General features: G+C 43.7%; 1 protein-coding gene, 1 long non-coding RNA gene and 1 other non-coding gene across 3 annotated transcripts; 2 read left to right on the top strand and 1 right to left on the bottom strand.

The window, feature by feature from the left end:
- The first annotated feature begins 29,443 nt into the window (after positions 1-29,443).
- On the top strand, positions 29,444-33,456 carry LOC124679155 (2-hydroxy-6-oxo-6-phenylhexa-2,4-dienoate hydrolase-like). Its single transcript, XM_047214965.1, has 6 exons — positions 29,444-29,863; positions 29,953-30,270; positions 32,371-32,463; positions 32,600-32,667; positions 32,768-32,906; positions 33,054-33,456. Exons 1-6 carry the CDS (start codon positions 29,516-29,518, stop codon positions 33,057-33,059), a joined length of 972 nt encoding a protein of 323 aa, XP_047070921.1. The 5' UTR covers positions 29,444-29,515; the 3' UTR covers positions 33,060-33,456.
- Positions 33,457-33,910: 454 nt separating this feature from the next.
- Positions 33,911-33,998, bottom strand: TRNAM-CAU. Its single transcript is given in 2 exon segments — positions 33,911-33,946; positions 33,961-33,998. It is a non-coding gene; the product is annotated as a tRNA-Met (tRNA).
- Positions 33,999-34,393: 395 nt separating this feature from the next.
- On the top strand, positions 34,394-52,138 carry LOC124676194. The gene is made up of 5 exons (XR_006993547.1): positions 34,394-34,471; positions 40,218-41,496; positions 43,006-43,093; positions 50,827-50,927; positions 51,795-52,138. It is a non-coding gene; the product is annotated as an uncharacterized LOC124676194 (long non-coding RNA).
- Positions 52,139-72,089: the final 19,951 nt, after the last annotated feature.

The following is a 72,089-nucleotide window of genomic DNA, read 5'->3' as shown; positions in this document are numbered from 1 at the left end:
AGGCGCGGGCGAGCTCATCGACTCTATCAAGCCAGCCAATAGATCGAGCGATGATGACGCGCTAGGAGTCATTGATCCGGAGGTGGGCGACTCTAGCAGCTGGAGGATTCCCTCCGCGTTGACGTTGTAGTGGACGCTGCCGATGGTCATCTCCATGTTTCCTTGCAGATCTGAGAAGTTCGAGCGAGAAGAATCGCTATGCGGGTGAACTCGTAGGAGCCGAATCGGATCGGACCTCCCAGAGTTGGTGATGGCGGTGCCGATGAAGATGTCGATGACTGATACGTCTCCAACGTATCGATAATTTCTTATGTTCCATGCTACTTTATTGATGATACCTACATGTTTTATGCACACTTTATGTCATATTCGTGCATTTTCTGGAACTAACCTATTAACAAGATGCCGAAGTGCCGGTTCTCGTTTTCTCGCTGTTTTTGGTTTCAGAAATCCTAGTAACGAAATATTCTCGGAATCGGACGAAATCAACGCCCGAGTTCTTATTTTTCCCGGAACCATCCAGAACACCCGAGAGCCGCCGGAGGGAAGCCCCGGGGGCCCCACACCACACCCCGGCGCGGCCGGAGGGGGCCGCGCCGCCCTATGGTGTGGTGGCCCCGTGCCCCCTCCGAGGCTGCCCTTCCGCCTATTTAAAGCCTCCGTCGCGAAAACCCTATTACGGAGGACGAAACCCACGTAAACCTTCCGGAGCCGCCGCCATCGCGAAGCCAAGATCCGGGGGACAGAGTCTCCGTTCCGGCACCCGCCGGAGCGGGGAAGTGCCCCGAAGGCTTCTCCATCGACATCGCTGCCATCTCCACCGCCATCTTCATCACCGCTGCTGCTCCCATGAGGAGGGAGTAGTTCTCCATCGAGGCTCGGGGCTGTACCGGTAGCTATGTGGTTCATCTCTCTCCTATGTACTTGAATACAATAATCTCATGAGCTGCCTTACATGATTGAGATTCATATGATGATGCTTGTAATCTAGATGTCATTATGCTAGTCAAGTGAGTTTTACTTATGTGATCTCCGGAGACTCCTTGTCCCACGTGTGTAAAGGTGACGAGTGTGTGCACCGTGTGGGTCTCTTAGGCTATATTTCACGTAATACTTATTCACCGTTATGAATGGCATAGTGAAGTGCTTATTTATATCTCTTTATGATTGCAATGTGTTTTGTATCACAATTTATCTATGTGCTACTCTAGCAATGTTATTAAAGTAGTTTTATTCCTCCTACACGGTGTAATGGTGACGAGTGTGTGCACTCGTGTTAGTACTTGGTTTATGCTATGATCATGATCTCTTGTAGATTGCGAAGTTAACTATTGCTATGATAGTATTGATGTGTATTATTCCTCCTACATAAGCATGAAGGTGACAGTGTGCATGCTATGTTAGTACTTGGTTTAGTCGTTTCGATCTTTCATGCACTCTAAGGTTATTTAAATATGAACATTGAATTGTGGAGCTTGTTAACTCCGGCATTGAGGGTTCGTGTAATCCTACGCAATGTGTTCATCATCCAACAAGAGAGTGTAGAGTATGCATTTATCTATTCTGTTATGTGATCAATGTTGAGAGTGTCCACTAGTGAAAGTCTAATCCCTAGGCCTTGTTCCTAAATATCGCTATCGCTGCTTGTTTACTCGTTTCTATCGCGTTACTACTGCTGCATTACTACCGCATGTTTACTTCCTGCAATATTACTACCATCAACCGCACGCCGACGAGCTATTTTCTAGCGCCATACTACTGCTCATATTCATTCATACCACTTGTATTTCACTATCTCTTCGCCGAACTAGTACACCTATTAGGTGTGTTGGGGACACAAGAGACTTCTTGCTTTGTGGTTGCAGGGTTGCATGAGAGGGATATCTTTGACCTCTTCCTCCCCGAGTTCGATAAACCTTGGGTAATCCACTTAAGGGAAACTTGCTGCTGTTCTACAAACCTCTGCTCTTGGAGGCCCAACATTGTCTACAAGAATAGAAGCACCCGTAGACATCAAGCACTTTTCTGGCGCTGTTGCCGGGGAGGAAAGGTAAAAGGCACTCATACTCCGGTTTCGAGTAACGAGTACTTTTCGGCGCCATTGTGTGTGTGCTCGAAGCTATTTCCTTTAGACTTGCAATTACGACATTTGGTTTCTTGTTTACACTAGTTAGGCATAATGGACAACAATGACCTTTTTATTCTATTTCCTGATTTAAGACATGGATGGTTTGATGCAAAAATTAAAAAACCCATGGAACATATTAATATGAATGCTTTGAACACTATTGTTGCTAATGATATGGAAAATTCTAAGCTTGGGGAAGCTGGCTTTGATGAGCATGATATTTTTAGTCCCCCAAGCATTGAGGAGAAAATTTACTTTGATGATACTTTGCCTCCTACATTTGATGATGAGAATAATAATGATAACTACTTTGTTGAATTTGCTCCCACTACAACTAATAAAATTGATTATGCCTATGTGGAGAGTAATAATTTTATGCATGAGACTCATGATAAGAATGCTTTATGTGATAGTTATATTGTTGAGTTTGCTCATGTTGCTACTGAAAGTTATTATGAGAGAGGGAAACATGGTTATATTCATCTTAATAATATTAAGTTTCCCCTCTTTATGTTGAGAATCTTGAAATTGTGCTTGTGTTGTTTTTCTATGCTTGCCACTTTGTTCTTCATGAATCTATTTGTGTGCAAGATTCCTTTTCATAGGAAGAGGGTTAGGCTTAAATTTGCTTCATACTTGCTTTTTGATACTCTCTTTGCTGCGACTCTCATCCTTATGAAAGCATCATCATTTAAACTGCTGAGCCCGTCTTAATGGCTATAAAGAAAGAACTTCTTGGGAGATAACCCATGTGTTTATTTTGCTACAGTACTTTTATTTTGTATTTGTGTCTTGGAAGTTGTTTACTACTGTAGCAACCTCTCCTTATCATGTTTTTGTGCCAAGTAAAGTTTCTATGTTAAAGTTGATGTTATATTTGGGATCGCTGCGCAGAAACAGCATTGCTGTCTGTCACGAATTCTGGCACAAGTCTCTGTAGAAAATTCAAAAAAATCTGCCAATTTACGAGCGTGATCCCCAGATATGTACGCAACTTTCATTAGTTTTGAGTTTTTCCGTTTGAGCAAGTCTGGTGCCATTTTAAAATTCGTCTTTACGGCTGTTCTGTTTTTGACAGATTCTGCCTTTTATTTCGCATTGCCGCTTTTGCTATGTTGAATGAGTTTCTTTGTTCCATTAACTTTTAGAAGCTTTGTGCAATGTCCAGAAGTGTTAAGAATGATTGTGTCACCTCTGAACATGTGAATTTTGTGGTTAAGCACTAACCCTCTCATGAGTTTGCTTGAAGTTTGTGTGAAGGAAGTTTTCAAGGGTCAAGAGAGGAGGATGATATACTACGATCAAGAAGAATGAAAAGTCTAAGCTTGGGGATGCCCCGGTGGTTCATCGCTGCATATTTTAAGAAGACTCAAGCATCTAAGCTTGGGGATGCCCAAGGCATCCCCTTCTTCATCGACAACTTATCAGGTTTCTTCTAGTGAAACTATATTTTTATTCAGTCACATCCTATGTATTTTACTTGGAGCGTCTGTGTGCTTTTATTTTTATTTTTATTTTTGTTTTGTTATCTTAGTTCTCTGAATAAGTTCATCTTTGAGTGGGAGAGAGACACGCTCCGCTGGTTCGTATGAACACATGTGTTCTTAGCTCATAATATTCATGGCGAAGTTTCCTCTTCGTTAAATTGTTATATGGTTGGAATTGAAAAATGCTACATGTAGTAATTGGTAAAATGTCTTGGATAATGTGATACTTGGCAATTGTTGTGCTCATGTTTAAGCTCTTGCATCATATACTTTGCACCTATTAGTGAATAAATACATAGAGCATGCTAAAATTTGGTTTGCATAATTGGTCTCTCTAAGGTCTAGATAATTTCTAGTATTGAGTTTGAACAACAAGGAAGACGGTGTAGAGTCTTATAATGTTTACAATATGTCTTTTATGTGAGTTTTGCTGCACCGGTTCATCCTTGTGTTTGTTTCAAATAAACCTTGCTAGCCTAAACCTTGTATCGAGAGGGAATACTTCTCATGCATCCAAAATCCTTGAGCCAACCACTATGCCATTTGTGTCCACCATACCTACCTGCTACATGGTATTTCTCCGCCATTCCAAAGTAAATTGCTTGAGTGCTACCTTTAAACAATTCAAAAGTTATTACCTCTTATTTGTGTCAATGTTTTATAGCTCATGAGGAAGTATGTGGTGTTTTATCTTTCGATCTTGTCATTTACTTTTGACAGACTTTCACAATGGACTAGTGGCTTCATCCGCTTATCCAATAATTTTGCAAAAAGAGCCGGCAATGAGGTTCCCAGCCTCATTAATTAACTTGCATTAATAATTCTCTTCACATGTTTTGCTCGATTTATCGGTAAGCAACTTAATTTTGCAAATAGACACTCCTCCATGGTATGTGAATGATGGAAGGCACCCGAGGATTCGGTTAGCCATGGCTTGTGTAAGCAAAAGGTTGGGAGGAGTGTCATCCATAAATAAAGAAAAACTAAACTAAAGTACATGTGTAAACAAAAGAGAAGAGGGATGATCTACCTTGCTCGGTAGAGATAACGTCCTTCATGGGAGCCGCTCTTGAAAGTCCGGTTGATGAGGTAGTTAGAGTGCCCACTACCATTCGTTGACAACAACAAACACCTCTCAAAACTTTACTTTTATGCTCTCTTTATGTTTTCAAAATAAAAGCTCTAGCACAAATATAGCAATCGATGCTTTCCTCTTTGAAGGACCATTCTTTTACTTTTATGTTGAGTCAGTTCACCTATCTCTCTCCACCTCAAGAAGCAAACACTTGTGTGAACTGTGCATCGATTCCTACATACCTGCATATTGCACTTATTATATTACTTTGCATTGACAACTATCCATAAGATATACATGTTACAAGTTGAAAGCAACCGCTGAAACTTAATCTTCCATTGTGTTGCTTCAATACCTCTACTTTGAATTATTGCTTTACGAGCTAACTCTTATGCAAGACTTATTGATGCTTGTCTTGAAGTACTATTCATGAAAAGTCTTTGCTTTATGATTCACTTGTTTACTCATGTCATTACCATTGTTTTGGTCGCTGCATTCATTACATATGTTTACAAATAGTATGATCAAGATTATGATGGCATGTCACTTCGGAAATTATCTTTGTTATCGTTTTACTCGCTCGGGACGAGCAGAACTAAGCTTGGGGATGCTGATACGTCTCCAACGTATCGATAATTTCTTATGTTCCATGCTACTTTATTGATGATACCTACATGTTTTATGCACACTTTATGTCATATTCGTGCATTTTCTGGAACTAACCTATTAACAAGATTCCGAAGTGCCGCTTCTGTTTTCTGCTGTTTTTGGTTTCGAAATCCTAGTAACGAAATATTCTCGGAATCGGACGAAATCAACGCCCGGGTTCTTATTTTTCCCGGAACCATCCGGAACACCCGAGAGCCGCCGGAGGGAAGCCCCGGGGGCCCCACACCACACCCCGGCGCGGCCGGAGGGGGGCCGCGCCGCCCTATGGTGTGGTGGCCCCGGGCCCCCTCCGAGGCTGCCCTTCCGCCTATTTAAAGCCTCCGTCGCGAAAACCCTATTACGGAGGACGAAACCCACGTAAACCTTCCGGAGCCGCCGCCATCGCGAAGCCAAGATCCGGGGACAGGAGTCTCTGTTCCGGCACCCTGCCGGAGCGGGGAAGTGCCCCCGGAAGGCTTCTCCATCGACACCGCTGCCATCTCCACCGCCATCTTCATCACCGCTGCTGCTCCCATGAGGAGGGAGTAGTTCTCCATCGAGGCTCGGGGCTGTACCGGTAGCTATGTGGTTCATCTCTCTCCTATGTACTTGAATACAATAATCTCATGAGCTGCCTTACATGATTGAGATTCATATGATGATGCTTGTAATCTAGATGTCATTATGCTAGTCAAGTGAGTTTTACTTATGTGATCTCCAGGAGACTCCTTGTCCCACGTGTGTAAAGGTGACGAGTGTGTGCACCGTGTGGGTCTCTTAGGCTATATTTCACAGAATACTTATTCATCGTTATGAATGGCATAGTGAAGTGCTTATTTATATCTCTTTATGATTGCAATGTGTTTTGTATCACAATTTATCTATGTGCTACTCTAGCAATGTTATTAAAGTAGTTTTATTCCTCCTACACGGTGTAATGGTGACGAGTGTGTGCACTCGTGTTAGTACTTGGTTTATGCTATGATCATGATCTCTTGTAGATTGCGAAGTTAACTATTGCTATGATAGTATTGATGTGTATTATTCCTCCTACATAAGCATGAAGGTGACGAGTGTGCATGCTATGTTAGTACTTGGTTTAGTCGTTTCGATCTTTCATGCACTCTAAGGTTATTTAAATATGAACATTGAATTGTGGAGCTTGTTAACTTCGGCATTGAGGGTTCGTGTAATCCTACGCAATGTGTTCATCATCCAACAAGAGAGTGTAGAGTATGCATTTATCTATTCTGTTATGTGATCAATGTTGAGAGTGTCCACTAGTGAAAGTCTAATCCCTAGGCCTTGTTCCTAAATACTGCTATCGCTGCTTGTTTACTGTTTTACTGCGTTACTACTGCTGCATTACTACTGCATGTTTACTTCCTGCAATATTACTACCATCAAATGCACGCCAGCGAGCTATTTTCTAGCGCCATACTACTGCTCATATTCATTCATACCACTTGTATTTCACTATCTCTTCGCCGAACTAGTACACCTATTAGGTGTGTTGGGGACACAAGAGACTTCTTGCTTTGTGGTTGCGGTGTTGCATGAGAGGGATATCTTTGACCTCTTCCTCCCCGAGTTTGATAAACCTTGGGTAATCCACTTAAGGGAAACTTGCTGCTGTTCTACAAACCTCTGCTCTTGGAGGCCCAACACTGTCTACAAGAATAGAAGCACCCGTAGACATCAATGACATGATCAGATCTGCCGATGACTGATCTGGTGCCTGCAGGGTTCCCACAGACGGCGCCAATTGTCGGGGGTGTTCCTCGACAATGTCCTCTGATTGGGACTTAGGGTTGATAGAATCCTGCAAGCTGATACGAGGCATCGGTATACAGACAAACGGGGGGAGCAATTTACCCAGGTTCGGGGCCCTCGATGAGGTAAAACCCTTACGTCCTGCTTGTCTGTTCTTGATTATGATGGAAACAGTGTTACAATGGGGTGCCGAATAGTTCGGCTGTGATCTCGTCGAGATAGCTAATCGCTAGGGTAACCTAGTTCTAAGCTTCTATTGGCTAAGATTGCTAAGATTGATTGTGTTCCTCGATAGCCCCTCTCCTGGCCTTTATATAGGTGGCCAGGTCCCAAGAGGTCTAATCGAGTACGAGTAGGCTTACAGTAGATCTATCTCTAATCTTTTCTTGTTCGGCTTCTTCCGTGTCTTGTACTTCAAGTAATCTGCCGCTGCACCGTCCTAGTGGCCCATCTTCCCTTCGGGTACCTTCATGGGCCTCCATCTGGACCGTATAGGGTAGAGCAATATTGGTTAACCGAAGGGTAATGCCCACGTCATTCGACATCACCAAGAAATAAAGAGAGAGGAGTTCAAAGCATTGAAATCAGTACAGGGAAAAGAAACAACTTACTTCTTCCATCAAAGGAGTCATGGAAGAACCAATCAACATGGTAGGCTCCTTGGCTGGATCCACCCTAGCCCTCTTTGGTGAAGAGGCTCGGGGGCTTGCAATTGGAGTTGGATGCTCTATGTCTTGTTGAGGAGGCGAAGTTTCGTCCCCATCAGGTTGAGCTTCAGAGACAACTAAAGTACGAGACGTACTCGTTCGAGCAGTCGCGTCAATAGGTGGATTTTCATCCTCGTCGCCACTACAATAAACAAGGCGACAAGATAAGAAACAATATAGACAAAATATCGAGAACGAACAAAAAAGAGCAGCAAGAACTTACGAGCTGACAAGAGCATCTTCATAAGGATCAAAAGTTTTCTTCCCCGCATCGGGAATAACTTCTTCGGCATGGGATGCGCCGGTTTTGGAGGTGCCGGAATCAGCAATCTCGCCCCTCTTTCTCTTATTCCTTGGAAAAACAGCCGAGGGAGGAGAGTGTGTCGATGCGGTTGCCTCAGTTTCAACGTCCTTTTCAGAGGATGCCGCAGATTTTCGAGAACCCGCGGTTTCACTCTCAGGGCGAGACGTACCCTAGTTGTCGTCGGTGACAACAGCCCGTTCTTCGACTTCCCCACCTTCGGGAAGGGGAGGAAGAGGCGACGTAGTTTCATGCTTCTATACAAGATAGAAAAAACACCGGCATGGATTTCTATCAGTAATAGTAGTCGAAGAAATAGCAGTACAAAAAAGAGGAAAGAAAAAGAATGCATGAACAAAACTAATGCTAACAACATATTACCTGCGGGAGTGCGTTGGTGGCGCTGTATGGCGTTACACGGCAAGAGGACGGGACGGTGTCTTTCTTGCTCAGCGACGAGATCTTTCGGACAAGTTTTTCTAAGTCCTTGACCAATAAATCTGTCGACAGGCGGTCCACATCTTCATCGCCAGCATACATCCAAAGGGGTTTTCTGCAAGCTTGTATTGGCTACACCCTAATCCTAAGGAAATACGCCGTGATTTGGATACCCGACAATTCTTGTCCACGGGTATTTTGAAGCTCGCGGATGCGCGCCATCAGCACCTCTGTCGCCGCTTTTTCTTCGTCGCTAGCCTCTGCATCCCAGGATCGGCGGCGACCGATTTTTTCGGCGCCATCAAAAGGAGGAATGTTATCTTCTACTGAGTTATGGTTTTCCTCATGGATGTATAACCATTTTTTGCGCCACCCTTGAACTGAGTCAGGGAATTTGACGTCGAAATACTCGACGTCAGGGCGGACGCAGATAACAACGCCGCCTATGTTATAGGCGACGTTGGTAGAGCCATTACGGCGACAGAGGAAAATGCGTTTCCATAGAGACCAGTTGGGCTGGACTCCAAGGAAAGATTCGCATAGGGTGATGAAGATTGAGATGTGGAGGATGGAATTGGGAGTAAGGTGGTGAAGTTGCAATCCATAGACAAACAGCAACCCACGCAGAAAATCATGAATGGGGGAAGAAAGACCGCGGATGAGATGGTCGACGAAACTGACCCGATACTCCATTGGAGGGCATGGATAGCTTTCTTCGCTGGGGAAGCGCAGCGCGTCTTGCTTCTTGCTGATCCCAAGTTTCTTCAGCAAGTTGATGTCTTGGGGGGAGATTTTGGATCTCTCCCACTCATTGCTCCCAAGATCCGTGGTCGCCATGTTCGACTCGGGAGTGTTGTACCTGATGAGCTTCCGCGGCGGCATCAACGACAGTGGATAAGAAAAGCGCAAGCGTGGTGGAGCTCAAGAACTGTAGGGTGCAATGGGGGATTTTAGCAGAGGAGAGCAGAGGAGCGGCGCGAGCGAAAGTGTGGAAGGAGGAAGACGATGACCTTAAGTAGAGGTGCGGTGAATCGACACACCGTTGGATGGAGAAATTGTGATATAGATGGTGCACACGTGGACAAGGGGTAAAAACGCAATTTTACTGAGAAAGGAAGGAACATGCGCTACAGTGCGTGCGCCAGTAAAAGCGGACGACGTGTGTCCCCCACTTGCACGACATGTCAAACAAATAAGGGTTCTGGGCCCACAAGACAGAGAGGGAGCGTTGCTCGCACCTTCCCAATACAAGAGGACGTGGCCAACGTCAGCAATGATGTCACTTTACCAATGGAAAAACATCGGCAGAGATAATATGAAAAATGGCGACAGAAAAGAATGGATGATAATTCGAGTATGGCAAAATAGAAATGGCGAGAGCCTATGACCAAATGCAAGCATTTGTTCATAGCCTCGGGGGCTACTCCCATCGGGAGCGCTGGTCACGCACTCGATAGATGTGAAAAGCTCGAGAAGGAATAACAATATAGCGGCAAAAGGTATTAATTTGGGGAGCCTACAACCAAGTACAAGTCCTTGGATGTAGCCTCGGGGGCTACTCCCATCGGGAACGCTGTTCGCGTGCCCGATGAAATTATACAAAAATAGAAAGAAAATAGAAAAGAAGAAGTGAGTATATTTCGAGTTATATAAATAACTCTACATATACTCCCATCGGGAGGTCAAGATAAGTCATCCGTTGACTCAATAGAATGTGCTATTCCAACAGCCGGAAAAAGCACTCGACAATATATTCTCAGAGCGCTAAAAGTCGCGAATAATCTCTGAATGCCGCAAAAATTTGCGAAGGTAAGACCCCAGATCCATTCTGAGCGGCGTGGCACCGTCTCTGACGTCGGTTTGCTACTTTTTTCCGTATCAACAGATACGAAGAAAAATCCTAACGGACGCGTTAGGTACCCGATAAAATGTGACTGGGACTCGACAGAATGGTAAGACCTTAAGCGGCACATGTCGAAGTTTACACCAGTATCCCGAGATCATGTCCATGGACGTGATCTTGAAGTAGGTTTTTGCGGATTGCCACTAGAGCGATTAACTAGTACCCGATCCGTCAGATGAACTAGCCCCAACTACCATTATCCCTGTACAATATATAATTGTGTGTCTAAAGATATGCAATAAAATCGACAAAGTTATTGGATGATTGTAAAGTTGGAGATTTTCCTTGATTCTTCGATTCAAGCAAAATCTCGGGGGCTACTGACATAGGCACCCCCAATGGGCTTGTCGAAGATGGTACCTGTGGTTTACTGGAAGCCCACAAGTCGAAGGATATGAAGTTCGGAAGCCCAGTTAGCATTAAGGAAAGTTGAAGTTGTATTAGGAAATATAGAGACTTGTAATTATACGTGTTGGAGATATGCCCAAGAGGCAATAATAAATTAGTTATTGTTATATCTTATTGTTCATGATAAATGTTTACATCTCATGCTATAATTGTATTAACCGGAACATTGATACATGTGTGTTATGTAAACAACAAGGAGTCCCTAGTAAGCCTCTTGTATAACTAGCTTGTTGATTAATGGATGATCATGGTTTCGTGATCATGAACATAGGATGTTATTAATAACAAGGTTATGTCATTAGGTGAATGATATAATGGACACACACCCAAATGAGCGTAGCATAAGATCAAGTCATTAAGTTCAATTTGCTATAAGCTTTCGATACATAGTTGCCTAAGTCCTTCGACCATGAGATCATGTAAATCACTTACACCGGAAGGGTACTTTGATTACATCAAACGCCATTGCGTAAATGGGTGGTTATAAAGATGGGATTAAGTATTTGGAAAGTGTGAGTTGAAGCATATGGATCAATAGTGGGATTTGTCCATCCAGATGACAGATAGATATACTCTGGGCCCTCTCGGTGGAATGTCATCTCGATTAGCTTGCAAGCATATGAATGGTTCATAAGAGATCACATACCACGGTACGAGTAAAGAGTACTTGTCGGTAACGAGGTTGAACAAGGTATGGAGATACCGATGATCAAACCTCGGACAAGTAAAATATCGCGAGACAAAGGGAATTGGCATCGTATGTAAATGGTTCAATCGATCACTAAGTCATCGTTGAATATGTGGGAGCCATTATGGATCTCCGGATCCCGCTATTGGTTATTGCTCGGAGAGGAGTCTCGACCATGTACGCATAGTTCGCGAACCGTAGGGTGACGCGCTTAAGGTTCGATGTCGCATAAGTAGATTCGGAATATGAGTTGGAGTCCGAAGTTTTTGTTCGGAGTCTCGGATGGGATCCGGGACATCACGAGGAGGTCCGGAATGGTCCGGAGAATAAGATTCATATATGGGAAGTCATTTTCCGGGGTTCGGGAAAAAGTCCGGTGTTTTGACCGGAGCTTCTAGAAGGTTCTAGAGGGCCACCAGTGGGCCCACCACCCCGGGAGAGGCCACATAGGCGCCACATGGCATAGTGGGTCCTACCCACCATGACATGTGGGCCTAGGCCGGCCCCCCTTAGAGATAAGATCTATCTCTAGTTTAAATGGTTTAAATCTAGAGATAAGATCTATCTCCTAAAATAAATGGTTTAAATTAGGAGATAAGGGGAATACTTGGGGGAGGAGTTTTCCCTCCCCATGTGGCCGGCCAAAGGGGTAGGTGGGCCCTAGGGGAAACCCTAGGCCGACCCCCACCTATATAAAGAGGGGAGGGGTGGCCGGCCAAGGCACCCCATCCGAAACCCCGGCCGCCCCTCTCTTCTTCCTCCATATGCTGCGCAGGCTTAGGCGAAGCCCTGCAGCAATTCTTCTCCACCACCACCACCACACCGTCGTGCTGCTGGGATTCCGTGGAGATCTACCACACCTCCGCTGCCCGCTGGAACGGGGAGAGGAAGGGCTTCGTCGAGACCGTACGCGCGACCGAGTACGGAAGTGCTGCCGGATTGCAGCACGGGGATGATCGTCTACACCAACAACGAGATCTGATCTCGTAGGCTTTGGAAATCTTCAAGGGTTAGTATCTTATCAATCTCGTTGCTTCGATCTTGTAGATTAGATCTTGGGTGTTCCATAGATTAGATCTTGGATTTATTCGTCTTTGCGGTAGGAAATTTTTGTTTTCTATGCAACGAACCCCATCAGTGGTATCAGAGCCATGTCTATGCATAGATCTGTTGCACGAGTAGAACACAATGGTTTTGTGGGCGTTGATGCTTTTGTTGCTTTAGTTTGTGTACTTTGCATCTTGCGGGATGGTGGGATGAAGCGGCCCGGGCTAACTTTACATGACCGCGTCTCATGAGACTTGCTCCACGCTTGACATGCAACTTGTATTGCATAAGTGGCTTTGCGGGTGTCTGTCTCTCCCACCATAGTGAAGATTCCAATTTACACTTTCTATTGTCAACACTAGTATCACCGTTGTGGTTCATGTTCGTAGGTAGATTGGATCTTACTCGAAAACCCTAAACCACGTAAAATATGCAAACCAAATTAGAGGCGTCTAACTTATTTTTGCAGGGTTTGGTGATGTGATATGGCCATGATGTGATGATGATTATATTTGATGTATGAGATGTTCATTGTTGTATTATGGCAACCGGCAGGAGCCTAATGGTTGTCTTTAATTTTTGTTAAAGACTTGCGTGTCTATTCATCATGTAATAGCTTTATTTCAAGTAGTTGTCATAGTAGCTATAAGTGATGGACAGCCATGAAGCGGCGCCACGGACCTTGGTGCAATGCTGGTGATGATGGAGATCATGATCATGTGCTTTGGAGATGGAGATCAAAAGCACAAGAAGAAAGGCCATATCATATCACATATTATGAATTGCATGTGATGTTAATCCTTTATGCATCTTATCTTGCTTAGATCGCGACGGTAGCATTATAAGATGATCCCTCACATTAATATCAAGATAATAAAGTGTTCTCCCCTCGTATGCACCGTTGCTACAGTTCGTCGTTTTGAAGCATCTCGTGATGATCGGATGTGATAGACTCTACGTTCACATACAACGGGTGTAAGCCATGTTTGCACACGCGGAATACTTGGGTTTGCTTGACGAGCCTAGCATGTACAGACATGGCCTCGAGACAATGGAAACCGAAAGGTTGAACACGAGTCATATGGATGATATGATCAACATGTTGATGTTCACCATTGAAGCTACATCATCTCACGTGATGATCGGTTTTGGTGTAGTGGATGTGGATCGTGTGCCACTTAACAACTATGAGGGATGTTGTATTAAGTGGGAGTTCATTAGTAATTAGATTAAAACATGAACTAATTATCATGAACATAGTCTGAATAGTATTTTGAATTAAATTTGTAGAATTGGCATCCGTTATCTACCATGCGCTAGTCTTGTAATTGAGATAGAAATACTGTTAAGTCTGACAAGTAACTCTACGGGCTGGTACCGTATTGTTAAAGAATCAAGAAATGATTAAGTCCTATTGCAAACTTTTAGTAAACTTCTCATTAATGATTCAAAGAAAAATGGTTTCAATGAGTACCTTAAATCATCTTGTCTCCGTGAAACTTGAAGTTCAAATCCGTTTGAAAAGTAAGGAGCTGAAAATTTTGTTTTCAGAAATAAGCAAGGTATGAGAGATATGTGATATCTAAGACCTTATTGCAAGGTGATAGAATATAATTTGGTGAGAGTACATAAACTCATAAGTTTTATGGGAATGTACGAAGGTTGAAAACGCCAGGCGTCTCAATCCTCCAACTAGTTGGGCACTAACGATATTCGCATATCCATGAAGTGATCGTCCTTCGTATGCACCGTTGCTAAGACTCGTCGCTTCGAAGCATCTCATGATGATCGGGTGTTATAGATTCTACGTGTGCATACAACGGGTGCAAGCCAGATTTGCACATGCGAATACTAAGGTTAAACTTTACGAGCCTAGCATGTACAGACATGGTCTCGGAAAGTCGTCATGATTTGATGGATAAAATTATGAGTGAAATTGTTCATTACATTAAAAGGTTACTAATAGTGAAATCTAGAACACTTGTCATGTGATGATCAACTTCAAGGTAAGAACCTCAAGGTTATTGGTATTTGACCAATGGACCTAGAAGTTATTGAAGGTGAAGTGTTTTCTAAGAATGAGGAAAGCTAAAAGAGAAACTACAAAAGATTTGTGGCAGAAAGAAAAGAGAAGACTAGAAAGTCTAGCTCAGGTGTATATAGATGATATACATGTTATGAATGTATTCCTTGTTTGGTCACACAATGAAATTCTTGGGTAATTGTACCATATTGGTTGGTATGAGGTGTCATACAAGACAACGCAATACAAGAATACAATGGCCTAAGTGACTGACAAGGAATATGGTAGAAATGCACGTCTGGAACAAAATAAAGTGTTATTGTGTTCGTCGTTGGCATTTTACCTAGCCCTTTAGATTTATAATAAAGAACTTTATAATTGTTATTTTGTTCTGGTTAAATGAAAACAATGAGTTGTTCAAATTGTAACAGCATTCCATGTACGATGGATAAGTTATTATAAATCTTTATGGTGAAGCACACATACATAACACTGACGCTAAAATGCCATAAGGCAAATGATGTGAATTCCACTCATTAGTGGAACCGCCATTTAGGTCATGTTAGAAAGGAACGCATGAAGGAACTCCATGCAAATGGACTTTTGGAGTCATTTGATTTCTGAATCGTTTGGCGCTTGCAAATCTCTTCTAAAGAAAATGACTAAAATGCCGTTTATAGGCCAAGAGTTGAACGGGCAACTAACTTAGTGGAAACATACATGATGATGTATGTGGTTCACTGGGCATAGTTGCGTGCGGGAGATTCTTCTACTTCATGAAAACTTCCAACAATGAATTGAGTGTATATATATGTGGATATATTTATTCGATAAGGAAGACGTTTGAAACATTTGAATGGATTCAAATAAGTTTCAGCATGAAGTGGAAATCATCGTAATAGAAAAGTCAAATATCTATGATTGGATCATGGTGGAAATATTTGAATTACGAGTTTTAGCGAACATCTAAGAGATTTATGAAATTGTTCTATAACTCACGTTTCTTGGAGTATCATGATGATGATGGAGTATCCAAGAGACGTATCCAAACCTGTTGGATTGATGATGAGATAAAATAAAATGATGCCATTATACTTTTGTGGATTATGCTTTAGAGACTATCGCTTTTACAATAAATAGAGCATCATCATGATCCATTGAAATGACACCATACGAGTTATGGCATGGGTATAAACCCTAAATAGTCCTTTCATAAATTTTGGTATGCATAGCATAAGTAAATGAGTTTACAACCAAAATCGGATAAATGTCTTTGTTGATTATCCCATGAAATTGATTGGGAATTCTTTCCACTATGAAGTCAAAGACAAAAGTGTTTGTCGATGTTTCTTACTTATTTCAAAGAAATTGTTTCTAGCGAACTATTTGAGTGGGAGGACAATGGAACTTGATAAGGTTTATGAACCTGAGCATGATGATCAGAGTAGCACAACATCGGAAATGGTTCCGGAAGCAGCTACGAAGATCATGGCTCCCATGTCTACAATGTGTTATAGTCATGGAGATCAAAGTACTTATTGAACCTTGTAGATGTGGTTTATTTTGTGGTCAAATAAATGATTTGTGGACAAAGGATTGTTTTTGAACAATGATAAAACCAACTACATACAAAGAAGTTATGATGGGCCCTGACTCCGTTAAAATGGCTATGCGCCATGAAATCCAAGATAGGTGAATACTTCTTGAAAGTAAATGGATCTATAAAGTAGATGGACTTGGATGGAATATCCTTAAAGAAGCTTGACTTATCGAAAAGCAGTTTACGAAAAAGTTCAAAGAGTTGACTACGATAAGATTAGATCTTCCGTGGCAATGCTTATAGTCTATGTGGATTATTCTAGTAATCGCTACATATTTCTTTTATGAGATATGATAGTAGGATGGCAGAAATACATTCCTTACCAGAAGTATGTATGAAGGATGTATACTAGATACAACCAAGAGTTTTTGCTGGTCCGTGGAATACTAGATAGGTATACAAACTTCAATTGGATGAAGTGAGTATCGCGGAGTTGGAATCTTCACCGGATGAAATAATCAAAGAGTTTTGATTTCATCAGAAACGATGAAGATGCTTGCATTTGCAAGAAATTAAGTGGGAGCGCTGAGACATATTTATAATACTTTATGTAGATGACATATCGTTTATTATAAATAGTGTAATTATATAATTGATTTAAAAGGTTTCATTGAGAATTAACATCAATGAAAGGATATGAATTGAAACATATTTAGTGTCAAGATCTATGAAGATAGATAGAAACACATAATAAGTTTAAGTTTAAGTACATAGAATAGATATTGAAGTAGTTCAATATAGAAGTATTAAGAAGGTGTTCTTTTCATGTGAAGGTTTAACAAGACTTGAGTGTATTTGACACTCGATGAGTAAATACACATGAGTGATTTTAGATCACGAATAATATGTACAAAGTCAGATGTCCTGTGCTATAAAGTGTTACGAGCATATACCAGAATGATTCATGTAATGATCATTGGACAACAGTAAGAATATCCCTGAGTGCTTTAGAAGAACCAAGGATATATATATATAGTTTTTATATGGGATAGTGACAAACAAATCGCTGTAAGGTGTTGCACCGATATTAGTTTGGTCACATATAAAAATAAAATTTCAATCTCAATTAGGCTAAGTGTTGTTTATAAGGTAGCACAATGAGCTAGAAGAAGTCTATGCTAGATTTAGATCAGTTCTAAATATTGTGACGGATTCTACAAACGAACGCAGAGTATGTCATTGTTTTGACAATGACTGAGGATGTTAAGTCAAGGAGTTCTTTGAGAACTTGGTGTAGTTCCGACAGTGTCAGAACTTTGAAGCTATATTGTGTGTGACAATATTAGTGACTTATTTCAGACTGCGGAATTAAGGTTCCACCAGAGGACTAAGCATATACAGTTAATGCCGACTCATTTCGAAAATGGGTGATGCGTTGAGACGCAAATGAATTGCAAAATACATACGTTTCTTAGTGTGTCAGATCCGTTGACTAAAACCTCTCCCGTGAGCAAAACATGATAAGCACCAGAAGGCCAAGGTGTTATATCTTTACAAATGTTAACTAGATTATTGACTCTAGTGCAAGTGGGAGACTGTTGGAGATATGCCCAAGAGGCAATAATAAATTAGTTATTGTTATATCTTATTGTTCATGATAAATGTTTACATCTCATGCTATAATTGTATTAACCGGAACATTGATACATGTGTGTTATGTAAACAACAAGGAGTCCCTAGTAAGCCTCTTGTATAACTAGCTTGTTGATTAATGGATGATCATGGTTTCGTGATCATGAACATAGGATGTTATTAATAACAAGGTTATGTCATTAGGTGAATGATATAATGGACACACACCCAAATGAGCGTAGCATAAGATCAAGTCATTAAGTTCAATTTGCTATAAGCTTTCGATACATAGTTGCCTAAGTCCTTCGACCATGAGATCATGTAAATCACTTACACCGGAAGGGTACTTTGATTACATCAAACGCCATTGCGTAAATGGGTGGTTATAAAGATGGGATTAAGTATTTGGAAAGTGTGAGTTGAAGCATATGGATCAATAGTGGGATTTGTCCATCCCGATGACGGATAGATATACTCTGGGCCCTCTCGGTGGAATGTCATCTGATTAGCTTGCAAGCATATGAATGGTTCATAAGAGATCACATACCACGGTACGAGTAAAGAGTACTTGTCGGTAACGAGGTTGAACAAGGTATGGAGATACCGATGATCAAACCTCGGACAAGTAAAATATCGCGAGACAAAGGGAATTGGCATCGTATGTAAATGGTTCAATCGATCACTAAGTCATCGTTGAATATGTGGGAGCCATTATGGATCTCCGGATCCCGCTATTGGTTATTGCTCGGAGAGGAGTCTCGACCATGTCTGCATAGTTCGCGAACCGTAGGGTGACGCGCTTAAGGTTCGATGTCGCATAAGTAGATTCGGAATATGAGTTGGAGTCCGAAGTTTTTGTTCGGAGTCTCGGATGGGATCCGGGACATCACGAGGAGGTCCGGAATGGTCCGGAGAATAAGATTCATATATGGGAAGTCATTTTCCGGGTTCGGGAAAAAGTCCGGTGTTTTGACCGGAGCTTCTAGAAGGTTCTAGAGGGCCACCAAGTGGGCCCACCACCCCGGAGAGGCCACATAGGCGCCACATGGCATAGTGGGTCCTACCCACCATGACATGTGGGCCTAGGCCGGCCCCCTTAGAGATAAGATCTATCTCTAGTTTAAATGGTTTAAATCTAGAGATAAGATCTATCTCCTAAAATAAATGGTTTAAATTAGGAGATAAGGGGAATACTTGGGGGAGGAGTTTTCCCTCCCCATGTGGCCGGCCAAAGGGGGTAGGTGGGCCCTAGGGGAAACCCTAGGCCGACCCCCCACCTATATAAAGAGGGGAGGGGGTGGCCGGCCAAGGCACCCCATCCAGAAACCCTGGCCGCCCCCTCTTCTTCCTCCATATGCCGCGCGAGGCTTAGGCGAAGCCCCTGCAGCAATTCTTCTCCACCACCACCACCACACCGTCGTGCTGCTCGGGATTCCGTGGAGATCTACCACACCTCCGCTGCCCGCTGGAACGGGGAGAGGAAGGGCTTCGTCGAGACCGTACGCGCGCCCGAGTACGGAAGTGCTGCCGGATTGCAGCACTGGGGATGATCGTCTACACCAACAACGAGATCTGATCTCGTAGGCTTTGGAAATCTTCAAGGGTTAGTATCTTATCAATCTCGTTGCTTCGATCTTGTAGATTAGATCTTGGGTGTTCCATAGATTAGATCTTGGATTTATTCGTCTTTGCGGTAGGAAATTTTTGTTTTCTATGCAACGAACCCCATCAATACGGGATGGGTTACAAACCCTCTCGGACTCTGTAAACTTGTGTATTACGAATTCCTCGGCTCCGCCTCCTATATAAGGGGGAGTCGAGGGACGAAGAAAGGGATCGAATCTATTGTCAACATAACCCTAGTTTTACAATCGTCAAGTACTTTTCGGCTGAAACCTTCGAGATCTACTTGTCCTCTACTTCTAACAAAACCCTAGTCTACAATACGTAGGCATTGACAAGTTAATATCTTGTCACTATCAGAGTCCACTGCCTCATGTACGAGTTAGTTAATATTGCATGTGAAGTTCTAAAATTGCTGGTGCCCCCTCTATTTGTGTACAAGAGACGTATGGCTGCCGTTGAAGCTTGACAATAATAGAAGTTAAAAAGAATCTTTAGATAGTCTTCGTTTTTAGAGTATGATCTCAAATCTTCTTGTGATGAGACCTTGGACTCTCCTCTCTCCCCCGCTACCATGTCGGAGAGGCGTTTCTTTGAAACCACCTAGTCAAACCACTTCGTCGGCGGCGATTCGCTGGTTCCTCCACCCTCTGCCAGTCGCTCCGACGACGGGAGGGTGGGGGAACCACGGATCTCGTCGTGTATATAAGGTAGGCGTGAGTAGGCTCCCGGCCGGCGGCGCGAAGGAGACGGCAACACGGTTGGTGCGGCGTTTTGGGGCAGAGGTCGTCCTCTTCGGTGGTGGTGCTCTATGGAGTTCCACCGCAGATCTGCTGCCATGTGCATGTCTGCAGCTCCCTAGAGTGCTCGACGTGCCTTCCCCTCGCCGGATGCCGTGGAGCAGCGGATCCGGGGATCTTGAAGGTGAGGGTGAGGCTCTGCATGGCCATGGTGTTAGAGTTACAAGGTGGAGGTTTCTCGGAACCGAGGATCGTCGACTTCCCGTCCGTAGAGGGGCTACCTCCGATCCAAGGCGTATGTGGAGGAGTGGTGGTGGCGCGCTGGCGGCACGTTCTGTTCTTCGTGAACGTCGTCGGGGTCTAGCTAGTCTAATGTGTTTTTCCCTTTTGTTGGATCTTTCTGTAAGGGCATCTCCAATGTGGCGACGCATTTCAGCGTCCGAAAATGTCCGCGCGCGTCCGTTTTGGTCGGCCGAAATGGTCGAAATCGACCACGCGTCCGTTTGCGTCGGGGGTGGCTCCAGCGGCACGACGCATTGTTTTCTTGAATTTCCATTTTTTTATAACATGAATTTTTTACATAGTTGAACACATGGAAAAAAAAACCTAAACTCCTGCGCCTACTGCTTCTCCTTGTCGCTGTCGAGCACGACGAGCTCCGATACCACCCACGACCAGTTGGGAACCGGCGGAACGTACGCCGGGCGTGCCAGCGGTGTTGGAGGTGGATGAGCCCAGTCCTGTGGCTGTGGGGGAGGTGGATGCGCCCAGGGCTGTGGTGGAGGTGGACGCGCCTAGGGCTGTGGCGGAGGTTGAGGATCCCAGGGCTGAGGTGGTGGCCCCCACGGGTTGTACGGCGGAGGTGGAGGCGGCGGTTGTGGCGTGGCCGAGTCCTGTAGTGCCAGTCGTAGGGCTTCATCCTCCGACAGACCCGGCAGCATGATGCCAGTGGTGTACTGATACGTCCCAAACGTATCTATAATTTCTTATGCTCCATACTACTTTTATGACAATACTTGCATGTTTTATACATACTTTACATCATTATTATACATTTTCCGGCACTAACCTATTAACAAGATGCCGAAGTGCCAGTTGCTGTTTTCTGCTGTTTTTGGTTTCATAAATCCTACAAAGGAAATATTCTCGGAATTGGACGAAATCAATGCCCAGGGTCTTATTTTTCCGCGGAGCTTCCAGAATACCGGAGGGGTTACGAAGAGGGGCCACGAGGGCCCGGCACCATAGGCCGGCACGGCCAGAGGGGGGCCCGCGCCGCCCTATGGTGTGGGCCCCTCGCGCCGCCTCCTGACCTACCCTTCCGCCTACTTAAAGCCTTCGTCGCGAAAACCCCTGTACCGAGAGCCACGATACGGAAAACCTTCAAGAGACGCCGCCGCCGCCAATCCCATCTCGGGGGATTCAGGATATCGCCTCCGGCACCCTACCGGAGAGGGGAATCATCACCGGAGGGCTCTACATCATCATGCCCGCCTCCGGATTGATGCGTGAGTAGTTCATCCTTGGACTATGGGTCCATAGCAGTAGCTAGATGGTTGTCTTCTCCGCTTGTGCTATCATTGTTTAGATCTTGTGAGCTGCCTAACATGATCAAGATCATCTATTTGTAATGCTACATGTTGTGTTTGGTGGGATCCGATGAATCTAGAATATTATGTCAAGTTGATTATCAATCTATCATATATGTGTTGTTTATGTTCTTGCATGCTCTCCGTTGCTAGTAGAGGCTCTGGCCAAGTTGATACTTGTAACTCCAAGAGGGGTATTTATGCTCGATAGTGGGTTCATGCCTCCATTGAATCTGGGACAGTGACAGAAAGTTCTAAGGTTGTGGATGTGCTGTTGGTACTAGGGATAAAACATCGATGCTTTGTCTAAGGATATTTGTGTTGATTACATTACGCACCATACTTAATACAATTGTCTGTTGTTTACAACTTAATACTGGAGGGGGTGCGGATGCTAACCCGAAGGTGGATCATATAGGCATAGATGCATGCTGGATAGCGGTCTATGTACTTTGTCGTAATGCCCTGATTAAATCTCATAGTAATCATCATTGATATGTATTGAATCTTTATTTGTCAATTGCCCACCTGTAATTTGTTCACCCAGCATGTTAGTTATCTTACTAGTACAAATGCCCGTGCGTTGCCACGGGTGCGATGCATAAATGTATCATCTGGGATTTTATTTCACAAATGTAATAAGTTTTCACCTCACACCTCTTTATCCCAACCTTGCAAGGACATGTCATATTCCTTCTCTATCCAAAATCAGGTTACAAGAATGCTTTATTGCATGTCGGGGACAATCTCAAAAGAGAATACGGCAGAATGTTTGTACTTGCTTGTTTCCTAATTATTTGTGGTCATACATGCTTCACTTTAAGCTGGCATGAATTGAATGGAAAGAATCAACGCATAAAGGAAAGCAACCTTTTAAGTTCTATTGTCATTCCAAAAGAATTATCGGGAGCATTTTAATTTCTATTGTAAATCTATCAATTTATTGTCATTATTAAGACTACATGAACTGTGATACTTAAAGAAAAATAGGATCACCTAACCCAATAACAAGTCGGTAACATAAGTTCATACACAAGATAACGACTCCCACCAGAAGCATTTTATTCTCACATAGATGTGAATAAATATATTGTTACGCTGATTGGAGAATGTGCAGACAAGGTCGGTAGGTTCTATATACAGTGACCAACCAAATGTTGAACGCACTACATACAGTGAGCTGCAGGTATTTTGTGCCAACTGAACCAGTTCACTATAGAGCTTGGATGAAGGAGAATCCTGGTTGAAAGCCAGAGAAAATAGCCTGATTCATAAGCAATTATTCATCTCAAAACAAAATAAGCAATTATTCGCATAGATACATGATGGTACCGGTCTTGTCCTGAACAGAAAAAAAACCCTAAATTCTAATAATAGTTAAACGAAGAAAATAAAATTTGTGCTACTGCCAGAGGATTATGACATCGCGGTGGCAAGCATGGTTGATACATGCACATGCAAGTTCAGACACAATCTGCCAGTGATTTTAGAACATGGCACAAGAGTGATGGATATTTTTATTTGCAAATTGTAGAATTTTACCACGCCTACTATTTCTGGTATTAGCAAACAGAACCCAAAATCTAAAATCAGGAAAGTATGTGTTTTTCCCGTAAAATGTCTGAAGGACTCACTTTACCATAGCTGCAAGAGTTTATTTTAATTTAATGGCCATGTTGAGCACCACAACCATGCTAATCACACAGTAGACCCCGTGGGTTAGTGCAGATGGCTATAGAGAAAAATTTTGCGCGAAGTTGGTGTGCCGTTTCCCTCCTGAAAAAATATCAAAAATCATATGAAGAATGCACATGTACGTATCAAATTTAGAGTAAATCATAGGCAGACATCAAATGCAGAGTCAAACTCAGTCAAACAGAAAAGCGAGAAAAATAGCCGCACACAAGCAGCCAACAATTGAATGAGTTTGAACTAAGCTTTTACTTTTCTTGAATTTTCAACTTCTAGATCTATCAAAGCTCATACGCCTCAATCTCAACCCCTCCATATGCATATAGCAGTTTATAAATTAAGATTTGGATCAGGACACACATGCTCAACAACAGTAGTTGCCTGCAACCTAACCAAATTGGCAATGAAGTAACAACTCCACAAACGGATACAACACCTAACTTCTATGTATATCAGTTTTACAAAAAATATAAATTGTATCTATTTTCTGCAATATAATTATTATATGTATGTAATATGAAAACATGGTCTGAGACATACAGTTCCATACCTTGCTTGGTGCCATCTCCGATGTCATAGAAGCTTCCAGCTATCAGCGCCACTCTCCCATGCCGCCATCACTAACTCAGCCTCCTTCATTTTCTTGCCAAATTAGACCGCGAAAACCACTAATCCTGATAACAGACGGGAAGACATGGCAATAATTAATTTATTCTAAATAAGACAGGCATCTGAAAGTATTCAAACATAATCGTCAATGGGTAAAAGTGGAATTACAAATTACGCAAGGGTAAACTATTGGAGCTTGCTCAACGGAGTATGAATGAATCATCTACTAAAATTAAAAATAATTAAGTGAGCAACAAGCAAAAGAGAAAAAACAAATTATTCCAACTTTAAGTTATTTTCTTTCAACACACTCAAATTCTAAGGGTGGTTTATCCGAAAATCTAAAACTATGACTCAGATGCTAAGGGTGGTGTCCAAGGCTCAACCAGCGGCACTTCGAGCTATATAAGGAAAACAAATTAAAAAAAATCTGCAGCTGACAAACTCTAGTCCCTTTCTTCCTCAGCTTTTTTGACAAGGTAGCCAGAGAGTTAAACACAAACAAAAAAAGAAGCTATTACCTTTCTCTGGAATTGTGGCATCGTCCTAATAATATTCAAACCAGAGTTTCGAAGTGAAGTTCTTGGGATTGCTTTAACTTCGAATGATTAATGTGTGTTAGGCCACATCACACAGTAACCATACCATGTATGCTTGGATAGGAAACTATTTAATGCCTAGATAAGCAATTCTAGAGAAAAAAAATCAAAGGACAATCAAGGGGAAAACAAATCAAATTCTTTGTTGCTAGAAATTGGACCTTTTTATGGAGCTGCATTTTTTGAATATTACTTTTCAGATTAGCCAACATAGTGCAATGCAACACTCACAATTCTTTGTTTGAATACTGCACCCAAATTTCAGTAACAAAAAGCAATATTTGTCAACATGTGAGCATCGATCATTAGGCAAGAAACCCAGTTACCAAATATCTATTTCAACTCTTATTTATCTCAATCAATCATGTTTATTTCAGAACCAAGATAACAAATATCTATTTCGTTAGGCAAGCAACCCGGTTAATTCATTGTGCACTGCTATACCTATAAGGTCGTAGTTGGATGGTTTTCCAATCTCTAGTAACATTTAGAAATGAAATAGGACCAAACAATGTACTGTGTTACTCACTACCACTGCTCAACTCTCAAACCTCACATCCATGAAGAAAGCAAACCAAGATATCAACCAAAACTGCAAAACTGCCAAAGCAAGAAAATTCAATAGCTATATTGCCTGATCTGTAACAAAGGAAGTAAGTTTGCTAGGAAATTCAGAAACATACTAATGCCAAAGAAAAATCACAGTATGACGGTGTATTGTTCGACTTAAATACACACACAACAACAGCATATGACCGGTGAAAACAACAAGGAGGCATCATAACCTGTCCTTTGAATCTCTGCTATATTTGTGAACTGTGATACAGTGGACAGCATATTAACTTATCCAAAGATTTATTCAAACATTTATTCATATAACTCTTGGCAGAAGTGCATCTCCTTTTGGAGGGAAAAAGACTTCCCAAAAGTAGCTACTGCGTTCCGAATGATTGGAGTATAACTATGGTAGGAATCCAAGGTAGGCAGATACACCACCATGAGAATTCCAAACAAGCATTACAAAAAAATACATTCAGTATACAACAAAGATAGTCTGATTATTACTCCCTTGTTTTATGAAATGTAGCGTGTAGTTGTATCTTGTATGGAAGCATTCTCACCTCAAATGGAGCAAGGGAAGATTGCACATCCAAGTTCATGACGGAGGTAGAGCTGCCCAAGAATATAGTTGTAATACAGGTGTAACCTGTACCACCGCACCATGTAGTTTATCTTTGTCCTCCCTGTCCAACATAAGAAAACACTGAGATTCACAACACCAAACATGCATCAGACTTCGACGGCTATTCACTGAGATTCACACAACCCGTAGTTCACTGGCAGCACCGTTCCAGTCGTCTGAATCCAATCTGGGGGCACTTCCACGGTCGAGCACAAGGAACAATGGAAGCCAGGACTGACCTGGTACGTGCACGGAGGCGGACGCCTCGTGCTCGATCGTGGCATCATCAGCTCCTCTGACCAATTCGCCCTCCACATGTCCTGGGACAAATGCCCGTGCAGAGCTGGACGTTGCCCGAGAGCAGCGCGAGCTCGTCGGCGTCGGTCCAGAGCTGGACGTTGCCGCCCCCATCGGCGCCGGCGGCGCGGGACGGGGAGGCGCGCGGGAGGAGGGCGCGCGAGAGCAGGGCGGCGTCCGGGAAAGAGTGCGGCTTGCGCTTGCGCTCGCTCTTGCGGGACGGCTCCGTGCCATAGTAGTCCGGGCGCGGCCTAGGGTTAGGGTTGGGCGAGCGGCGGCGGCGGCTGCTGGACTTGGCGCGGGAGGAGCGCTTGTTGGGGCGAGGCGGGGTGGCGCGCAGGCCGGAGGCCGCCGGGCTGTCGGCGCCGTCGTCCTCCGTCGCGGCGCGCGGCGAGGGGCGGTTGGAGGGCGGCATCGGCGGCGCGGGGGGGGGGCGGGGTGGGGTGGGGAGGCGAGCGGAGCGTCGATTGCGGGAGGGTTCTCCTCCTTCGATAACGGACCTACTTGTCAGCCCGAGGATTTGTTCGGGAGGTGCGACGAAGTCGGGCGCGGAACAGACGACGACGACGAAACGACCAAACGTATTGGCAGAATAAGGAACCAATTGAGTCTTTTTAAGTAGTAGAGATTGGAGAGACACCACTAGTGAACTGTGGACCCCGGTCCATTCTTTTACATCTGAATACAATCTACTGCAATCATTGTTCTCTACTGTTCTTTGCAAACAAACATCATCTTCCACTCGATACGTTTAATCCTTTGTTTTCAGCAAGCCGATGAGATTGACAACCTCACTGTTACGTTGGGGCAAAGTATCTTGATTGTGTTGTGCAGGGTCCACGTTGGCGCCGGTTTCACTGGTGTTGCGCCGCACTACACTCCTCCACCAACAACCTTCACGTGCTTCTTGGCTCCTACTGGTTCGATAACCTTGGTTTCATACTGAGGGAAACTTGCTTCTATACGCATCATACCTTCCACTTGGGGTTCCCAACGGACGTGTGCTTCGCGCTTATCATGTACCGAGGCAGCGACGGCTACACAGGTCGGTCGTTCTCGCAGACGAAGACGCCGAGCCACGCAATCTCGTCATCCGTCATGTTGTCCGGGTACTCAAACTTGCGACCCTCCGCCATGGCCATCTGCCATTCCTGGAAGACGACCGCGACGTAGTCGTCGCTGTTGTCCTTGACCTCCTCGTTGTGGTACGCCAGCGCCTCGATGTAGTCGTCGTCGTCATACTGCGCAAGCGTCGGCGCCTGCTGCGCACGCGTCGGCGCCTGCTGTCTTCGACGACGAGGCATCGGTGGACGGTCGAAGGGAAAGTCCCTGTCGCCCATGAAGCCCGCCCTCCTCCTCTGATCCCTCTCGGACACGATATACGTGCGCTAGCTGTCGGACTCGATAGCGTAGGCGGGATCCCCGGAGGTCCGGCGGCATGTACCGCCTCATTCGCCGGATCTCGGCGCTCCTATCTGGCTCGCGCGCAGGCACGGGAGGGACGGGCACCCGACGATAGCTGAGCCACCTGCCGCTAGGCATGTGCACGTCCCCCCAGGCGTTGCACGGCGTCCAGTTCTGGTGCATCAGACTCCCCACGCTGATGGGCAGCGGCACCCTGTTCGCCCGCTCCTCCTTCTTGGTCCCGCTGCCGGATGCCTCGAAGTCGTTCTTCTTCTTCCCCATGGTAGTGGTGGGAGTGGAGGTGTGGGCGATGGAGGAACGATGCCGGTGGACTATTAAGGCCGGCCGCGCGCGGGAAACGATGCCATTGAAGGCGGCGCAGAAGCCCAGCCTCCCCCGCCAGTGCGCGCGTAGAAGAGGCAACCGCGACATTGATGACGAAGGTTGCGGCGCAGACGAGGAAGCGCTGACCGCGGAAGCGATGGCCGTGGAAGCGATGCCATCGATACAGGCTCACTGTCAGGCGGGCCCGATGAAGATGCGAGCGGTCACTTGGTGCGTCCGCGCAGCGTCCGCCGCGACGCAATCCAGGCGCAAATATGCGCTGGGTTTGCGTCGCTGCGGACGGCCCGGTCACCGTGCGTCGCTCCGCTGAAGGTGGTACCAGAGGCAGAGATGCCCTAAGGACTGTGCTGTAAGAGCATCTCCACCGGCGGCCCCGATAGCAATTTGGGGGCCGAGGGCAAAAATGGGCTCGCACCGGCGCGCCCCAAACGCCGCCGGCCAATTTTGGAGCCCGATAGAATCGCCGGCAACCCCATGCCGGCCCCTTCGTCAAGGGCGAGAATCGGGCGCGCCAGCGCCTCGCGGAACGACGTTTTTCGCGGGTGGGGGCGCCTTGTCAGCGAGGGGACGCGGCGGTTCGCATCGGAAACGACGCGGGGAGGTTGGTCGTCGGCGTTAATGGCCTCCCGCACGGAAACCAAAACAGCGAGGGCGGCGACTGTCCACGCGGCGTCCACCTACCTTACCCACGCGCCTTCAATGCGCGTCCGACGGCGACGAGGAGAAGTTCCCCGCCCTCAACTTCATCATCGGCCGCTCCGTCGACGAGGACTACCGCCACATCGCGATCGACCCGCGACAGGCGGCGGTGTGGTCCGCCAAGGACCACGACGCCAACTACGTCGACCTCGCCGGACCATCCGAGCTGCCGGCGCCAAATGAGGAGAAGGCCGACGACGTCGACAGCTGGTCCTTCTCATCCAGCGGCGACGAACTCGACTTCAGCGCCTTCGACACCCCGCGCCACTAGATGTTTATTTTTAGTTTTTTAGTTTGAAATTGCGTTAAATTTGTATAAATTTCGTTCGAACTACGTATAAATATCGTGTCGCAAATTTGTATTTAAATTTAGAAATCTATCGGAGCCGCCCGTTTGGGGGCGCCGGTGCGGGAGCAGCGTCTCCAAATGGAGGATGCAGTACCGTCGCCCCCCCAAAACAGAGATGACGGCGCCTATTTAAAGCTACCGGTGGAGATGCTCTAATCTCATCAGATCATTTTCGCAAAAAGAAAAAAAAAACTTCTTGTGATGCTACTTTCTGCAGCATCCTAAAGCTTCCCTCTGTGCCCATTCATAGCATTTCTCGATCATGATACATTGATACCTGGACACCGCGCGAAACACACTCGACGAATTTTCTAGGCGACAACTCGCCTGCCTCCCACTCAGTCTCCCTCTCTCGCTCTTGTTGCCATTTTCTTCCTCTTTTCGATAGCTCCAGACCACACCAATCAAACCAAAAACCCCAAACTTAGCAAAACCCCCAAATTTAACCACAGCTCCCGTCTCTCTCGCTTGACCGGAGACCCCCGCAGGCCCGCCGCCAGTCTCTCGCCACCGCCCGAATCCCCCACCGCTGCCGGCGATCGCCGGAGGACGACCCCGCGCCGCCCGGCGATCGCCAGCCCGGCAGCAATGCCTCCCCCGCCGCCGTCCATCGCCGGGAAGGCCGCCTGCTTCCTCAGCTTCGCGGCGGCGCGCGACCGCTGCTTCAGCCACCGCTTCCTCGCCGCCGGCCTCCGCCCGCTCGCCGTGCACCTCCCCGACGCCGCCGACCCCGTCACCACCGTCCACATGTGGGTCCCCGCCAGCCCGCCGCGCAACCCGCTCGTCCTCCTCCACGGCTTCGGCGCCTCCGCCACCTGGCAGTGGTACCCCTACCTCCGCCCCCTCATCGCCGCCGGGTTCGACCCCATCGTCCCCGACCTCGTCTTCTTCGGCAACTCCTGCACCCGCCTCCCCGACCGCTCCGACATGTTCCAGGTCGCTCCCCCACACCCCTCGCCCGCCCGATCCGCCGTTCGCCGCTCCCTGACACTCCTCCTATGCTTCTGTGTCTGTCCGCCTGCCAGGCCTGGTCGCTCAAGGCGGCGCTGGATGCGATCGGGGTGAAGAAGTTCGGGCTGGTCGGGGTCAGCTACGGCGGGTTCGTGGGCTACAAGATGGCGGCCATGTACCCGGACGCGGTGGACAAGGTGGCCATGGTGTGCGCGGGCGTCTGCCTCGAGGAGAAGGACCTCGCCGAGGGTCTGTTCCCTGTCGCCGGCGTCGACGAGGCGGCAGCGCTGCTGGTGCCGCGGCGGCCGGACGAGGTGCGGCGCCTCGTCAGGCTCACATTCGTGCGCCCGCCACTCATCATGCCATCCTGCTTCCTCTGGGACTACATTAAGGTCAGCTGCCGTTTCAGATTGAATGTTCATTTTTTTGTTACTAGTAGCAAATTATTGTTGAAATTGATTCTGTCCATTGAACTGCGAGACCATAGGACGTCAGATAAGATTATAAAATCGAATAAGGGGGGATATTGAGGCGCCTCTACACAGGAGAATCATGTTTTTTTATGTGATAATATGGAGCAACAACCGAGTCGAATTTCGTCTCAGTATTTCAGATAGAAAACTGTGCTGTGCACGTGATGGTGCTGGGGCTGGGAACCGAGTTGGCCATTCAAATACCTGAAATTGAAACGGTTGGTTCATCTTAATTGCTTGAATCATGTGCCAAATTGGTCTACAATAAAACAGAGGATTTTAATTGACTGATTTCTCACCGACTGAACATCCATCTTCGAGTCAATTCCATTTGCAAAACAAGCACTATACAACAGATTGAATTTTCAGGGCCTAGGTTGAGTGATAACATTTCTGTAGTTGTCTGCCATCCAGATTTTGCACACAGTTTTTGAGGATGCTTCAAGGAAAAGGTATGCTGAGGCGGAGTGGAGGATATTTTCTTTGCACTGCTGTCTGTTTGTTGTGGTTGAAAACATCACCGAATATCTTATTACCGTCAGTGGACATCAACCAACTGAAACCACTATGCGTGGCTGTTGTAATGCGTGGGTAGATATGATGTAGCCGACAAAGCCTCAAAATATTGACACGCGTCAATAGGTTAGGAGCAGATCATCAGTCTTGTTTCTTTCCCGTGAATATGTTTGCATGTGATTTCTACCTGTGGAGGCAGCACCGGCCGCACAAACACTTGCAAGTGGAGGGCCCAGAGTAATCTAGTGGCAACATGCTTGATTTAATACATAGTAGGTCCACCATTTGTTTGCTAACTTATGTTCTCCTCTGCTAAAGTTCACATTTCTGGTGTAAAGTTAGCACAATGAATTACTTAGCATAGTATGCAACTTTAGTGTTTTACCTCCTACAAATAAATTGACAATTTCAGCACATAAATGCAATTGATTACGCACTTCTCCAACTGCTTAAAATTTCTTGGAGCTGCAGTTCAGTTAACTATGCGATCAAGTTGATTCCAGTGAACATTTGATGTTCTCCTTTGAAAGAAGAACATAACTCAAAAGAACCCAATTTGTTTTTTTCTTTCCGAAAGTTAGTATTAAATCGACAACTGACAATATTGATATAATAATATACCCTTTTCCCTGAGGTTCATTTACTTGGTTTGTTGGTGAAATTCATTTGCTAATACAAAGTTTGAAAAGAACAAAGATAACAATTATCTTTCGATGGTGGTGGGGAGTAAATACCAGGTTGGTTACGTTGTTTTGCCCCAGGAAACTGCAGGATAGTTCTTGGCTACATTGCTTGAGTAAGAAATATCTCAAGTCTTAGAAAAGGCTCTAACCTTAGCAGAAACTTATTAAAACGTTGCTTAAGGTGCATGTACACACTTTAAAGTACCATCCTACCAGATCAAAAGGGAAATGAGAAAGTGACTTTGTAGAAAAATATGAACCAAATTATGGAGATAAGCTTCTAGCCTTTGAAACAGTGATCCCACTTACTCAGAAAACAATGCAGCCTTTCTATTAGTATACTTCTGGAATACAATAGTACTGACATTTGAGATCAGAACTAGTAGTAGCCTAGTAGGTGAGGTGCCTTGCATCTTGGAAAATATTAGCAAGCCAACTGTTAAAATAATGTCACCTTGATTTGTAACAGGACTTGTCTACTTTGACAGAGCTTTTGAAAACCAAAATCTGGTGCTTGCAATGCTTTATATATTATGGGGTTACAGTATGTGACAGAAGCTGAGCAATTTTTAAATAGTCCGTCAATGTTGTTTGAAATCAAGCATTGCTTCAGCTCTTGTTCAGTTTCATTCATGAAATGGTCTGCTTTCAGTGTTTTGTTCCTCTTATATTAGCTCAGAAATCATGGTATTTGAATAATGTTCTGGGTTTATTTCCAGAAGTCGTTTTGTTTTTCCGTTTATTTAGTGCAGCACATGGCAGAATCTGAATCTCCCATATACTCCTAAGTTGTGTACCCTTCCTTTGTATAATATCCCAGGTGATGGGCTCGGATCATATCCAGGAGAAGACAGAGCTACTGCATGCCTTGATTAGTGGACGTCAACTTTCAACTCTTCCAAAACTAAAACAGGTAGTTTCTTCCTAAAATTTTGCACTTGTTGTGGTTGTCATGACTTATGAGTTGATATATAAGCGTCTGAAAAAAAATCTGCAGGCTCACTCAATGTAATAATATTGTACTGTATCCTGACTCGAACTTAATGCAGAAAACACTGATAGTCTGGGGGGAGCAAGATAAGGTGTTCCCAATGGAGTTGGCCCATCGATTGAAGAGGTTAATTTGGATACGCTACCTTCGATAAGCTTTTAACCTTACATCAGGAGCATCCATTGTTGAGACTAACTATGTTACCAACATCTGAACAAACTGGCAGGCATCTAGATGGGAACTCCCGATTAGTTGTCATACACAACGCTGGGCACGCAGTCAATCTCGAGAAGCCCACCGAAGTGTGCAAGAGCATCATCGATTTTTTCCAAGAGCCGGTCGCCGAAGATTCAAACGACGAAATGGTACACCAACCTCGTGCTTCTTCAGCTTCAGAGACATTCTTAATCCATGTCGATGTGGTCGATCCAGAGACGACGTAGCATTGCCGAAACAACACACTTGCCCTGTGCCTCTGTGTCATCTCATCTCCCTTTGCTTCGTCTCTGCAGGTGTAGAGCTCTCATCGAGGTGGCGGATGGGTCTTCTTTGGCTGGACATCGGCAGTGTGGCGTTTCCTCGTGGTTGCACAGAGCAGTGGAGAGGGGCTTGTATCGTTTCTCTCCGTTCTCCATGAATATACCCCATTCTGATGTGATGATGTGCCGGGTTCAGTGTAATCTCCATTGTGTGAACTGGCATGTGAGACGCCAGCGAGATTACGTTGTGCTATCGTTGAGGTGGAATGTGGAGCCTTCGCGTCCCTCATTGTTTGTCATGTGTCTTTCGTGGCTTTCACTGTCAGCTGGGCACACGACGTTGCCCACAATCAGCAAGCGAGTACAGTACAAACCGACTAGTGATTAGTGAATGATGATGAATTGATGATGCAAAATGACAGGTCGGCCGTTCCAGTTCCAATGAGCTTGACAGTTATGACGTCTTTTCAATGGGCCGTAGCCGGGCCAGGGACTTGGCAAGTTGGGATGGCGGGCCTGTTTGGTTCTCAGCCACACTTTGCCAAGCCAAAGTTTGGCAATTTGGCATGTGTTTGGTTTTCGCCACATTTTGGAGCTGCCACACTTCACTATCCATATGGCCTACTTGCCATAGAGTAAATTTTTTGCCAACTTTTGCCACACTTTGTAGCTTCCAAAATCCTAGCCACACACTTTGGAGCTGCCACACTTCACTATCCATATGACCCACTTACCATAGAGTAAATTTTTTGCCAACTTTTACCACACTTTGTAGCTTCCAAAATCGTAGCCACACTTACCAAACAGGCCCGGCGTCTCGTACAAAAAGGGCCTCGGCCTCCGGTTAAAAACTTGGACATAAAAATTCTGACGATCGAACGAAAAAAGAATGGGGCGAGAGAGGCTCGAACTCTCGACCTCAGGATCACTCACGTTTAGCTATGAGACCTACGCGCTAGCCAACTGCGCCACCGCCCCTTGATGCAAAACAAAGGATATTTCTTTATATAATCCTCGTAACGAATTAGGTGGCGGAGGGCTAGTGTGGCAGATTTTGCAATTCGACCCTTCGTATTTTGGAAACGTAACCATCGCATCCCCAATCGTATCTCAGCTTCGCGGGCGCCGGCGGTGTTCGGCCCCCCTCACAGCCTGGCGCCGGCAGGCCTCCCGGTGGAGCTCGCATCCTCGCGCCGGCGGGAGGCCTCCCGCCCTCCGCGCCGGCGACCTCTCGCACCTCGCGCCGGCGGGAGGCCTCCCGCCCTCCGCGCCGGCGACCTCTCGCACCTCGCGCCGCAGGGCCAGCGGCCTCCCGCGCTCCGCCGCCGCTGCTGGAATCCGCTGTTGGAGCTCCCCTCTCGCCGCCGCTGGAGCTCGAGGAGAACGACCCCGAAGCTGCTGGAGCTCAAGTTGGCGATCTTGCTGTCGAAGAGCAGCACCTTCTCGTGCAGGTACCCATTCCTTCCTGGCACATATCATCCAAGGAGAGGCCGATTTAATAACCTGTGGATTGTACTCAGTACTTTGTCAGTTTTTAATCAACTTACTGAAACAATTAAACAATCAACTGGAACCCATTCATTCAGTAGGCAATCTGAAACTGAAACCCAGCAATGTACTGGAGTACTTTTCTCGGAGTACTTTTGTATTGAGCAATCAACTGAAACCCAGCAATGTACTTGAGTATGATCAGTCTGAAACCCATTCAATGTACACAACTGAATCCCTTGCTGAAACTGGAGTACAATGTACTGGAGATGTGGATTGTACTCAGTAGTTTGTGTTTCTTGCTGAAACTGAATCCCTTGCTGAAACTGAAACCCAATGTACTGGAGTACAATGTACTGGAGTAGCAATCAACTGAGACATTCAGCATTTGGTAGAAATGTACTGGAATTCAAAGTGATGCATACGAAATTTTAGGGCAGTGTACCTTGATCTGCTTCACACAAGGAACGACAATGATGAATTCTAGAATCCTACAGAGGTTTGTGACTTATAGAATCCAAACTTGAACTCTACAGAGGTTTGTGACTTCTAGAATCCTGCTGGTGGGTTGTGGGCAGAGCTGGTGCTGCTTTTAGGAGATCAGCCATGCTGCTGCTGGTGGGTTGTGGGCAGAGCTGGTGCTGCTTTTAGGAGATCAGCCATGCTGCTGCTGGTGGGTGTATGAATACAATATACAGTACCATATGCAGATGCAAATTTAGGGCATGTATGAATCTCAAGAAGCACATGTTTTTTCTTGATATTTTGACTGAGGCAACAATAAAAGAACAAATCCTATACATCGACAAACTAGAAGATGGTAGAAGGAAATCAAATCCTATACTGAATGCACTACTCCTTTTATGCATAGACAAGCAATCAGTAATCTCAACATCAGATACTCCAAAGGGAGTGGTATCTAGGAGCAGAGTAGGAAAGGCTCTTTGGTTTTTTCCTGACTACTTTGAGACATTAATCCACAAATCAAAGCACTTGAATCATAACTTCTTTCTAGCACAGTAGTATAGTGTTTGGGCTAGTTTTGCTACCTGTAGGAACTAGGAGTAGATGACAGTCAAATGCAAAAGGAGACATACATGACAGTCAAGTGCAAAATGTAAATACTGATATTCTCAACTTTGGAGTAGTTCACTTAGGTAAATTAGTGCAAAGAGTAAAACTATAGCAGAAACAGTAGATACATATTCACCGTTAACAATATCGGATAACCCGAGCAAACAACTTCAGGGAAGGGTAACATTGTTGACATAAATATTTTCATGTTTTCTGACTCAAGCAGACCATAGATTGTTCCAACACTGAAATCAATAGAGGAACGTCGTAGGTGTATCACCATCACTGAGTTTATCTGTATGGGTTATTTGATAGAAAGATGGGGCTATGGTTGCCATTATCACCAGTACGTGAGAAGTGAAACGTACATGCACAAGAGCTTGAAATAAACATTACAGACGATGAATATCATATAAATCGCCTGCTTTAAATCCATAGGCAGAATTAGGACCAGTGGAGTACTTATTATAAGTACCAAAGAGCTAATTCGTTGACAGAGGGAGTACTTATTATAAGTACTACATTCTGAAGGCTTGCAATTCTCAGGACGTCAACCTCCATGCCATTTGAACGAAAACATGATCTGACTTAGATATTTCGCTCTCTGCTGGGTGACCGTGCCCTTTGATTAGTTATTATCTCTTGACTTCTTGTTACGAAACAATTGCGTATTTCATTCAGGTGATCCAATTTCGTTCCAAAGCTAAATTTGTCCATAAGTTTGTTGCACAACATAATTTGAAACCGATCTTTTGCATCATCATCCACACGGTTCTAATTATTGGCCTGGAAAGTCCAGCCACTCGATTATCAAATACATATGTAGGATGCCTCTAGTTACATCGAGGCATCATCTATCTTAAAACTCGGAGTGGAGTTCCGATACCTTTATTCCATCATCGTGGCCGTGTGGTCAATACCTTCTCTTCATAAATTTATAAAATCATAATAAATTAATTTAGTTTGTCCAAATCTCTTGAGGACTGATTAATCATTTCAATGGCCCAAGACGCCACATTGAAGTTTCTTTCAGGGTGCAAGTAGTAAACACTTAGTTGTGTGAGAATATAATCTAAAAAAGATGCAATAGTTACTCTATGTAGAGTGATAGAGAGAAATGCACCGTGTTGTCTTTGGTACGCGAGAGATTTTTTATCCTCAGTAATGCCACGATACATAAAGTCTAATATCTGGATAAACTGTGTGTTGGTATTGATTGACACCAACAACCAGTGCGCTCGAGCTTTCATATGGACATGTACGAAGATCTGTATAAAAATGTTTCAGTAGCTCATCATGTTATAGTATAACAATAAGATTATGTACAACATAATTTTATGGAATACTTATGTGCTGATTGGTTATGAAATCTAAACCCTTTCGAGACTCACCCATCCGCGGACGCACTAGAGCGTTCTTGTGTCCATCGTTTTCTAGGGAGATAGCGTTAATCACCTTCTGAATGAAGATGATGCCGTATCTTATGTCCCGAGGGTTAGTGCGTTTGTTGTGCTCTATCCAAGCATCAATTAACTGAACATTGTAATGCAAAAAGTATTAGTATTACCGTTTACTCCAAAATAAATAAGTAAAATTATTGTGAAAATTTACCTCATCTCCTAGGTAATTGTCATTATCTTCTAAATAGGGGTTAGTTAGACATGCTAGATGCTTCTGGCTGATTATGAGATCATCGATCTGAACCATATTAAGAGTAGTTGTATCCATAGTCGAGGATTTCATCTTCCGCTTCTCTTTCTGCAGTTTTGATTGTTATTGTGCGGACTCTTCCTTCCAACTACTTTCGATGGTCCCGCTGGAACATAGTCTCGTAATTGTGATACCAGTGCGATAAAGATTTGTTTCGACCAACTGGGTATTGCGTACTTCCTGGATAGTAATAATCATCCTTCTTCCGTCTAGGTATTGCCTTCCGTCCTGAAGGCCCACTCAGTCGCTGGCCAATTGTGTTGAGCACCTCCTTTGTTTATTTTGTGGCTAGGCTCAGATTTTTTAGCCTTCATTGTTTCTGCATTAAGGTCATTTTCTTTATTTTCATGCTATAGATTTATCCGCCTACACGGAATGAGTTATTGGATGTTAGAAAAAATTGACAAAAAATAGTATTTGCAATGTTTAGTATAAATACGGTGCAGTTATTTACCTCGTAGCATGGCTCAAGGTTCATACTTAACTACTCACCAAACGTATCCAAATTGTTTGTGTTACCTAACTCGGTTTATTTAACTCCAAGGTGTAACCTAATATAGCGCTATATTAGGTTACACCTTGGAGTTAAATAAACCGAGTTAGGTAACACAAACAATTTGGATAAGTTCGGTGAGCAGTTAAGTATGAACCTTGAGAAATGCTAGGAGCTAAATAACTGCACCATCTTGCTACTAAACATTGAAAATACTATTTTCTGTCAATTGTTTGTAACATCTAATAACTCATTCCATGCAGGCTGACAAATCTCAATATAGCATCAAAAGAAAGAATGACCTTGATGCAGAAACAATGAAGGCTGACAAATCTCAGCCTAGATCGAAAAGAGACAAAGGATGTGCTCAGCACTCTGACACGATTGGCCAGCGACTGGGGGGGCCTTCAGGACGGAAGCCAACACCCAGCCGGAAGAAGGATGAGTACTACTATCCAGGAAGCACAAGCAATGCCCAGTTTGATGCATATGCACAGTCTGAGTCTGAGCCCAACAAATCTTCATTGCATTGGTGTCACAGTTACGAGACTACGTCCCAACGGGATCATCGAAAGGATTTGGAAGAAAGGGTTCGCAAAGTAACAATCAAAACAGCAGAAAGAGAAGAGAAGGATGAAATCCTCGAGTAGGTGAATACAACTACTCCTAATGTTAATATGGTTCAGATCGACGAAACTCACAATCAGCCAGAGGCATCTAGCATGTCTAACTAACCCCTATTTGGAAGATAAGGACAAGTACCTAAGAGATGAGGTAAATTTTCACAACAATTTTACTTGTTTATTTTGGAATAAACATTACCAAGTAATATTAATACTTTTTTGCATTACAATTTTCAGGTAATTGATGCTTAGATAGAGCACAACAAACAAACTAACCCTCGGTACATAAGATAGGATGGCATCATCTTCATTCAGAGGGTGATTAACACTATCCCCTAGAAAACGATGGACACAAGAACGCTCTAGTGCGTCTGCGGATGGATGAGTCTCGAAAGGGTTTAGATTTCATAACCAATTAGCACGGAAGTATTCCATAAAATTATGATGTACATAATTTTCTTATTATACTACGACATGATGAGCTACTGAAACATTTTTTTATACAAATCTTCCTACATATCGATATGAAAAATAGAGAGCACTGGTTATTGGTGTCGATCCATACCAACCAACACACGGTTTATCCAGGTATTAGGGCGACTTCTTTTGGGCTCCTGCTTATGCATAAGCTAGCTTATAGAAAATGGTGCGGGGAAACTGTGGTGGGAAGAAGCTGATAGAAGCTAGTTCATCCTATTCTTTTGGGCTTCTGAAAATTTTGCTTATTTGATGGGTTGAGTTCTGAAATGTCTGTAGTGCCCCTAAATTAGATATGTGTTGTAAATAAGTGGTAATACCATATATGATACTTTTTAGTGAAAAATGAGCTACAAATAAATCAAATAAAATTATGGGAGGTCAAATAATAATTAAGACATCATGTCATGGTATAATTCAGTACATTTCAGGAACGAATCGAGCAATGCATATGGTGTCATGCCTAGAACCAAGTCATCTCTTCCGGAAAAAAAACGAGTAAACGAATGGCGGAGCTATCAACTGGTGGTGACACGCGAGGGCAGCATCGCCGGTCCGTGTTGGCGTCCAGTCGCGAGGCGGGAGTGGCAAGTGCCGGGAGCGCCGAGGGCGAGGGCGGTTGCGACGGGAGAGGGCGGCCGCCACGGGCGGCGGCGGCAGCGGATCGAAGAATTTCCTTTGCAGCGGCGCCGGTCCATGATGTGCTCGGAGAGCCGGCCGCGAGTAACTTTGGGGAGGGATCGATAGCGGCGAGAGGAGGGATCGATAGCGGCGAGGGGCGGGGCCGGCTGCGAACGGCGGTTGCGACGGCGGAGAAGACAGTGGTGGAGCGGCGGCGGCGATTCGTTTCGGGAGAGAGAGAGAGAGGAAGTTGTCCGATGCGGGAGAAGAGGTGCGGTCAGTTTTCCTTTTTTCTTTTTTTTCTTTTTGACTTTCGGTGACCGGCAACTGCTACGGAGTGGCATTTGGCGTAAAATGGACTGAACTTGAGGGGCAGGTTGATGTACCGATTCGGTTTGCCCAGCCAGAAGCTCGGGAAACTGGTCTCGGCCAGATTCTCGAATTGCACTGGACGCGGGCTTCTCGGTCAGAATAAGCTAGGCATAAGCTAGAGAGTTCTTTTGGGCTTCAGTGGTTTGGCACCTAGAAGCAGTGCTATAAGCCCAAAAGAAGTCGCCCTTAGACTCAATGTATCGCGACATTATAGCGGATAAAGACTATCTCTTGTACCTGCGCAACACGGTGCGTTTCTCTCTATCACTTTACGTAGAGTAACTATTGCATCTTTTTTTAGATTATATTTCCATGTAACTATGTGATTACTACTTGCAGCTTACGGGTATGGAGAGCCACATTGAGTATGCATTAAAACAACATGGACGTGATATATGCACATGGGTGGCGCACCCAGAAATAAACTTCCATGTGGGGTCTTGGGCCATTAAAATGATTAAATCAGTAACTCAACAGAGAGGTTGGTACTGGACAAAGTAAATTAATTTATTATGGTCTTATAAGTTTATGAAAAGATGGTACATATTTTACCATTGTATTTGTTTATAAAACAGCTCATGCAGACTGTACTTAATAGCAAGGAAAAAATAGTGGGCTGTTTGATTTAGCGGATGCCTCGTCGAGAAGCTGTAGCGGTAGAAGCGAAACAATTTAGCGGTTTTCTCTATGAAAAGCAATCTATTTCATAGAAACAAAGAATTTCAGCATGCATATCATGGAATAATAATATTTTTCTTTGACTCCATTACTATTGCATGGCTTATAATCTGCTACTAACCTAAATTGGATGCACCAATTCTATCTACAATCCTTATTTCAAAAGATGGCATGGGGATGGAATGAAATTGAATAGGAAGGCTGCATCATTTCCAGAAGTACAGAACAAAGAGGAAAGGACAAACAAGCAAGAAAGTTTTGACATAGTAGTTCTAGTGTTTGAACAGACAATCAAGTTTCTTTATACAAATTAATTTTGGCGATTCTAGTGTCTAGCATCTGAAACAATTTACCGAGGAAGGGAGAGTCAATGATAAAGGAGTAACAATCCAGACTTAGTTTCAGGCTGAAACATCAAGGTGTCGTCGGTCGTCTCGATTTAGCCCCTGTCTCCTAGCCAGGGCCGCCGCGGCCTGGGTGCAGCAGCCATGGAGTACAAGTGTACAACCCGCTCGGTGCTCGTGACAGTTTTGTATTGGGCTTCAGATTCTAGTGTGATGGGATAATTTTGTTGGCGGTGCTATAGATCCTCTAGCGGCTACACTGTTTAGCGGTAATTAGTGGCGTTTTAGCGGTCGTAGCGCCCATATATAGCCGGCAGAAACAGGCTTAGCATCGCGGAAGGCTATCCCAGAAGCTATAGCGGTGCTATTTATTTCCTTGCTTAATAATGAATATACTGAACTGGAATGGAAGATGGCTCACAAATCAGTTGGACCAGGTAATTGTAATTTTTTTGCAAATTTATTTATGTTAAACTTATGTACAACACCATTAACTTTCTACAATTTTGCAGACCTATGTCAACAATTTTGGACCCAAGTTGGTGGTCACACTTATAAAATCACCTCACAATAAGGAGAAGAAAGGACCAAATAAGGTTATTGCCATCAGCTCTCGGATATCTAGTCTTTTTTTATAAATGTTTGATAAACTTCCATGGATTTTGTCTTTTGTAATAGGCAGTACACTTTAAGTTCTATATGGATATTTGCGTGTGGGTTTTCCTTAGAGGAACCACTGGACTCCTCTCAAAAAAAGGAACCATTAGACTTGGTAAACTTCACTTAATGTGTTGCTTGCTTGTTGTATTATTATGATCCCAATGAAATGGTTAGGTGTAATGTTAGGCTAATATTGTCAATCTTACTCACAAAAGAAAAACTAGTGTCTATCTTAACATCTTATTATCTTAAAAAACTGCTATAGTCAACTATAGCCTAAAAACATTACAAACTGAAATATGCCAAATATATTATAATTAGAATTTGAAAACAGACCATACCTTTTCAGCATCACCTAGGCCCTTAATGTAAGATGTAAGTGGCTCGGCATACTCAGAAATACAGCTAATCTTGTTTGTACGAGAACAATAGATCCCGAAGCTGTTAAACCTTGCTTCAGCTTCACCCAGGCAGGGAGAGCTTACCACTTTACATATTCACTCCTCCGCCTTCCCTTACGAAGATAATGCCTGAACCAACACAAGATGTTAAACAAGATGCAATATATTGAGCAAAATCGGTGTTAGGGGAAATATCAGGTTACTCAATAGAGAACACACCAACGGGTTTGAGCTGCGGACTAGCAAACATCGCAGTACCGTCCACTTGGGGCACCACTTGATTGGAGATTACCTCTGCCACCCAAAACTAGAAAAGGTAAAATAACTCGAATGAGCTAAAAGAATACCATCTAGAAAAAGAAAGTAGAAAACCAAAAGTTCGTTAGAAATTGGGCTCTTATATTCTTTCTAAACTAATATGGAGTATATGAGAAATACTAAAGGATGATGATTTCATGATTCATCAGCGGCTAATGGAAAAAAGGCTCCCCTCTACCAGAGAAATTAGTCTTGTACAAGGCTGTGGCACTATCTATAACATCGATAGTTACTTGGTACTAAACTAAGCAACTAGTGACCATCATGAACATCGTCAAAATCTTATTCAAACCACACATTTCAAATCTTAAAGCGAATACATGAAAGTGGAATATATCTTTAGCATTTCTCAGCTTCTCGGTACTAAATTATATACTTCAGAGAGTAGATGCCATTTTATACAAGGATGAAATCACGTTGTCTCCACCATTATGGAAGCTGCTTCCACTAAGTCTTGACTGATGATCGGTACATTAGCACCATTGAATTGACCTTGTGCACACCATAGATCACCTAAACATGTTGGTTTGTTATTAATTCATTTTTCCTCGAATCTGTCATTTAAGCTAACAGCGGAATAACTTCAAATTTTTCTAGTGAGAAGTACAGATCATTTCCTAATGCAGATCAGTGAAACTTAGCTTTTGCTTAGTACAGATTGAAATTAGTACATCTCATCATATACTGACGAAATACCTTGTTGCTTGGTGTCGGTGGTTTTCCCAGATTACTGGATTTGTGCGGAGGCTCATACAACTCGCGAATTCCTTGGAGTTTATGTTCATCACTCTACTTGAAGAATATAGGGAAAAATGTGAGTACTTGCATAAATTAACTCAATGCCAAATGATATTTGCAAATCCTTGATCAGATTTACAACTTACGGCTAGATCTAAAAAATGCAACGGATTCCAGAACAAGTATACTAGATGGTATCAGATTATAAAGAATATATTGTTCATTAGAGCATGTCTAACAGACCCCTTAAAAGGGCCAAACCCGTATAATAACCGCCGGAATACGGGTTTCGGCTCTACCCGGCCGTCTAGCACGCCCCGTAAAAATGGCCCCCGCTCCGATTTTTGCTGTTTTCGATTACGGGGCGGGTCTTTGCCCCCTACTTGTGCGGGGTGGGAGCGGGGATAGTGGGCGAAACCGGTATCCTCCCCTCCACTCTGCGCGAAGGGTTTCGCTGAAGCCAACCACCACCGCCGCCGCCCGATCTCCTCCACCCCGCCCTTCCCGGCTGGATCCCGCTGCCATGGAACGTCCGCAAGGGCTGCCTACCGCCGGCGGTGCACCTCCTTCGGCCGCGGTGGTTGATGTCCCCATCGGAGGTCCGCCGAACGCTGGCGACGTGTCGGCCATGATCTCCGCCACCATCCCGTTGAAGAGGAAGAGGATTCCGAAGCAATTCTTCGAAGAAGCTTCGCCGGCCGCAGCTTCGCCGGCCGAAGCCCCGCCGGCTGCCAAGAAGGGGGGCAGGATGAAGACCAAGGCGGCCGGGCCGAGGGGCGCCGCGCCGGCCAAGGTGAGGACAAAGGCAATCAGCCGCATCGGCCTCGCGCCTCCACCGCCCTCCAAGGCCACGACTCCTCCTCCCTCCGTTCCGTCCGATGCGCCGCCCGCGCCGCCGCCACCCACCATGGACGTAGACAAGGTGTTCGATGTTGAGTCCACAACATCGTACATGGACATGCTCAACGAATCCGCGGTGAATTTGGACACCGGCATCGATGCATTCGATGGAGAGTGCAACGTCGAAGAGATTGATGACGAGGAGGATGAGGGTGACGAGGAGGAGGTGATTGAGGTTGATCCGGCTGCCGCCGGTTCTTCGTCGACACCGAAGCCACGCATGGCGAACTACAGCGAGATCGAAGACGCCATCTTGGTCCGTGCTTGGAGCAAGGTGGGGATGGATGCGTGCACCGGAGTGGACCAAGGCGGCAAGCGCTATTGGCAGCGCATTGAGGATCTCTACCACCAGCTAAAGCCTCGCACCAAGAGCATGGCCGACAGATCCTACCGCTCCCTTGAAGGCCGATGGAACATCATCAAACCAGCTTGTTCTCGTTGGAGTGCTGCCATGGATCAAGTGGCCGACAACCCCCCTAGTGGATGCGTGCCGGAGGACTATGTAAGTTTTCCTTGTTTGTTGCTATCCATATGTGTTGATCTTGTGCAAACATCACATAATATTGTTGTGCAGCCCAAGTATGCTCAAGCCCGGTACAAGGACATGGCCGGCTCCAAGAACAAGGAATTTCAATTTCAACATTGCTTTTCCATTCTTCAACATCTTCCTAAGTGGAAGTTGAGGGACAACGAACCAAAGTGCAAGAAGGAGGCACTGCTCACCATGGATGATGAAACAGAGGAACTGAGTGCGAGAAACGCCGGCAAGCCCGAGGGCAACAAGAAAGCCAAGGAGAGGGTCAAGGTAGAAGGCGAAGCAGCTAGCTTCCGGGAGAAGTTGGATCAACTCATGAAGTCCAAGGAGGCATTGACGATGAAGACATTGGAGACCAAGCTCCTCATCACCGAGAATAAGAAGGAGGTGAAGCTTGGCAAGGTGGAAGCAAGGCGGGAGTTGACTTGAAGATGGTCGCAATCAAAGAAGCCAAGGCCATGAAGGAGCTCTTGGCCGAGGAGAGGGATATCATGATGATGCGCACCGACGGCATGGACGAGGATCAGCTGGCGTGGTGGAAGGAGACCAAGGCGGACATCATGGCGAGGAAGAAAGCTGCGCGTGAAGCTCGTGGTGGAAGTTCTCAAGGTGAGTCTCCGGCGAGTGGTGGCGCCGCTGGCGATGGACTCGTTGATGGTTGATCACATTTGGGAACTTCCGTGGCTTGAACATTGGCTATGATTGCGTTGTGATGTTAAAAACTATGAATTATGCATCACATATTTTGGATGTGCTATGTTTGATCTGAAATTGTTGTGCAAATTGTTGTCTAAAACCCTGTTTTGAGGGGTCGAAAACTCGGACGAGCTAGCAGAACCCGTATCCCCACCCCGTAAAACAGTAGCTCGTCCGAGTTTTCTGCCGGTGAAAACTGAATACATGACCCTCTACTCGCGTTTTAAGGGGCAAAATATACGGGGCCTGTTAGACATGCTCTTAGAGTGACAACCGATTTTAGGGCAAGCCTAGTAGGACAAGTATACTAGTTGATCAAAATAGACGAGCTATCCAGATTAGTTTAATGGTACAAATGCACTCCAATATGTCAAGAGGCAGGCAACAGTATAAACTAGGTTCATATACTAAACCTATAGACTGCCACATGTTTTATAGTTCACTAGCTAGTGCCCACCTAGTTCAAGTATATGATCCTTGTACGAACTTATATGATACTGTGGACAATTCTTCTATATGCCAAGATGCAGAATATGAGAAAACAAAATATTAAATCATGCAGGTGGTGCTTTTCTGATGTTTTTAACTTGCCCATAATTATGGTTAAAGTTTGAGAAATATTGTTTCATGAAACCTTTTTTTTGCGGGTGTTTCATGAAACCTTTTTTTTGCAGGTGTTTCATGAAACCTGAAACCGGCTTACTTATGCTTTACGTTTTATTCGATCATGTACTCTCCATTGATTCCTACATTATAGTATTTGTAAAGGCTAAAATACAACAGATCGTAAATACAATGATGAAGTGGTGACATGAAAGCATAAAGTACACAAGTAAACAAGCTAGCAGTATCAGGAGGACATGCACAGTTGCACAAGCAAACATAATTTTTTTTTTTTTGCGAAGAAAGGAAGCAAACATGAGATTAACCTGCATTTATTTTACGCAGACAAGACTTCCTCATGCTGGACGCATACTATGATCCAGCCATTGACGGGAAGAAAATTGTATAAGACACTTAACAAACCTGGTAAAATCAATATTATATCAGAACAGTCAGTGAAAATGCAAAAACAGTGATCTGTAATAAGATCTGACCAAACCTGGGCTAGGCTGTCAAAGTGAGATTATAATTTCTGAACCAGTGGCTATCAACAAGGTTACATGGATGATTCTATCTATGGAGACACCCTGCACAGCATAGAAATCCACATGGAAACATATCCGCTGGGAATTTAGAGAATTTATTAGAAGAAGATCCTTAAAGATGCAGAATTACCATCAGGATGAGCAGAAATCTTGGGGCGTTGGGGGTGACAACTGACCAAGTACATGGGAACGCACAGATAAATCAAAATACGGAAGAGGTTCCCTCGAATATAATCATATAATTAGATCAGTCGTAAGCATTTTTATTGAAGAAAATTTGAACTACAACTGGTTAATAAGAAAGCTGTTTCTGAAGATAAGTTCACTGGAAACAGGCATGGGGGATTCTAGAACTGGAATTGCCCAGCAAATATTGTGTTAGATCCAAAATGGAACAGATCATATATAATTGATATTACGAGACATATCTAGCAGCACAGAAAGGAGCCGTAGGGGAGTAGAGCCGCAGTGTCGCACTGCCATTCTTGGTCGGGGCGCTGAACAAAAACTTACCAGCAACATCTGACCGAGCTATCAAGGCGGCCATTCAGATCAAAGACAAGCTGCCCCACGTGTATCCGCTGGCCGTTCCCATCGATCCGTATACGTGGGAAGTAGGCTGTTGCAGCCTCCAGACGTTCGTCGTCGAATCGTAAAATGGCTTCTAGAAGTGTTTTCGCCGATGAAATTACTCGGTAGTGTACATCCCAGATCATCAACTGCATGTCTTTAGCAAGACAAGAAACGTCCATAATATTCCTGGCAAAGTGTCAGATACCGCCTGGTCGAAGCTGCTTTCTTCCATTATTCAGATACTCCCTCCACCCCAAACAGATTTCGAACAAATTTATCCAAAATCAGTTGTATCTACATCAGGGCAAGACGTTTCTGCACCCAGGATCATATGCTCCCGATTTTTGAAATAAGTTCTGGACGCGGTTTAAAATGTCAAAAAATTTCAAACGGAAAATTGATGCATACACGTCGACATTCTATGTGCTCATAAAGTCATTTCGCCAAAAACTGACATTTTGTTTTGTGTCGTGTGCAAAAAAGACAAAATTTGATGCTTAAAAAGAGCTTTTCAAGATAAATTTCTTTATCTTTTTAATAAATGACAAAAAATGTCAATTTTCCACGAAACTCGGCGTGCGTACATATAATGTCGATGTATACGGGTCAAACTTTTCTCCGGAATTTTAACATTTTAAAATATTTTTCTTGATAGCAGAAGCATATGCTCCTATGTTCGAAAGTGCATTTCGGGATACATCGTACTTGCAGCATTTTTTTAGACAAAGAAAGTATAATATTTTCTAAATATATTGAGTCTTATCGTAAAAGTACCTTCGGCTAGCATTAATAATATAGGTTGAAGGTTTCAGATTACTAGGACCTCAACCTCCATGTCATTTGAATGAAAACATGATCTGATTTAGAGATTTCGCTCTCTGCTGGGTGACCGTGACCTTTGATTAGTTATTATCTCTTGACTTCTTGTTACAAAACAATTGTGTATTTTATTCAGGTGATCCAATTTAGTTCCAAATGTAAATTTGTCCATAAGTTTGTTGCAGAACACAATACGAAACAGAATTTTTGAATCATTACCCACGGGTCTAATTATTGGTCTGGAAACACTCCAGCCACTCTAATATCTAAGTAGGATGGCTCTAGTTAGGTGGAGGCATCATCTAGAGTTGTAAACGATGGCTCCCATGGAGGCCACCTCAAAGCTCAGACCGTTGACTGTCCGATCAGCCACCAGGAGAGCATCTGAACCCTGATATGTATGCTGAAATTCTTTGTTTTTATGACATATATTCCTATAGTTTCTGGATGAGGCATCCGCTAAATTAAATAGCCCACTATTTTTTCCTTGTTATTAAGTACAGTCCACATGAGTTGCTGCGTAAATAAATACAGTGGTCAATATCATCTCTTCATAAACTGATAAGATCATCATAAATTAATTTAGTTTGTCTAGTATCAATCTCTCTATTGAGGTACTGATTTAATCATTTCAATGAACCAAGACGCCACATGGAAGTTTTTTTTCCGGTGCGCCGCCCATGTGCATATATTATATCCATGTTGCTTTAACGCATACTCAATGTGGCTGTCCATACCCCTAAGCTGCAAGTAGTAATCACTTACTTACGTGTCAATATAATCTAAAAAATAGATGCACTAGTTATTCTATGTAAAGTGATAGAGAGCAGTGCACCGTGTTGTGCAGCTACATGAGAGATTTTTTATCCTCAGTAATATCGTGATACATTGAGTCTAAATGTCTAATACACTCTGTGTTGGTATTGACCAACACAGACAACCAATGCGCTCTAGCTTTCATATGGACAGTTATGAAGATTTGTATAAAAAACATTTCACTAGCTCATCATGTCGTACTATAATAACAAAATTGTGTACAACATAATTTTATGAAATATTTACATCCTGATTGGTTATGGAATTTAAACCCTTTCGAGACCCACCCATCCGCAAACGAACAGGGGCGTTTTTGTGTCCTTCGTTTTCTAGGGAGATAGTGTTAATCACCCTCTGAATGAAGATCATGCCGTCCTATCTTATGTCCCGAGGGTTCATATGGTTCAGAGGGTTATTAACACTATCGCCCTAGAAAATGATGGACGCAAGAACGCTCCAGTTCGTCTGCGGATGGGTGGTTCTCGAAAGGGTTTAGATTTCATAACCAATCAGCACGTAAGTATTCCATAAAATTATGTTGTACATAATTTTCTTATTATACTACGACATGATGACCTACTGAAATATTTTTTATACAAATCTTCCTACTTGTCCATATGAAAACTAGAGAGAACTGGTTGTTGGTGTCGGTCCATACCAACACACGGTTTATCTGGGTATTAAACTCAATATATCGCGTCACTACATAGGATAAAGGATGTCTCGCGTATCTGGGCAACATGGTGTGTTGCTCTATATCATTTTAGATAGAGTAAATATTGCATTTTTTAGATTATATTCACACGTAACTATGTGATTACTACTTGCAGCTTAGGGGTATGGAGAGCCACATCGAGTATGCATTAAAGCAACATGGACGTGATATATGCACATGAGCGGCACACCCGGAAATAAACTTCCATATGGTGTCTTAGGCCATTGAAATGATTAAATCAGAGAGATTGGTACTGGACAAACTAAATTAATTTATTATGGTCTTATAAGTTTATGAAAAGATGGTATATATTGACCAATGTATTTGTTTATGCATCAACTCGTGCAGACTGTACTTACGCTAATATTGCCAATCTTACTCGCAAAAAAACTAGTGTCTATCTTAACATCTTATCTTAACAACTACTATAGTCAACTATAGCCTAAAAGCATTGCAAACTGAAATATGCCAAATATATTATGATTAGAATTTGAAAAGAGGCCATACCTTTTCAGCATCACCTATGCCCTTAATGTAAGATGTAAGTGGCTCGGCATACTTTGAAATACTGCTAACCTTGCTTGTACCAGAACAATAAACCCCGGAGCTTGTTAAACCTTGATTCAGCTTCACCCAGGCAAGGAGAGGTTACCACTTTACATATTCGCTCCTCCGCCCTCCCCTTACGAAGATAACGCCTGAACCAGCACAAGATGGTAAACAAGATGAAATAAATTGAACAAAATCGGTGTTAGGGGAAATATCAGGTTACTCAATAGAACACACCATTGGGTTTGAGCTGCGGACCAGCAAACATTGCAGTACCGTCCACTTGGGTCACCACTTGAGTTGAGATTACCTCTGCCACCCCAAACTAGAAAAAGTAAAATAACTCAAATGAGCTAAAAGAGTACTATCAGGAGAAGGAGAGTAGCAAACAAAAAGTTCCTTAGCAATTGGGCTTTTATATTCTTTCCAAACTAATATATGAGAAAATACTAAAGGATGATGATTTAATGATTCATCAGCAGCTAATGGAAGAAAGGCCCCCCTATACTAGAGAAATCAGTCTTGTATAAGGCTGTGGCACTATCTATAACATCGAAAGTTAATTGGTAGTAAACTAAGCAACTAGTGACCATCATAAACATCATTCACATCTTATTTAAACCACACATTTCAAATCTTCAAGCGATACATGAAAGTAGAGTATATATTTAGCATTTCCCAGCTTTTTGGTACTAAATTATATACTTCAGAGAGTAGATGCCATTTTATACAAGGATGAAATCACGTTGCTCCACCATTATGGAAGCTGCTTCCACTAAGTCTTGACTGATGATCAGTACATTAGCACCATTGAATTGACCTTGTGCACACCATAGATCACCTAACCATGTTGGTTTATTATTAGTTCATTTTTCCTCAAATCTGTCATTTAAGCTAACAGCGCAATAACTTGAATTTTTTCTAGTGCTTAGTAAAGATCATTAGAAGTACAGATCATTTCCTAATGCATATCATTGAAACTTTGCTTTTCCTTAGTACAGATCGAAATTAGTACATCTCATCATATACTGACGAAATACCTTGTTGCTTGGTGTCAGTGGTTTTCCCAGATTACTGGATTTGTGCGGAGGCTCATACATCTCGCGAATTCCTTGGAGTTTTTGTTCATCACTCTACTTGGAGAATATAGGAAAAACAAGTGAGTACTTGCATAAATTAACTCAATGCAAAATAATACTTGCAAATCCTTGATCAGATTTACAACTTACGGCTAGATTTAAAACATCAACGGATTCTAGAACAAGTATACTAGATGGTATCATATTATAAAGAATATATAGAGTGACAACAGATTTTAGGGCAAGCCTAGTAGGACAAGTATACTAGTTAATCAAAATAGACGATTGAGCTAATGCACTCCAATATGTCAAGAGGCAGGCAACAGTATAAACTAGGTTCATATACTAAACATATAGACTGCCACATGTTTTATACTCCTAGTTCACTAGTGCCCACCTAGTTCAAGTATATGATCATTGTACGAACTTATATGATACTTTGGACAATTCATCTACTCCCTTTGGTCTCATTTAATTGACTCGGATTTAGGACAATTTTGCACTAAATTTGAATCAATTATTAAAAAGGACCGGGCGGAGTATATGCCAAGATGAAAAATAGGAGAAAACAAAATATTAAATCATGCAGGTGGTGCTTTTCTAATGTTTTTAACTTGCCCATAATTATGGTTGAAGTTTGAGAAACATTGTTTCATGAAACCACTTTTGTGTGTGGGTGTTTCATGAAACCTGAAACCGGCTTACTTATGCTTTACGTTTTATTCAAACATACTATCCATTGATCCTTACAGCATAGTATTTGTAAAGGCCAAAATACAACAAATCGTAAATACAACGATGAAGTGGTGACATGAAAGCATAAAGTACACAAGTAAACAAGCTAGCAGTATCAGGAGGACATGCACAGTTGCACAAGCAAACATGATTATTTTTTTTGCGAAGAAAGGAAGCAAACATGATATTAACCTTGCATTTATTTTACGCAGACGAGACTTCTTCACGCTGGACGCATACTATGATCCAGCCATTGACGGGAATCCATCAGCGCCGGCGGCGGCCGGCGGGAGCGACAGTTCGGCGGCGGCTGCTCCTACGGCGAGAAAGGTGGGGATTGGGACGTCGTCAAAAGTATATGGCTTATGGGTATGGCTTCGTAGGGCTGTGGTAGTTTTCGTATGTATTTATATTACCTGACTAAAATAAAAAGGAAATTTGACGATTTGTTACCTTCTAATTGGTTTGTAATAGTTATTTCCTAATAATTGTCTCGTCAAAATTCATAGCTTTAGGAAACAAAGTGTTTCCAAATAATTATCTGCCGATTTTCACCTATACTCTGGAAGACTAAAATTCTTTGACCGATCTAAGATCCGAAACGATCTGTTCGGCAACACCTGAAATTCCAAAATTGAAGTTGCGCGCACGTATATTAATAGAGCTGACGCAAAATGAAAATGGGAAAGTCTTATAGACAGCCGGCTGTAGCTACATCCGGTTTGTCTCTTCTTCCTTTCTTCCTCACGAGTTTGACCGCTGCTTTCTCCCTCTCCCCTGCCCGGCCCTGCTCCGGTGAGATGCCTCGCCTTCCCCTCTACCGCCCGGGTCGGCCGCCCCTAACCTGGGTCGCTCATCCACCTAAGGCCTTGTTCGTTTAATCCCTGGGAGCCAGGGATTGACCTGGATTGAGGCCTACTTCTGGTTTTCTAGCCCATCGAGTTTATTTTTCCAGCCCACAAAAAATTGGTGTTCGTTTACTCCCGGATGGGAAAAATAGCCCGGCCAACTCTTCTCACTTTGTCTGGATATTTTTTCTCCCCGCTAGACCCGTTGAAAAATATCCACGAAACGTCCGAGAAAATGAAGTGCGATTAAAATGTCCACGGTAGCCTAGGAGGGATTAAACGAATTAACTAAAAACTCGTACAAAGGAATTACGGGAAGGGATTGCTGGGGTTTGGGTGACGGGCCTGGATCAACTCAATCCACGTCTGGATCCATTCCATGCCTGGATTCAATCCTACCAAAACAAACAAGGCCTAACTCGGATATAGCTCGCTCGGCCTTTACCAAGCGGTGGCGACGCCAATCTCTCCCACTTCTTCCTCCATTGGAGGAGTTGGAGACGATTGTTCACATCAGATTTTGGGGATCCTTTGTTGATGTTACACATGTTGTTGCAATTCCTTACAACATATGTGCATTTATTTTGCCATGTTAGTATTGCAAAAGTGGTACACTGATTTTGATACGTATACTACGAGCTATTGTATTAATGTTAGATACGTGTTCGTATAATGTTGAATAAATTAATAAAAAATGTTAGATATACTAGAGAGAAATGTTGTAAAACAATGTAACATTTTTACCAATGGTACATAGGCATAGAAAAATGTTACATTTGAAATTATTTTGTACCATTTACGGATTCTTTTTGCACCATAATTTCACGATTTGACAGACTATAGAAAAAAAACATACGAACCGTTTTGTACCATGATCGGACGCGCGAGGATCATGCACTTAAGTGGATCAGACGATTCAGAAGGCGGTTGATGATTCATGTTTGACGTCCGGCTGTAGCCTAGCGTTCGCCTTTCAAAAACTAGCATGAACTCTGGAGAATGAGAACCATCTATTTGCAGATTTCACATCTAGCAATTAGGTAAGCTAGTAATTGATGCGGTGGCGTTGCAGTCCTTGAGGATTACAAGACATTGATTATCTCCATTATTTTATTTTACTACTCCATCCATTAAGACTAGTCACAATGCATAGTATCATATAGAAGTATCATGCATATGATACTACTACATGTTATTATCTTCACAATGCATGGTATCATATACTAGTATCATAGTCTCCATATATTAATTGTTTTGTAGAATCTCAATTGAAATATAGGTACAAGATTTACTTGACATTATTTTTTCTAGTAGTATGTGCTATTATACAGTATCTACCTATGATACTAGTACACTCTCTCTCGTCCTTAATTGCACTGCCACATCAGCATTTTGCATGCATGAAATGCATGATACTACCTATGATACTCCCATTGTGGGTAGTCTAACTAATTTAAGATTTTTTTTTGGTAAATATATGTATCTAGATGCGTATTAGTGTGTAGGTTCACTTATTTTGTTATATGTCTAGTCCACTTGAACATATCTAAAAAAAACTTACACTAGTGATAATATAGATGTCAATAAACTTATAGTGTTATACACTTATACTAAACGCATGCAGGGCTATCGATCATGCGGAAAGTGTGCGGTATGTTGTTTGTCGCGGTTAGCAACTAGGTGCGCTTTGAGACATGTGAGTAATGTGACCCTAATTGATTGGTTGTTTTGCTAGTGTGCTACTAGTGCCTTAAAAAATCCTGAGCGCTGAGGTGAGACATCGCCATCTTTGCTTGACCAACGCCGTTACCATTGACAAAGCTACACCCCTCAGACGAGAAAGGTTGAGAAGACAAGAGTGGGGTAGGTGGCTAATGGCGCCGAGCGCAATGCCTCGACGTCGACGGCATATTCTATCAGCGGAAAGCATACGGATAGATGCATCTGGACTGGACGTCTGGTCAAGTAGTTCAAACATGAGGGCTGCAATCTAAACGCACTTTCCTCGCACTCGCAGTTTCCTCTGTTTTTGCTTACTACCACTTGTGACACCGTAGTAGATTGGCAATTTTAGTGCTTGCCTGACGTACCAAGACCGGAGTTGCTTTTGTTTTTATTTAGGCGTGGGTAAGAGTTTGAGTTGTACACTGCCCGCGGCGAGAAAAAAAACGAAGGGTTCGTGGACCTATTGCATCCATTTTGGACTGGAAGATCCGGAAGAAATACATTGTAGAGCTATAGTAGGCGTAATTTCCCTTGATCTAGTACTAACTTTTAGGTGACCAGATTGACCATATGAGCCAATTGTAGCTAAGTTAGTGTGAGAGGCAACGGAAGTACTAGGATAAGCTAAAGTCTGTTCAAGGCCTGACTTAAGTATTGAATGGAGGACACACTCTAAATTACATTAGTATATAGTAATATAAGCTTAACCTCCAGGAAAAGTTAATTGGTTATCGTTCTTTACGTATTTTCAGTCTAGAATTCACTCAAAGCTGTCGAATACACTCTCATGACATATCACCGGCATCATATTTGCATTTCATACACTGGAGATGCACATTTCTTGAGGAAGTCCATATTAGACTTCATAGGCTTTTGAGAAACCGGAGTTCAACAAGCAGACCCTTGAGCTCCATTACCCATCCATTATCAGGAAAGTTCACTCCCATCGCTTCATCCCCGCTGATATTGTTTGCTAAATTTCCATCTTTTAGCCAATACCTGATGTTAAATCATTATGGACTTGAAATTAGGTTCATATTTATATTTGAGGGCAACGCTGTCCTGATACTCATGCAATATATCCCGAGGATCAGGCTTGGTGCTAGTATTAAAATCTGAGTACTTATGCTTAATGGATGTATGCATCCCTAGTTGATGTACATGACATGGAAGTGAAATTCTCCCCCAATTTTGGAGGGTTGCAAAAATAGGCTGACCCCGCTTCGCCTCCCAGGCAGCTTGGAAACCCTACCGTGCGGCCGCCACCACCCCCTCCCCTGTCCAGTGCCGCCCGCCCCGCCGGATGACACCGTTGGGCTAAGAATGCCACAGGATAGTGGCTATCGCCACTCTCGCGCGAGTGGTACCCCTTGCGGTGACATACCATGTATGGTGGCGGTGGCTCGGCTCCGCTGCAAATGTTCCATCCTGCTCTGGTGCTCCCTCGCGGCCGGTGGAAGGCAACAACTCATCCTTGGTTGCAGCAGTGCTCCTGCCGTCAGCGGTGGTTCGAGGTTGACACGGCGGTTCCACCTGCTCGGAGCGTTAGATCGGCCGGTTTGGTTCGATTTGACCCTTCAGCTTCTATCGGCGGTAGGATGACTTCTGTGTTGTTGGGCATCATCGCTTCGCATGAGGTCCTTAGACCAAGCGGGGTTGTAGGCCGGCGCGGGTGTGGGGTTCTCCATTCCTTTGTATGGTTGTGTGGGGATGTGGAGGTTGGTTTTCTCCGGGGGCGAAAGCTTGACGGTGCGGAGTTCGTGGCATCGCTCTCCTCTTTGGTGGTCGTCGTGGAGATCTCCGACTACCTCATCCCTCGGATCACATCTTAGGATCAAGGCCAAGATCCTGCAGTGCAGGGTGGGCGACGATGTCATCTTACATCGCTTCCCCTCCTGATGGTGCCTCCTTCAAGATTGTGTTCAGCTACGTGCTCCCAAAGGCTAGACTTGCACGTCATCATGGTTAGCAGGTGGCGGAGCGGTGTGGCATCTACCGTGTCGATGATGACGTGTCTTGGTGGTGGGGCCTGGTGGGCTCTTGACGGAGGACGTGGGATGATGAACTCGGGCATGGTAGCTATGTTGTTTGGCATCATGGAGGCGTCAACAACAGGCCTGGTGAGAGTCCTCGCTTCAATCGATACCCTGGAGATGGGTTGGTGGAAGATGTCGGAGGAGACAACCAGAGTGTGTGTATATCAAGCGCTATCTCTGGAGTTAGCATGGGATCCGGAAATGGCTATGGCCGAGCCATAACGCCCTGTTTTCCTCTATCATTGTGTTATTTGGTGATGCTTTCACACCTTGTTTTGGCGGCTTCATACGTATTGATCTTTGTTAGGATTTTCGCCAATTTTTGTTAGATAAATGAAATAAATCATGGCAGTATGCATCTTTTCGATGCAAAGGCTAGGACGCACGGTAATTCCCCATTTCAAAAAAAATCGTTCTTTTATATCTACATAAAGCAGGATGATATTCCCTAAAGTTGATCAGTTCGGACAGATGTCATCAGTCCTTGGGTGCGACACTTGTGGGTGATGGAAGTCTAGAAAGGTATCAAAGCCACATGGAAAGTGGGTCCCACTTTAGTGGGTTTTTATATAAAGCTTAATAACAATTGATCAATTGTGCTTAAAATATTTGAGCAACAATATGTGGATTATATTGTACATAATTGATATTATTAGATTATTATTAAAAACACTTTCTAATGACATATTTTGTCTCAAATGTTATTTTTCTACTACCTCCGATCCTAAGATTTAGGCAAAATGTTTCCTAAATCTGTCTAGGTTCAACTAATTTGGATCAGAGGTAGTATATAGATTCATTCTTGGTTAAAGGCAAATCTTGAAAAAGGGTGTATCTTATTCATTGCATTGGAGGAAGTACCTTGTATGAGCGGAGCTTAGCTGAAGTACCCATGTCCAATTCTATGCTGCCTTTAGGGATGCAATGCCCTAGACCCTATTAGTTGGGTGTGTAGTATCGACTATTTGGAAGATGGAAGGTATAACAGCCTTATTTTAACAGGTACGATAATGCTGGATTTGAAGTAACCAGATATGTAGTCCTGGTTGAGGATTAAGTATGGGGTAGAAAAAAAGACAAAACTGTTTCATGTTTCAAGTAGTGTGGAGTGGGTTTGATCCCCTACACACCATCTCAGGCGTTTGTCGGTGAAGTAACACACCTACCTAGCGTAATTTTGCTTTGGTTTATCACTCCATGTTCCTAGTAGACCAACCAACGTGGTAGGAAAGGAGCCCACATGGGAATCGAGATCATTTTTTCTAATAACTTGTACTTTACAAATTCATATTTTTTGAACAACGCCGTTTTTCTCAATACTGATTGTACACCAAGTTCCTCTATGGTTTATGAACTTGTTGAGTACTCCATCAATTCCCAAATAATTGAAGTTCTAGGTTTATCCTAAGCCAGACGTCCTTGTGTTTTCTCAAAATTATAAAAAAATGTGTCAATATTTGTAACATTAAATATATTCAATATGGAAGTATATTGTATGATGAATCTATTAGGACTAAATTGGTATGGTAGATACTATGTATTTTTATACAATCTTTGTCAAACTTAAGAAATTTTGACTTAAGACAAACCTAATACTTCAATTATTTTGAAACAAAGGGAGTAGCTCATGAAATCTATGTTCTAAACCACCTTGTTTAGGTTGTGCGCAAACTAAATAAAAGGATTAAGTGGCCTACATGGCATCCTTAACACAAGTTGGTGAGGAGTAGACTCTAAAAAAGGATGAAAATAACATATACAACTACTTCGAGTACCACCAAGAGAAGGATGAGTAGAGATCTTAGTGACGCGGGAGAAGTATGTGGCATATGATTTTTTTTGTATCAAACAAAAAAGTTTTAAATTGTCTTACTTTTGGAGATTTGGTTTTGAAACCTTATATAAGTTTGTAAAACCACTGCAATGCTTCCATTGTACTACTCTAACCGAATTGTTGTCGATGGGACGAAACGTCATCTGCAATATGTCAAAAACTGATATAATACTCGAAAAGGAAGTATCTGCGCCGCGTACCTCTCTCTTTCTAGATGCGCAACTATACAACTGTAAGACTTTTAAAAATCATCGATGTCTTCATATTAAAAGTGCATATGATGAGGTAGTACCAATACCATTATAGTAACAAACAATACTGTTAAAAAATCATCGACGTTCACGATTGCTTATGCTATGTTTGATTTGTGAAATTATCCTAGGAGGACATAAATTTTATTGGATTGGGTATTTTTGAAGACAGTGGGAGAGGCCCATGCCGCAAACATTTTCAAAATGGGCACAAAATTTAGGAAGACCATACAAAATAAAAAAAATCAAATGAATAACATTGCGTATGATGGAAGTTTTGAACTGTAAATACTCGTGTGTGTAGAATTTGCGTGATTTTGATAAATAGTACGTAGCATGCATGATAGCTAGTTATTCATATCCCAAGAACAATAAGTTCAATTTTGGGTGATACACAGGCCTTTCCAACTAGCAAGGATAGAGTAGGTGATTTGAAGACAAACTACATGTTGACACTTCATATTACTAGAATTGACTATTTGATCATACGAAAACCTTGTAATCTTGTACTCTAAAAATCTCTTAGGATTTATTTACTATATTTATATGATATAAAATGCTCAAACAAGTCGTATGCATATGTAAAGACACTGTATTGCAATATATATAAAAACATTATAACATATGAAGGGGTAAAAAAATATGTATAAAATAAAATTTGTTTTACTGTATTGCAATATATATAAAAACACATTATAACATATGAAGGGGTAAAATTAAGTATACAATAAATTCATTGTATCAAAATATTTTCTCAAATATACCAAATTAAATATAAAAAAATTGTTACAAATTACAATTCTTTTTATCACTTATTAATGCATTTGTAATGATAGAAATTATAAATGCATGAAAAAATGATATTGCACTATGCATGGTTGTTGCTACATTATTAATGCTCCTTCTTATACCCAAAAAAATAGCATTCGAATGATGTTCGAAAGATTGAGTAATACATATGTTGATAGTTAAGATTGAATCACAAGGATAAGAGCTAATTAGAGAGAATTAGTCTGAAATATATGACATTTTCTCTTCCATTTCCGCCATAAAAGACTTCAGAGAATTAGTATACAAAAAAAAGTCATCCTCTCCAATAGACTAATCTTCATTCTCCTTGAGGATATTAAATTTAGAAATATAAATTACTAACATCACATAATAGTATTTGCTTTTTCATTTCGAGTCAGCATTCACAAAGTGTATAAGTTTATTTGAGGTGTATTCAACGAACAAAAGAAATCTAAGCATAAGTCATATTTTAATATCAAGGTTGTTGTACTTCATGCTCTTTAATGCATAATAAATAAATTTGAGACAAAACACATCGTTAGAAATATGAAAAAATGAATTATGGACTTACAAGTGAGAGAATCGCAAAGCTATGCACTACCATAAAAAATAGCGCGAGTGGTGCCTCTATAAGGTCTAAGGATTTTGGAGTTTTCATATTGCTCTCTTTTGTTTTTTCCCTGAATCACAATATTTTCCTCCTCTCCTACTCCTACTCCAATAAGAGAACCCAACCCTGAGGAAAAATCAGGGCGAGCTTCACCCTTCTCTCTTGCATATTCGTATGACTCTTTGTAGCAATATGTAATCGATCTAGACGAGTCTATTAGTGGCAACAACAATATCATGTAGGGGAATGATGTGGGCGATGGGAGTGCTCCACGGGTTAGAACTATATTCTATAGTGTCGGAGGATCATCATTAAAGGGCATGAGAGGGTGCCAGCATCTTGGGGTGGGGGGGGGGGGGGGTAGGAATACAAGTGTAAGGAGGTAGAGTAAATGATGTTAAATGAGGTGTAGATAGTGTGGTAAACACAAGTTCACGGATCACCAACGCCTCCTTGATGACCAGAAAATTTTCTTCCAGCAACCCTTTCAATCGTTCTAGCCACCGTTGTGGCACCGAGGATTACACCATCCATGTTTGGTTGAACGGCACACCACGAGGTTTCATTCGGCGTGCTGTATTTTTAATAGGACTCCCCCTCGGTCTCTTGTTTGAGAAGTGTTGTCGCACTTTGGGTTGTCGGAATAAGAACTCTGGTAAAGAGAAAGAAATGTCTTGTGAAAAGCCTTTTTTAAGCACTAAATTTTATCTTTTGTGCACACGACACACAAAATGTCGATTTTCTGCGAAACGACTTTCTAAGCACATATGACGTCGAGATGTACATGTGAAATTTTTGTCCGGTTTTTTTTTTAGCATTTTTGATTGCGGTTAAATAATATTTCAAAAACTGGGGGCATATGCTCCTGGGAGCCAAAACGCCTTGTCCATGACATGATGTACAATGAAAAGATCTGTCGTATCGTTTAATATGATTTCATCTCTTATCCAAGAGATGTCAAACCCTTTTTTCCCCTTTTTTCCTCTCTTCCAACTCAATAATCATCCCATATGACGAAGCTAAAATAAATTGATATTATATGCCTTAAAAGGACCGTAGTTACTTGCTAGTAAGAGTTTGAGTTTAACTCTGGTTGCGACGAGTAGGAACTGTCGGATTGGTGGACTTTCTGCATCCGTTTTGGACTGAAGATCCATAAGAAATTTTGTGGAACTTCAATCCACACTGTTTGCGTGTCCGTTGGCTTATTGTTCAGCTGTGGCTGACTTTGGGTAGGGATGTCTTTTCATTTGTCTGTGATCGAATAGTCCTAGCTGAATTCTAGGAAAAAGAACTCCTAGCAGAGGTTACTTGCGATTTGATCCGTTAAGTGTTGATGTGTATGCTAATGTTATTTTAACTAGGGTCTGGCAATTGCCGCACGTGCAATGCGTTACTGTGAAGAATGAATCAAATGTTGTGTTTGTTTTAGATTACCGATCACGCGGTGAGGAGAGAATGAAAGAGAGTTGGTGCGGGCATGTGACTGTGTTTTGTCTCTATGCAACTCAGTCACCCACTCAGCTCTTATTTATGGATTATTGTTTATTACTGTCATTTTCACTTCTAGTTTTGCTGGTAGCCTAGGCGAAACCTAACTACTACCTCCATACCGATTTACAGGGAAATTACGCATTTCGAGAAAAAAGTTTGACTATAAATTTGATCAACAAAATATAAGATATATATATGCTACAAAAATTATATCATTAGATTCATATTCAAAAGAAGTTTCCAATGGCATAATTTTTATAATATATATCTTATATTATATTGACCAAATTATTAGTCAAAGTTTTTTTCGAAAAGCGTGATTACCCTATAATCTGGTATGGAGACGAAGAAGTAAATTGGCCTTAAATGATCTCCCAGAGCAGTGTGCCTTTCCAGCCTCTAGTGTTCAACCGATGGTGTTGTTTCATGTTGGTCTCGTATATGGAAGGCTGAGGTGCCGCCTAAAGTGAAACTGTTTGCTTGGAAATAATGCATTGGCTACTAAAGGCAATAAACGTAGCAGAGGTATGAAAGTTACATGGTTGTGTAATATATGTGGACGGGAGCAAGAAGACATACCGCATGCGTTGTTCTGATGTACTCATGCATACTCTTTGTGGGCAACGATGCGGAAGTTATGGCTCCTTCCATCGCATCTAGATATTCAGGTCAACCCGTCACAATGGATGCAGTCGATGCTAATTTTGATGCCACCTCAAATGATTGAGAATTTCTTACTGGTTACATGGCGAGCATGGTATTGTCGCAATGAGGTGACTCATGCTAAACCTCTCCCCAGTGTTGAAGGCCCCAAGCGTTTTCTCTCAGGATATGTCAACATGATTAAGGGCCTAAAGTCTATGACTACTGACCAATTACTGAAAGGAAAGAATACTTTACTGGTTGGGGAGACTAGTGTTGTACTTGAAAGGCCTAAAGCACCGCATGATAAATCTTGGGAAAAACCCTCTCAGGGTTGGCTGAAACTGAATATTGATGGATCATATCAACCGGAGAATGGTGCTGCCGGTACCGGGATGGTACTTCATGATGAGGAAGGAAATGTCATATTTTTTGCTTGTAGTCACCTTGTAGGGTGCTCCGATGCCTTTGAAGCAGAAGCTAAGGCATGCGAGGAGGGGCTACGTCTAGCCCTGCAATGGAGCACAAAGCCAATCATGGTGGAGACAGACTGTTCAAATTTGATTAGAGCAGCCTCGGAGAAGACCCAAGACCGTTCCTTGATGCTTCATTTAATTTCAGAGATTAGATTCCTAGTTAATAGAAATAGAAATATTACCTTTGTAAAAGCGGATACATCGTATAATAGGGTTAGTCACTGTCTTACAAATCTTGCAAAAGGACAGATGAGCGTTCTATGTTTTGGTCTGATTCTAGCCTGAGTGTATTCTTCAGGTGCTGGACCAGGACCTCCTTGTAACCCATACTGCTTAATAAATTCCATTTTACCTGCAAAAAGAAAAAGATACCAGGGTGCACAGGCACCACCAAGGTAGAAAAAAAAATGATGCAATTAGCCAATAATAAGTTTGTGCACCCCTCTAGCCATGAGTAGTGACCTGGTCAGTTTTGGTCTAGCACCATTGATAACGAACAATATAAGTCATGCGAAATTTATGGGGAGTGATGTTTTGTCTCTTGGGTACATAAGCTTACTTTATTTTGTAATAGAATTTTCATATATTTTGAAATATCAAGTAATTTCAAACAAAAATTTCACATATACATCTTCACATGTTACGTGCCTACTAAGTTTTCTATGAAAAATCAACTTGTCATTTGGGCCATGAAAGAAAAAAATTGGTGCTAAAAATAAGCCTTTAAGTGAGAACGTGTATTGTCTTTTCTACATAGATCGCAAAAAATATCATTTTTTCACAAAATTGTACGAACACGCATAGATTGTCGAGATGTACGTGTGATTTTTTTTTTATAATTAGAAATATATTTTTTGGATGAAGAAGCATATGCAGTCAGGAGCCGAATTGAATTTCCAAAAGTTATCGAGCTACTGGGAGGACTAAATATATCTCGGCGGGTGCATAATATAGTGCAATATATTTAGTTGTCTATGGTCCCAAGATGCAGCGCATGGGCCATATATTGATGTGTCGCATTCAACGTGATTAGTTGCACTGGGTGGCAGTACTCCTCGGCTTAGTTGTCACATATTTGGATGTACATTGTCTAGATACATCCAAATCTGCGACAACTAATATAAAAATAAAGAAGTATTATATAGTCATAATATACATATGATATTATGTTTCTAATATATGAGTACTATAGCCATTATTATAATTTTATATTTGCAAAAATATATATTAATTATTCTAGTTCTAGGTGCTATGTTGGAGTATCTACCTATGATACACTATGATCTCCATAACTATTAGTTGCAATGACATATCAGTTTCTTACATGGTTGAAATACATGATACTCCATCAGTTTTAATGAGTAAGTTGTGTAATTTTTCCTAGAAATGTTAAGTCAATTAAAATTTTGACTCGACTTTTAGAAAAATCTAACAACGTCAGGAAAACTTCAAACGGAGGCTGAGCTATACGTAGCCCTCTATTTTCAAACACATAAAATTTGTGTTTCAAAATTTTAAAAATTTCCAATCAAAATTCTAGAGATAGCCAATGATGTATATATACTACAAAAATCTCAATACAAACTACTTTATATTCTATGCTACACAAAAATAACAAACTCCGACAAATTTTGTAGTGAATAGTACATATTTCAAGACTACAAATTTTGTCAAGCCTATAATACAAATCAGTTTGCATTAAGATTTTGCACCATTTGCAGCGTACATCATTGGCTAACTCTAAGATTTTGTTTCGTGAAACTTTTAGATAGGAATTTTGAGTGTTTAAAAATAGAGCTACATGTAGCTCGGCCTCCAAAACGCCACACTCCGACGACAATCGTACCATGTAGAATTGTATGCAAATATATTTCATGATTTATTTAATGGTGTCGATCTTGTATTTTGCATGCTAATGATGCTTTTCTCTAAAATATAATTGTGTCCGCTCGTGATTTTGAATTTCTGACATGAAGCTTACATGTCCCTTTCTTTTGTCAGAATAATGAAACATCGTGCACGTGGAGCGTACCTTCTCTGTCCCCTCGTGCTCCCGCGGGCCGCCGAGATGCTCGCCGGTCGCCGCCGGGTACTACGGCTTGTGGTGGTGGCGCGGCAGATGCGTTTGAGCAAGGGAGCATTAGAGCATCTCCAGTCGCGTCCCCCAAACCGTCCCCCAAAGCGATTTGGGCGCGCCGGACAAAAAAAGCGTTCCAGCCGCGTCCCCCAAAGCCCATTTTTGTCCGGCGCCCCCCGATACGGTGTCCGGCGCCCCGAGCCCGTCCCCGTCCCACAGGGGACGCTCCGGGGACGCCGGACACAACGAAAAGCGAGGCGGGCTCCCACATGTCGGCGACTATTTGCATAAACCGTTGGTTCGCGCCTTTTTCTCGTCGCTCCTTCCTTCCCGCGCCTCCCACCCCTCCCCCGCCGCTGGATTTCCCGGCCGTTTGGGCGTCCGATCCGTGCTGCGAGTCGCGCACCGTTGTCGCGGCTGGGGCTCCCGCCGGTCGTGCCGCCGCCGCGTCGCCGCCGCCTCCCGAACGCGCCGTCAAATCCGCCCCACCTCCGCGCACGTAAGGTGCTCGACGACTTGCCGGTAGGCGCGATTGGTCGCTCGTTTGTTGCATCGTCTGCCTCGGCGCAATTTTAATCATTGATTTTGCTTTAGCCATGGACAGCGACGATGAGATGGTTGCCCCGCTGGCTGGAGGACGAGCAAGCGTTCGACGACGACCTGCGGGAGCATTTGCTGATCATCGCGTCCCTCCAGGACATGCTTGACGCTGAGGCGGAGAAGAGGAAGAGGCCGCGCCGCGGAGGATCAAGGCCGGGAAGAAGGAAGTCGAAGCCCCGACAGAGGATGGAGGGGCATGTCATGCTGCACAACGACTACTTCGCCGACGGGGCAACACATGCCGACAATTTTCGGCGCCGGTACAGGATGAGCAAGGGCCTGTTCATGAATATCCTCCACGGCGTTCGAGAGTTCGACCCCTACTTCAAGCTCAAGCTCGACGCCGTAGGCGTTCTCGGGTTCTCATCCATTCGAAGTGCACCGCCGCCATGAGGATGCTTGCATACGGAGCACCTGCCGATACACAGGACGACTACCTTCGCATGAGTGAGTCTACTGCCATTGAGTGCATGTACAAGTTTTGCCGAGCTGTGGTGGGAAAGTTTGGCAAATACTACTTGAGAGGGCCAACCGAGGAAGAGATCGCAAGGATCATGGCACAAAATGCTGCCGGAGGATTTCCTGGAATGCTTGGAAGCATCGATTGCATGCACTGGGCATGGAAGAACTGCCCGTTTGCTTGGCAAGGTATATACAAAGGGCGTCATGGATATTGCGAGTGTGGTGCTTGAAGCCGTGGCAGATTATGACCTGTGGATTTGGCATTCTTTCTTTGGCATGGCGGGATCACACAATGACATCAACGTGTTGCAGCGGTCTCCGGTGTTCGGCAGACTAGTGGAAGGGCATGCTCCACCATGCAACTATGAGATCAATGGCCACCAATATACCAAAGGCTATTATCTAGCCGATGGTATATATCCAAAATGGGCCACTTTTGTCAAAACAATCTCGAATCCATCAGGTCTGAAGAATTCTCACTTTGCTACACGATAGGAGGCTTGCGGGAAGGATGTCGAGCGGGCATTTGGTGTGCTTCAAGCACAATTTGCCATTGTCCGGCACTGCTGCTCTAAGCTGGTCTCACGACCAAATGTGGGAGGTGATGCAGGCTTGTGTGATCATGCACAACATGATCATCGAGGATGACCGCAAGAATCATGTTAGGTCACATGTTGGTCCCTATGAGTGTCAAGGCCCTCTCGCAGAGGTTGATCATGAGTTGCCTCGCAGATTTTGTTGATTTTCTCGCCATGCACGCAGAGATCGGTGACAGCAATGTGCATGAGCAACTTCAAGCTGATCTCGTTGAGCATTTGTGGAGGATCAAAGGAAATACCGTGGCACCTTGATGTATCATCTAGCCCTTTTTATTATATTTGATTACTTGTTTTATTGTTTATTGTAATTTAATTTGAAAACAATCCTCGAAAACATTTTTTTCATATGCTACATTTGATATAAATGGTTTATGTGTTAAAAAAATTATTTTAAATGTTTGGGGGCGGCGTTTGGGGGACGCGGCTGGGGAGCGACGTCCCCCAAACGCGGCACGAACAAAACACGTCCCCCAAACGCTCAATCCGGCGCGGTTTGGGGGACGCTTTGGGGGACGCGACTGGAGATGCTCTTACGTGCCACCAACCGGCGGTCCGGCGCCACACGCTCGTGACACACAGGCGATGTGGGCGCAGGTGAGGAGAGTACAGCGACGGAAGAGGCTCGCGCCACGTCGACGCCATCGGTGGCCGGTGGGACACTCCGCCGTTGGTGTCCAAGCTAGCTGGGGTCGCTTCTCCCGAGTTGCATCCAAGGATATTTTGGTCCTTCAATCCAACTGTTGATGCCTTGCTGGCTAATCGTCGAGTCACGATATTTTGGACAGACACTGTTTGGATACAGATAACCAGAAGAATTCAAATTTTGCATTCAAAAGAGATCGTTCCCGCCGATCAGAGTAGCGGCGATCATATTACAGACCATATAGTGCATGCTAAACTAGAAGAAGGGGTTGGTCGACGGCGACGTATCCTGAGTCGACGCAGGCCCGTCGATCACGACGACCTCATCGCGATCTGCCTGGTGTTGTGCATACTCCGTCTCCTCCGCCGCCGTCGCGTAGGCCGACGATGGTGTAGCAGTCAAAGACGCTGCAGCCGGCTCTTGCGCCGCAGTTGCTGCCGCTGCCGCTTCCTGGGCCGCCGCGTCGGCCGCCGCCATTTTGGCTTCGATGTCGTCGAGGATCTGGCCTTTGAAGAAGTTGTGCGCCGCCCGCGTTCGGGGAGACATTCCCTCTGTCGACGCTCTCAGCAGGGACATGCCGTCCCTGCGTTTCTTGAGCTCCAACTTCTCCTCTTGCCTCTTGAGCAGCTCCGCCCACCTTTCGTCGTTCTTTTTGGCGCGGGAGAGAAAGGTCGAGGAGACGTCCGCGAGGCATTTCGTGATCGACGCCCGCGTCTTCTGACACGACGCGGCGTCGGCCAAGGCGGCCTTGGCAGCCTTGTTGCCGGCAGGACGCCCGCCGACGTTGCCGACGCCGCGTCCGCGATCAATGGCGTCCTTCCCCTTGGACAGCGACAGGCGCGTCAACCGCCATTTCTCATTCCCTTTGAGCTGACTATAGCAATGCATCAGCGCGAACGGCTTATGCCCATCCGAGTTCCTCGCGTAAACCTCCATGGCCCTATCAAACTAGCCAAAGGAAGCGGAATCATTTCATCGAACACAATGTAGGCGCTACAGATTATGGAAGAAAGAGGCGTACCATTTGGGAGAGGTTGGCACCGCTCTCGGCTCTGGTCAGTAATTCCTGATGGTATCCATGGAAGGAGTTCACCGACGCCTGGATGATGGCACATCGCGTCGACATTGCCTTTGGCTCCTCTTCATTGTCACTTTCTTGTACTCACTGTTGATGAGCTTGCGCTCATCGAACTCGGCCTTGATCCTCGCCCAATACTTCCCGTATTTTTGGTTGGCGCCGATGATGGAGTCATGGCTCACCGTCGCCCACGACTCGCACAGACAAAGATCCTCCAAAACCGTCCACTTGGGGCCTCGTGTCCCCGACGCCTTCTTCTTCTTTTTCTTCTTCACGCCGTCCGCGTCTACCTCCACGAGATCATCGTCACCGGCACCCTCCTCGTCCTCTTCCTCGCCGCCCTCGCCGCCCTCTTCGTCCTCCTCGTCGTCATCGTCATCCTCCACCTCCTCCTCTTCATCGTCCTCCTCGTCCTCACCCCGCCCTCTTCCTCAGCACCCTCAGCACCGGCGCCGTCGAATTCGAGCGGCCCCCTTCGGCCAGAGAAAGTGTCACCATCCGCACCGGGTCCTGGCTCGCGCTGCTCGTACGCCGGGGAGTAGAGGTTGTTGGGGTTGAAGCCGCCATGCGGCAGCGCATCCTGGTAGTGGGGCGACAAGTTAGGCGTCACGCACCCGGGAGTGCCGGAGGGGCCGTCGTTGTAGAAGGCGGATGACGACGGAGAGAAGACTCCCGAAACGTACACCGACACGTTCGTACTATATGGGCTCGCGTTGGTGGCGGCGATACACCCGGCCATTATGTGCTGGTGCTGGCGCGCCGCCAGAGCCTTCTTCTCCTGCTCCGCCGCCCTCCGTCCTTTCCGCTCCGCCGTCGACATCTTCCGGCGCAGACAGTTGATGACCCACAAGTATAGGGGATCGCAACAGTCTTCGAGGGAAGTATTACCCAATTTATTGATTCGACACAAGGGGAGACAAAAAATACTTGAAAGCCTTAACATCGGAGTTGTCAATTCAGCTGCACCTGGAAACAGACTTGCTCGCAAGAGTTTATCAGTAGTAACAGCTTTATAGTAAGTAGCAGTAGTGAAATAACAAGCAGCAGAGTAACAAAGACAGCAGTAGTGATTTTAGTAAACAGCAGGATTAAAATACTCGTAGGCACGGGGACGGATGACGAGCGTTGCATGGATGAGAGAAACTCATGTAACAATCATAGCAGTGGCATTTGCGGATAATAATAAAACGGTATCCAAGTACTAATCAATCAATAGGCATGTGTTCCAATTATAGTCGTACGTGCTCGCAATGAGAAACTTGCACAACATCTTTTGTCCTACCAGCCAGGTGGCAGCCGGCCTCAAGGGAAACTATCTGGATATTAAGGTACTCCTTTTAATAGAGTACCGGAGCAAAGCATTAACACTCCGTGAACACATGTGATCCTCACATCACTACCATCCCCTCCGGTTGTCCCAATTTCGTCACTTCGGGGCCATTGGTTCCGGACAGCGACATGTGTATACAACTTGCAGGTAAGATCATAAACAACGAATATCTTCATGAATCAATAACATGTTCAGATCTGAGATCATGGCACTCGGGCCCTAGTGACAAGCATTAAGCATAACAAGTTGCAACAATATCATAAAAGTAACATCTACTGGACACTAGGCACTATGCCCTAACAATCTTATGCTATTACATGACCAATCTCATCCAATCCCTACCATCCCCTTCGGCCTACAGCGGGGAAATTACTCACACATGGATGGGGGAAGCATGGCTGGTTGATGGAGAGGCGTTGGCGGTGATGGCGGTGATGATCTCCTTCAATTCCCCGTCCCGGCGGAGTGCCAGAACGGAGACTTCTGGCTCCCGCGACGGAGTTTCGCGATGTGGCGGCGTTCTGGAGGGTTTCTGGCGACTTCGACTTCTGGAAAAATAGGATTTTTGGTAAAACTCCCTTCCACAGTTGATCTTCCGAAATATTGCATTCTGACGGTGCTTTTTCCAGCAGAATCCTGGCTCCGGTGCTTGATCTCCAAATAATCATGAAACATGCAAAATAGATGAAATAACATAAGTATTGTGTTCCAATATGAAATATATCAATGAATAACAAGCAAATTATGATATAAAATAGTGATGCAATTTGGACGTATCAACTTCCCCCAAGCTTAGACTTCGCTTGTCCCCAAGCGAAACCGAACTCGTAAACAGGTCCACATGTTTATGGAGTGAAGAGTCGATAAATAAAATACGGACAAGAAGCATCATATTCATTCACACAAGACATTATAGTAAACAACTTCCTCATATAACTCAATCTTGAAACAAGTATAAGGTAGTCACAAATAAAGGTGCATAAGGAATCATAATTGGTGATGGCAAACTTTGTTCTTTGTCAGAGAACATTTAACAAATTATATTCATCTATTGAGCAGCGCTCTCATATTAAAAACTTATGGTAAACTTGCATACTCAATCATATTTATCATTGATGACTCTCAAAGTTATATTCATTCAAGGTAAAACTTGTACTAAACAAGAAAGAGTAAAAACATGATGAAGCAAATCACAATATAATAGTTTGATCACAACAACTCAAATGCTTGCTTGAGATGGAGGGAAATAGGTTTACTGACTCAACATAAAGTAAAAGAGAGGCCCTTCGCAGAGGGAAGCAGAGATTAAATCATGTGCTAGAGCTTTTTTCAGTTTTGAAATCATATAAAGAGAATAAAAGTAAAGTTTTGAGAGGTGTTTGTTGTTGTCAACGATCGGTAGCGGGTACTCTAACCCCCTTGCCAAATAGACCTCCAAAGAGCGGCTCCCATGAAGGACGTTATCTCTACCAGCAAGGTAGATCATCCCTCTTCTCTTTTGTTTACACATGTATTTTAGTTTATTTAAGGGTGACACTCCCCCCAACCTTTGCTTACACAAGCCATGGCTAACCGAATCCTCGGGTGCCTTCCAACAATCTCATACCATGGAGGAGTGTCTATTGCAAAATTAAGTTGCTTACTGATGAATCAGGGCAAAACATGTGAAGAGGATTATTAATGAAAGTTGATTAATTGGGGTCGGGAACCCCGTTGCCGACTCTTATTGCAAAATTATAGGATAAGTGGATGAAGCCACTAGTCCTTTAGTGGAGGCTGCCTAACAAGACTGAAAGATAAAACACCACATACTTTCTCATGAGCTATAAAACATTGACACAAATAAGAAGTAATAAGTTTTGAATTGTTTAAAGGTAGCACATGAAGTATTTACTTGGAATGGCAGAAAATACCATGTAGTAGGTAGGTATGGTGGACACAAATGGCATAGGTTTGGGTTCAGGTTTGGATGCACGAGAAGTATTCCCTCTCAGTACAGGTCTTTGGCTAGCAAGGTTAATTAGCAAGCATAAAAGTTGAGGGAAACAAACAAATATACATGTGGTAGAAACAATCATGCATCTTACTTGTAAGCACAAATAGTTTTAACTTTAGAATACTAAGCTAAGAACTGATAAGAAAGATAATAATATCTTCTACATGTATTTCCTCTATTCTTCTTAAACTCAAAGTGTTGTTGCTATTGACCATTGCTAAGTTTGCCAAAACCAAATAGATTAACTCAATGCTCCCAAAGTGGTACCAATACTAAAATCAAGATCAATCATATAGCAGAAATTGCAAACTAAAATAAGATGTGCAATATGTAAATGATAAGACTTCTCATTAATATTCCATAATGATAACTCACACCAAGGGATACATAGACAAACTAAAGGAGAGATACTTCCATACTGCAACCCATCTCATACGATAACTTTCCTACTCATGATATGACACTACTTGATAGTAAAAAGTAAAAAGGTAATGATAATGTGATACCGCGGCACTCCCCCAAGCTTGGAACAAACCAAGGGGATGCCAATACCGATGATGGATCACTCCTTTGGTGATGATGGTGATGAATTCCCGTCTTCAGACTTCCAAGATAGAGGCTCTCCATCAACAAATGACATCTTGGTCTCGGGAATCCTGAAACTAGCAACACGGCTTATATGTTTAAACCTGTTTTCATACTCACGGCTTCTGATTATGAATGTCGTAGAGTTGAGCTTGGAGTTTGTTGGTGGTGTCGTGAAGTGAGAGGATGTCGCCCCATAGCTTTGCAGTTTCCTTCTCGTGTTCAGAAATGAGTTCAGACACAATCTTGTGAAAGATATCCACTTCACGCTCGGCCATCTTCTTGTAATGGAAGACCTCCTGTTCTAGCTTCTCCATCCTGTCTTCCAAGCTCCCTTCTCCTTTGGGACCCTGAACATCTTTGATCTGCAGTTTTCCCTCGACGAGCATCAACTCCTTTGGGTGCATCCTCAGCTCCTCCATGTACAAG

The sequence above is a fragment of the Lolium rigidum genome, chromosome 7 (assembly GCF_022539505.1).
Source record: "Lolium rigidum isolate FL_2022 chromosome 7, APGP_CSIRO_Lrig_0.1, whole genome shotgun sequence".
NCBI classification, from domain to species: Eukaryota; Viridiplantae; Streptophyta; class Magnoliopsida; order Poales; family Poaceae; genus Lolium; species Lolium rigidum.
The sequence above is the reverse complement of the archived record's forward strand: the minus strand, read 5'-3'. Positions and strand labels throughout refer to the sequence as shown.

What these genes read in the sequence shown, in the direction of transcription:
- LOC124679155 (XM_047214965.1), top strand. Translation starts at nt 29,516, where the DNA reads ATGCCTCCCCCGCCGCCGTCCATCGCCGGGAAGGCCGCCTGCTTCCTC. An exon ending in ACCGCTCCGACATGTTCCAG is followed by an intron (nt 29,864 to 29,952) that starts GTCGCTCCCCCA and finishes TCCGCCTGCCAG; the next exon opens with GCCTGGTCGCTCAAGGCGGC. An exon ending in CTCTTCCAAAACTAAAACAG is followed by an intron (nt 32,464 to 32,599) that starts GTAGTTTCTTCC and finishes AACTTAATGCAG; the next exon opens with AAAACACTGATAGTCTGGGG.